General features: G+C 37.5%; 2 protein-coding genes across 2 annotated transcripts; one reads left to right on the forward strand and one right to left on the reverse strand.

The window, feature by feature from the left end:
• Positions 1–5,172: 5,172 nt before the first annotated feature.
• Positions 5,173–8,717, forward strand: LOC126456341 (follicle cell protein 3C-1). The gene is made up of 3 exons (XM_050092094.1): positions 5,173–5,427; positions 8,255–8,326; positions 8,604–8,717. Exons 1-3 carry the CDS (start codon positions 5,173–5,175, stop codon positions 8,715–8,717), a joined length of 441 nt encoding a protein of 146 aa, XP_049948051.1.
• Positions 8,718–13,281: 4,564 nt separating this feature from the next.
• LOC126457843 (transmembrane protein 256 homolog) lies at positions 13,282–41,749 on the reverse strand. Its single transcript, XM_050094483.1, has 4 exons — positions 41,566–41,749; positions 41,310–41,481; positions 41,001–41,119; positions 13,282–13,937 (listed from the first exon to the last, which is right to left on the reverse strand). Exons 1-4 carry the CDS (start codon positions 41,644–41,646, stop codon positions 13,794–13,796), a joined length of 516 nt encoding a protein of 171 aa, XP_049950440.1. The 5' UTR covers positions 41,647–41,749; the 3' UTR covers positions 13,282–13,793.
• Positions 41,750–72,089: the final 30,340 nt, after the last annotated feature.

The following is a 72,089-nucleotide window of genomic DNA, read 5'->3' on the forward strand; positions in this document are numbered from 1 at the left end:
TACAATTGCTGCAATATGAGAAAGGCCTATTTCGTTTTATCTAGCTGACAGTGGCAAAATGGACATAATCAAATCGAAAAACCACACTACTCCTGGGTACTGTTTGCATTAACAGCTTTTTCACTATCAGACAACGACATTTTGATTTTTCATGTAGCAAAACGTTCGACAAACTTTGATGAGGTAATAGATTCTTTCGCCCAATATTAGTTGTTTTTTTTCTTAAAAAAAAAGAAAAAAAAGAAAAATGGGGATAGGATGTCAAACCGGCCGACTGGGAGTAGGAGAGGCACCACAGGACATCTTAAGTTCCACTATTCTGAATATACACTCATGCTCATAAATTAAGGATAATGCTGATACATGGTGAAACAACGCTCTGGTGGGCGGTTTGTGGGTTTAAAACACCTCGAGGTATGACCATGCAGTGCATTTGACCTGCAGTCGTCGCACGGTGGCGCTGGCAGCAGTCCACATATGCAGAGGTGTGTTGGTGCATGTCAGAGTACGATGCAGCGAGTAAGTGTGCAGATACTAGGGTGACTGGAGGCTTGTCAAACACAGCAGGTCATAGCATGGGCCCTCCGTGTGCCACAAAGTGTGATCTCAAGATTATGGCAACGATTCCAGCAGACAAGAAATGCGTCCAGGCGCTACAGTACGGGACATCCACAGTGTTCAACACCACAAAAAGACCGATATCTCACCATCAGTGCCCGCAGACGGATATGGAGTACTGCAGGTAGCCTTGCTCAGGACCTTACGGTACCCACTGGAGCAGTTGTCTCCAGACACACAGTCTACAGACAACTGAACAGACATGGTTTATTCGCAAGGTGCATTCCACTGACCCCTGGTCACAGGAGAGTCCATAAAGCCTGGTGTCAATAACACAGTACATGGTCATTGGAACAGTGGTCCCATGTTATGTTGACGGACAAGTCCAGGTACAGTCTGAACAGTGATTCTCGCTGGGTTTTCATCTGGCATGAACCAGGAACCAGATACCAGCCCCTTAATGTCCTTGAAAGGGACCTGTATGGAGGTCGTGGTTTGATGGAGTGGGGTGGGATTATGATTGGTGCACATACACCCCAGCACGTCTCTGACAGGTCAGGTGTATTGGGGCGTCATTTTGCTCCAGTATTTCTGCCTTTTCAGGGGTGCAGTGGGTCCCACCTTCCTCCTGATGGATGATAACGCATGGCCCCACCGAGCTGCCATTGTGGAGGAGTACCTTGAAACAGAAGATACCAGGGGAATGGAATGGCCTGCCTGACCTCCAGACCTAAACCCCATCAAGCACATCTGGGATGCTCTTGGTCGATGTATCGCTGCACATCTTCAAACCCCTAGGACACTTCAGGAGCTCTGACAAGCACTGGTGCAAGAATGGGAGGCTATACCACAGTAGCTGCTTGACCACCTGATCAAGGGTATGCCAACCCGTTGTGTGGGATGTGTACGTGTGCATTGTGATCATATTCCATATTGATGTCGGGGTACATAGGCAGGAAAAAGTGGCATTTCATAGCATGTATTTCGGAACGGTTTTCTCAACTTATCACCAATACCATGGACATACAGAGCTGTGTCGAGAGTGTTCCCTATGTGCTTATGCTATTAGCACCAGTTTTGTGTAGTGCCACGTTGTGTGGCACCATATTCTGCAATTATCCTTAATTTATGAGCATGAGTGTAGATTTGCTGGCTTTCATTACTAAACATACATGTTAGAATTCCACAGAGCGAAATGCACTGATGTGAAAATGTGTGGCACTGCACTTTTGCATACTTAAGACCAAATAACATGTATTACATTTCCTCGAACACACACGTCATGTATCAAACTCTCCACAAAGATGTGCACTACAAAATGAACATATTTTTGAAAAATCAATTTTTTTTTAAATTGCCCCATTCGGAAATATCATAGATCCATGGCTGGCATGCATACAACGGCGTGCACATTGCCTTGTTTCTGGCCAACTACCATGAGGGAAGATTACTGTGTAGTGCACTAAGCACATCACAGCCCCAAACCAGTGCACCTACCATCTGAGAACAAGTAATGGACTCCCTATAACATTGTGTGTTATCTTCCACCATTGATCAGAGGTTAGCAGCAGTCAGACTATGGAATTACCGTCCCATGCATGGCCGCCTTTGAAACCACAAAATAAATGGCCATGTTTAGAGTGGTGCCACAACCAGGAAGCATCGGCTGCTGATAAGTGGCATTGCACTGCATCCAATGATGAATCATAGTTCTGTTTTATCCTAGATGGCCACTGTCAGTGAATATAGCGACAAGCTGGAAAGAGGTACTATTCTACCGATGTTTTGGAAAGGCATAGCGGCATTCCTCGTGGTATCATGGAGTGCAGAGTCATAGGGGTGAAATCAGTCATGGCTGGTAGTGATTGAAGGAATTCTGATAGCACATCGGTACATTACAGATACCCTATGTTCTCATGTGTTACCTCTCATGTGACATTATTGTTGTGCCAGTTTTCAACAGGACACTGCTCATCCACACATAGGACTTGCCTCTATGAAAAAGTGCATTATGTTGAGCTATGCCCATGGCCAACAAAATCCACAGACCTGTCTCTGATAGAACATGTGACATCTACTGCATCCTACCGTCAGTATCAAGGATGTCAGTGACCAGTTACATTCGTGGGCCACAATGCCTCAGGAGAGGATACGACAGCTTTATGACACTCCTATCAATTTAATCAGTACATGCATCCTGGCCAGAGGCTGCACAGCATCACACTGATCAGCGGCCTCATGATGCGAAGTTCTTCGTAAATTTGACTCGCTTCTGTAATCACTGTAATAACATAACATATCCTTTCAGCCTGTGAAGCTTCCATTTCATTTCCTCTTCCCATTCTGGATGCTTCACTTAGACAGTGTATCTGCATAATATAAACAAAAGCCGAAATTATTATTTCAAAAACTTTTACCATGAAAAACAAACAATTGCTGTTTATGAACTTCTGTCCTCTGTTTCAGGATGAATACACTGTGGCTTCTGTTTTGGTGCTTATGGTGTGCACAGTGGTATGTAAATATCTTTTATCTAACTAAAGTGATTCAGTTGGAAAGATTATTGTTATTCTTCATAAACAGCACAGAAAATGCAATGTTGTTGTAGTAGTAGTAGTAGTAGTAGTAGTAGTAGTAGTAGTAGCAGCAGCAGTAGGTGTCAATAACAGTAATTTGTTTTCATACTTTCTTTGTTCATTCATTCAGAAACATATGTTCTGTAAACTCCTCCATGAACAAAAATCTCAAGGATATGAAAAGAGTAAGTTATACATTAACTGGCTGAAGCAGCCATTGCAGGCAACTTGTGTACAGTACATTAACACCAAATAGTAACTAATGCTAATCTACTTAGACTGATAATTATGGGAATTAATTTTTATATATAGAAAAAAGCATCTATTTCGGTAAAAAGGTACAATGCTTTGTACTGCATTACTTAGCAGCTATTTTCACCTGCACCTTCATACAAACTTTTTTTTTCCCCAGAGACTGCTATCAGCTATCTTTGTATTGGCAAAGTTAAAAGCCTATTTATTATTAATACTAGTGTTAATATAAATACCATTACGAATCGTAGAAGGACTGGCTAATGAGGTATTCTTTTATTTATTTTTGTATCTGAGGATCCCCAATATCCTGTCTGTGTCTACCACCAACATGTTACAAACTTTTAAAACTGCAATACTAAACTCCTTTCTGAACCCTAGACAGGAACATGCAGTCTGTATGGAAATTACTTTCAATACTGTCGTTATCCTCAGTGCATGATATGCTATTAGTTTAAGTATTAACTGTAAATATCATTAGGAAGTAAGCATATGGCATGTAAGTCTAATAAGCACAAGATCGTTCAAGAGTTTAGTTACTAACTTAACAAAATTTTCTCGCTGCACACTTCTGTTGAATAACCATTTCTCTGTCCTTAGCTGCCAAGTAGATCATGTCACAGGATTAAGTGGAAGTAAGCCAAGACTATTAGCAATTCTGTCTGCTGGTCAACACAGTGGTGGTTTTAAGTGAGGAATTACACATTTTAAGCAAATACTTATAGTGCTTCTGCCACCTGTTTAATGCAGTGATGTGCAATAGGATAATGCCAAGGAATTTCATCAGCACGAGTTTTTGTATGATTATGGGTAGGCCTGCTTCATTGTTCTTCCCACTGTGTGTAGTATGGTAAGTGTTTGGGCCCTCCTTTAGTATATCTTCATCTGTAAGTGTAAGAGTTTTTTTATTATGAATCCTCATTGTCTGCAGTAAATCACTACGCCAAATAAAGAATCTTCTGGGATTCCATCTTTAATATTTCCACAGAAATTTACAGTGGTTTTAATCCTGCAGTACCATTTATTAACGTATTCTCCATCCTCTGTTGTTAAGATGCTACTTTGCCCATGCAAATAGAATGCTTTTGATGCCATATTATTTCTCATTTTCCCCAGTAGACTAACAAAGATTTCATTAGATCCAAAGCCTGAACCGAAGATTTTCTTCAAATGGCATTTTTGTTATTTACATAAGATCACTTTACAACAAACAAAAAATTCAATCAAGTATCAAAACCTGAACCAGTAGTCTTAAATTAAGGCTGCCTCTCTGAGTGGTCATCATGTCACTGTCACGCGGATGAACTAGGTTCAATTCCCACTAGGCTTAAGGACTTTTCCTTGGAAGGGGAAGTGCTCTCGGAATCGTGAGGACAACTGGGGAGTTACTTGAAAGTGAAGTAGTGGCTCCAATTTAACAAAAAGTCAACATCAACAACTGGTACAGGAACATACTAAACACAGACCCCTTGACCATACTGATGTCCAAATGACACTAGAGGTGGAGTATGACACAGCAGTTGAGTTGGTCATAACTGTGTTTCACATTCCTAAGGATTCGCCAAGACACGTTCTACAAAATACGATGTACGAATACATATAAATGAATTGAAATATTAAGATTCATAATAATATACAAGTCTCATAATATTTTCCATAAAATATGTGACTCATATGAATTTATTTGTAGAAAAATTAAAATATATAGCTGGAGTATAAATAACTATATTTTAATTTCATTAATTTAATTTTTCCTCTGTCAATACTGTTTAGTTGGGCTGAAAGCATGGTAGGCACTACCAGCACCAGCAGTACAGTAGTATCAACACTTCCCTCTACAACTCCTATTGCACCAGCTCCAGCACCACCAACCAACCCAAAAGACATTCCGTGCACGTGTGGTGTTTTTCTCAGTGGACAATTTGTGAAAGGCAGTGATGCTCAACCACGAGGAAATGCAGCTCTGCTCCATGAACTGATGGTGCCCTTTCCATGCACACCTGTTGGCCTCAAACAGTGTATCAATCGCTGTCTTGATACCGTAAGTCATTCACGATTATATTATATATCTTTCAACACATTTGAAATTCAGAAAATATATATCAGATTTACTCTTTTTTTTCTTAAGAATAGGTTTCATGTGGTTACGTCATTTGAATGAAATTAACTTTATTCAACAGTACATCACAAAACTTCTGATGCACTGAGAGTGTTCCAGAAAAGAAATGAAATTTCAATTGAACTGTAGTACAGATAATTCCACAGTATGTCATCACTGTACAAATTCTATATTGTTCTCTAATGGTACATGCAATGCTTTTACATTCAGTAAAGCCAGTACCGAGAGGAAAGTTAGGATAAAAAAACTAAATATTTACTGGAAAGATAGCAAAATAAACACTCACTCAGTTATAAGAATTTTCAGAATGGTATTGCACTTTTTATCTTATCTTAGTTTTATTTATATCTGGGAAAGATATAAATACGGCAGAAAACGGATTCATCCATCTCAGCATTTTTTACATACAGACACAAGGCTTTATCTTGCTGTCATCCACGACAGGAAGCAATATATTTCATTAAAATAAGTCATTTTCTCTCAGGAATAATGCTTCCACAGCTGGGTGAGAGAGCTGTGGATGAAATTTGGTATGATCAAGGAGAAACTAGTGGCAAACTGAAACTGGAGTTTGTCTCACGATTTCTGCTCACTAATGGTATTACATAAAGTCTATGCAGCAATCACTTTTAACTTATCAAAGATTTTTAGTGAGGCAGTGCATCCAAAGAATAATATGCAGATTCACAAACTAACAGTTAATCAACTATGCTTATAAATTATTTTGTCCAATTATGAGCGAGAAGATAAAGATGTCAAAATCGCAACACATTCACTACTTAGAGGCCTTTTCAATGATAAATCGCAAGTAGCATGAAATGATTGTAGCCATAAATGTTTACTTCCAGAAATGAGTTTAAAGACACTGATACAGCAGTTCACTCAACAATTTTGCATGAGCATGGTTGATTAGTTTGGAGAGAAAGGGACCAAATAAATTATCACGTTTTTGATTATTTTCTCTCTGTCCTTTTGTGTGAAGTTAACATTCCATTGGATTGTTAAGAAATAGTTAAGTTTGGGAAAAACAGATACTATACTACTCCCCTTAAGATTGACCCACTTCCCACACACTGTTTTAGCACTCAGTTTCATGTCCCCAAATCAACAGAATTATCTGATTTTGGGCAAATAGTACTAACTATTCAAAACTCTGCTGTTGTTTGAAGCCAGATTGCAACCCACTTTCTCCACTATGACTGAAAATGACACAAAACAATTAATGGATGCAGCAAACACAGTTTTCCTTGAAACTACTCTTCTCTATTTGTTGCCAATTAGACATAAGAGGTCTGTTCATTAAAAAAAAAAAAAATATATATATATAGTTTTGGACTATCCTTCTGGAATCTGGATAGAGGTTCACATGGCTCTGAGTACTATGGGACTTGACATCTGAGGTCATCAGTCCAAGATAGAGGTCATTTCAGATTAAACACACAATGAGAAGGCACAAAAAAATGACCAAGCCATTTTTAAAAGAACAATCACAGCATGTGAAACAACATAATCAATGAAAACCCAGAAACCAAATCAGGCAGACAGTAACCCAACTTCATACTGCAGCTTGAGATGCATCCATAAAATTAACTGTACGGCAATAATGTAACCACAATGATCACTGACTACTTACTTTTATGCTGTTTCGTTACATGTGAAATAAGTATCTTCTGTTTTATCTCATTGTGGTGTAGTTTTCCTTGCCAGCCTCAATAAGAAAGTGGTAAACACAGAAAAAATAAACAAAGATTAGGATGAGAGAACAAACTGAGAAAAAGGAAGATAATACAAATGACATTGTACCAACAGAGACTGGGTACAAAGGATGAAAGAGGGTTGAACAGAAAAGAACTGTCATTCAAATTACACACAGATTGAAATGAAGCAAGTCATAAGAAACTAAAAGTTTCCAAATGACCAAAACTTTGTAATGCCAGTATGGGAACATAATACTGGGTAACCATAATAACCGATTACTGGTTTCCATTACTTTCTACAGACAAATGCCCAGCAATATAGTGAGAAGAATGGTAACTGCATATTAGTGCATACTGAACTTTTTTTACCCTTAAGAGAGGAATGAACAAAATACCTAAAACTATGTTTTCAGTGTAGATGGTTAAAAACACTGAACCGTGTGGTGTAGAAATAAACTGAACAACAAGATCTCCAAGTGACGTGAAAATTTTTGTGCATGATGTTAAGTTACTGTCACTTAAGTCAAAGACTTGCCATTGGGTTGTCTTAAATAACCCTCAGCATTGGCAAATGAGCTGGTTAAATTATTTTGGATGCAGAAATATTGTTAAAGCATGAATTCTATAAATGACAAGCATCGAATAGCACAGCACTTTTTTTTGTGGAGTGTAACACAGAATGCGTGAAGCCAGATTGAAATATCGACGACAATGCTTCCAAGTCAAAGTGTTGCATGCCTCAGTAAAATCTCTTAGAAGGACAAAAGCACAAAATCACTTTCACACTTATATTTTGTTTCATTTACATTACAATATGTTACAGTACCTCTTTAATGTTCTTCTCATAAATTTAGTATAAATTGTTAAAATAGAGTAACAGTTTGTTAACCAAACATTTTAAAAACACTAAAGTATTTTAGTTTTTACCAGTTAAATGTTAAAGATTTGATGGTGTTTCAATAACTAAAAGAAAATGTCAACTGATATAAATACTGGTATCAACAACAAGTGTAAATAGTCCCCTTTAATGTGAAAATTATTTCTTTCTTTAGATTGTGAAACATCTACCTAATAGCCCAGCTATTTTGTGTGGCTCTATTGATCGTGATTGCTACAAGGAGAGGGTAAGTGATATATTAATTAAGAGATGAAATATTAATTATTTAATTGTACTCTCACAGTAAGTGATACTAATAAAATAAAGATGGAACATTTTCTGTAGATGATAATCCCTTACTTTAGAACTACAGTTAATCAAAAGGAAAGTTAACATTTGTGAATCAAGTTTATTTTCTGCTGACAAGTATACCAATATCTGATAGTTACTTAGCACTTTATCCAAAAAATATATCACGTAACGAATATGCATAATATGCTTTAGCTCTTTTTGTCTTTTTACAGGCATATTTATTTGTGAAGAACTGCAGTGATAAATGGGTCAACACAAATCTATCTGCTGGAAGGGAATACTGTTGTAAAGATGGTGTCCCTTATAAGTGTCCTATCATGTCATAATATACATTTTGTAACTACCATCCTTTATTTAAACATTTAAATTATCAATATTGTACTAATTACTATTCCTATACAGAAATAAAAACGGTTGTCTCAATCACTTTACACCTTCATTGTGTAAAATGCGAGACAGTAGAAAAAAAGAACATTTTCATGTGGCTTGGGAACCAGCGTAATTCAAAATAATCTTTTGTTAAGGCAAAAATAACACTAACTGGATGCAAAAACAGTAAAAGGTTATTTCCACTGATACATTTGATATCAACGGAAGAAAACTGACTGATAATATGGTGGAAGAAAAATGCTATTATTCTTGCATGCCACTGACTGGCATACTTAAAAAATCCCTCCCCTCAAATTTTCCTGGACATAAATACTGACTACTACCAAGCAGTTCAGTCAGCTTTAGGTTTTCAGTAAAATCTTCTTTAGAGTGTTGTTCTGTTTAGAAATTTACTGTCAAACGTTTATAAGCTTGAGTTTTTATAAAACCGATTCTGAAACAAATAAAAATAGTCAAACTCAAATTCCTACCAAGTTTCATTCATACTGTGGCAATTTGTGCCTGAGGTTTATGTGGTTGCTTTAAGTACAGGAAACAAATACTAATGACGCAATAATTAACATGCATAACTGGATGGTCATCTCAGGAATATTGCTCAATGGTTTCCTGGTGCAGGTAAGCTTTCTCGCAAGTGACACAGATGATGGTGTAGTTGAAGAAAAAGTATGGAAGGAAGATTACCAACAATACACTCATTAACAATGGCAAACAATCTTAAATAGAATGAACAAGAAGGAAATCTGCAGTATTGCTTGGTGTTCAAATCCAGAATGTGAGTTCCAGCCTAAATAACTGAGTAACTATGCCTGAACGTCACTAAGTCAGGAACTATACTCCGTTCATCATAAGAATAAAACCGATGTAAACAAACAGAAACGCGATGATTGATCAGAAGACGTAGCACACATATACTGGTGTTGTTGCGCTCTTGGAAGTAGGTTCTACTTATGTATTAGATATATTACCACTGTTACGTTAAATGAAACTTTAAGATATTCAAATGTATTAGAAGTCATCAACTTTTTTTTAAAATCACACTGTAGTTTTTATTTTAAAAATGGTGTATAGTCACAGCCTCTGCACTGTTGTGCTTTGATTGTCGTCCTGTTAATACGCAGTATGAAAGTGGCTGAGGCTGCTTCCCATTCCCATGTAGATAACATTTAAAAAGTGCTGATAAATAAGTTGTTCTTAATTTTTGTCACAGATTTACAGACACAATCGGCTTTGAAGTTTTACAAGGGATTGTATTAGTACAGATGAAACACCAGTGTATAGTAGTGTACAGTGGAGGCGGTGGAGTAATAGCTTTGTGACTCATCGACCTAAATGGCTTGCTGGTTAGTCTCACCCGAGTCAGTTTTTTTACTTTTTCGATTTGAATTATCTACATCTTGTAACCGTAAAATTCATCGTCATTTTATATAAATAATGCACATCATATTGTTTTTAATTAAATATTACACGTGAAATTCTTTTTTTCATTTCAAAAATAAATTCTCAATTCTAGATATTTTATGAAAGACTGTTAATAAAGGTTGCTTAAACTAACAGAAAATAACAATTATGGAGGCAAAAATGAAAAACTAAATACTCTTCATTTGGACTGTGTCCATTGTTTTACATCACAGAAGTAGATATGTGTTGCCGAAGCATGAAACACAATCATTCTCACAGCATCGAGCACACCACACAAATGTTGTATTTTTACATTTGCCACTGTGCCATTACAATACGAACCCAACAGAACTGATCTGGAGCCAAGTTAAGGAATTTGGCCCAAGAAATAACAAGACTGTTAAGCTCCCGGACGTACTGGAACCACCACATGCAGCTTTTTCATATGTCACTACCGAATGTAGGCAGCAATATATAGAATGGCACGTCGTAAGTAAAGAGAAAATGCCGCGCCCGAGTGGCTCTGTTGTTGATCGACTATCAACATTGCAGATGACAGTTCCAGTACTGAAATGTATTTCTCAGATTCGGAAAAGGATGAAGGTAAGAGATTACCAGATGACTGACTGTAATTAATATCTTCTGTGGCTACAGTATTCAATAGTATGGTGAAATCACTGCAGTATTGTTTCGCATCACACATAGCTCGCTCAGAAAAATTACCCTGTGTTTAAGTTCGGAATTTTTGCCACTCTTCTTTATAATTAGAATACTATGAAAGGTGAGAACAAGGACATGTTATGCTTTCCGTCTGGTCACCTAAGAAGCACGTGGTAGTGCTTAAAGTCTTTCCGAATATTATTTCATGCTCTTTAAAAACTAAGTGACATTCGAAGCTATATTGTTTCTTTGCTTGTCTCTTTACATCTGAACTGCACTGCTCACATCATTGCAGGCTAATTGGAGAGACGACGAGCATGTGCTGTCCAAGTTTAAAGTGCCAGTAAAGTTGTTGTCCCGCACATTATCACTCAGTCTACGTGTGTGTAACATAGCATAAAACGTATCCTTATGATTGTGCTTGACTGTACTGGTCACAACTTTGCTTCCGCTTCAAGTGAAACAAAATCCAATAATATTCAGGCAAACTCTGAAGAATACATGGCGTAATGTTTAAGTCAGGTTTATTCTTATGAACAGAGTATAGCTGGTGATGACAACTGTCAGAAAATCATGACTGTTACAAACAAATTTAGATTTCTTGGCTTGGAAGTCAGGAACTTCAAGACTTGAAAAACATGTGTTTTCTGGTACATCCATATGAAGTGCAGTACACTGTTCTAAGATGACAAATTATTAACTCTGCATACATTTAAACTCTTACATCAGGCACTTTGTCACTCAGAGTGAAGCACATTTTCCATGTGCAGCAGTTTTACAGTGAACAGGATGTATATATCAATCTTTCTATTTTATAAATAAACTTGTTGTACCATAAACTAACGAATGACAATGGCATTACTGTAGAGTATGAGCAGTACCATTTACAGAAAAGAAATGATACATCATAACTTTTTCTTATTCTGTTCTCTCTGGAATTGAAATGAAACAGCAGCAGCATTTTAAAATACACTTAAAACTCCCAATTTTTTATTTATTTTTTTACATAACTAAGTGCTGCTATTCCCACTAGTGAAATTCCACCTTAAAAAATTAAAATCCTCTGTAGTCTACCAAAAATACAAGAAACACACAGTAATTTGCGTGAGTGTTGCTATCAGTATGTTACAGGCATTTTGGTGCTATGTACTCATTTACTGCAAAATCCAATCTAACTCAGTGCAAAATTTTGTAGTTCATTTTATTTTCTATTTTTGCCCCTGCTTTTCCTAAGTGCTTATTGTGACTCATCTTTTCATAATAACAAAGTAACTTCCTGTACTAAAGGCTTAGGCACACTCTATATTCAAGAGACTTGTGGAACGATCTGTGCCAATGCATCATATGTTGGGAGAGCTTTTGGGAGGGGTTAGAGCAGTGCACACATGAACTACGCTTACCTAAAAGGCCGACATGTGAGGGCAGGCAATTGACATTATTCCACATACTTACTTGCTTAGTAACCATAAATCATCATAAAAAAGCTACTGATAGGTGAGTGCAGCCATGGGTACCAAATAGTATTGTTATAAAATGATAAAAGCAGCATTTATCACAATCTTATGATTCTTGTTACTAAGCAGTTTTCTGATCATAATGAACTGGTTTCGTGGACCCAGTGCGTGTTTTTTTAGGCACATAAATTTTAAAACAAAAGTGATCACAAGCATCAGTAGGCAAACAGATTAACTAAGAGACAAAATACAACCTCCTCTCTCCTCTTCAAGCAGAAGAAATCTCTGGGTTATCTGGAATTCCATTGACTGGCATAGTACAAAAATAAATAATTATACAAAGAATTATTAGCCTTTTCCAATTGATTTCCCTTTATGTTGAGTGCAGGATGAAGTTTCTACCTCATACTCGGAAAAGCCTACTTTTGTCTGCACAATTGTATATCGTTACACTCACGGCGAAACAAATGTAAGATAATTAGTTTGTGATTTCTGTTTGATCTACTGAACTGCTGCTATCAAGTCACTTTTTTTCATTTTTCCCCACTGCCATTTCCTATAAAGAGCATTCTTTAAAAACATCCTTCCTTAGTGTTCTTTTCCTGTAGAAAATATACATGGTACCTCCATTGCCATGGTCTTTACAGGAAGATGTTCACCAATGTATCCATTGATTGCTCTTTATTTGTTAACTCTCTTAATTCCCATCTATTATTCCTGACATGAATCAGGAAGAACACAAGTAATGCAGTGCCAGGGAACACACATATAGGCAGGCTACAAAAACAGAACTGATCAGAACAGCTTGTGTAGAATGACTAAGGGCACTGGAAAGATATACATGAGAATGAAGCATCTGCTTAAATGATCTCTGCGAAAAGTGTCATTACAAAAACATGTACCACTAAATCAAAATTATGAACACATTGGAACACTTTACTTAATTCGTAAAATGGGCAGTACAAAAGTTAAACAATGTAGCAAAGGCTTCTTGGTTACGGTCTTTTCGTTTTATTGTTACAAATATTTAATCATATAGGAAGGAAACATACAAAATATTTTCATAGCATTGTAAGTGGAATCTATGTATACTGTGGTGGAGTAGGAAATGCTCAACAAACACAAGTAAAACACTGGAGTACCAAGTCTGTAGCCTGGTATGTGGTATCAATGATCCTCACTGCCTACCGTAATATTTAAGAGCTACAGCAATATGCCAATGAGTCAGGAAATTTCGACATTCACTATTAACATGAAAATATCTATTTCAATTACTGAAGTCGTGTTTACATCCAATACAGCTGGGAGAAGATAAATATGTTAACAATTATAAAATATCAAAACAATAACTTCATTAACAATAGTCAGTAATTAAACAGATTACACTCCTGTAGTGAGAATTATTGTACTGAAGAGTAACAAAACAAAAGATTCTGAAAACATTAAAATGTTGGCTGTGAACCATTCACATTGTTTGTCCTTTTTCTCCATGTCCTTTGCCTATAACACCATGGCAAGCCAACCAGCAATAAGGAGCGATCCTCCAATGGGTGTAAGTCTTCGCAATTCATCTTTACCAGTTAACGCATGGTAGTAGCATGTTCCACAGAACAACAGCATGCCGGTTAAGAGCAAACTGCCACTCTACAAATGCAAAAATTCAAAGATTAATACACCACAAACATACATTTTAAGCCAAAACAACGACACCAAAATATATAAAATTATTATTTAATTCTCCACGAGGATATCTCTTTGCTCCCTTGTAAAACTATATAACAGAAAGAAATTCAAAGAAAATTTAATATAATGCAGTTAAAAAAATATCACACTTCGTAACTGCAGTGCCCGAAACTAAGTTCAATGAACAATATAAAAAATTCCCAAAGAAAAATTCTTCCAAAAGAAGAGGGGAAAATGAGAGTTGTGGCATAAAATATCTGATTAGTGTATCTTTGAATATACTGGGTGAACTACAACCCTATGAGTGATAACCAAGAAGTTTTAATTATCTCAAAAAATTAGGGGGGGGGGGGGGGGGAGGAGGTTGCAGAATTGAATGTTTGTTCATTTGCTGGTACATTTTTCCAGTACTGGTTCACACCGAAATTTCCATGCCACAGTAATGGAGAATGCCACAACAGATCCAAAACAAAATGATGCAGACCAATGAACAGCAATCCTTTTTGGCAGCAATGGAAATGTTGCAGTTGTGTCACGAAAATCCAGATGACTTCTTTAGCTTTCTGGATTGGCCTTACATGGCTTGAACATTTCTAGTGAATGCACAATAATCTTTTATCAACGAACTACACCTTTTTGTTTTCATTCTACTTGGGGCAGGTTACAGTACTACGGAGCATGAATTTCAGAAGTGCAGGCATGTACCTGCAACAAAAAAATAATTAGGTAACTATTTTCTGGAGGTGATACTTAAAAATTTATGACAAGCCATTATAAGTAATAATACCAATAAACAATTTTCATAACGAATCATCCATGGAACGGGGCTATTAAGGTTAGTGGCCATCTGCAAGTCACTACAACCTCCGAGAGAAAAGAGATTACACGAATTTGACAAATTTAATTTTTTTGCTATTTTGATATGTCCATAATGCATTGGAGATACCTGTAGGTTCATTACGAAAGTAACAAATTATCTAATAACTGCATTATTTGTTTTTACGAAAAGGTGACTCCTCTATGAACCAGGAGGATGCCTGTTGACAGTTTAGTTAGGATTACAAGGACCGAACATAAATTCAAGAGTCAAATACAGGCATTCACATGATCCCGTTATTAGTAACCATACTGCAATGATAAGTGATAAATCCCTTTTGGGGAACAAATATGGATGAGCTGCTCACTGACACACACTGCTGAGCCTATGTCTATGACCCTCTAAACTATGTACATCCACAAAGAGCGACTTGTACAAGACAGTATCACCTAAGAGACTGTGTAGGCATTCAATTAGTATAAAAATGGCAGATGTGGTGGCATATGTAAGTTACTTGGATATCAGTATTCCAGCCAGAGTGAAAGAATATTAGTAGTGGACTGAGGGATTTCAGGCAATAGCACTGGGCATGCAAGCACCTTGCCACATGAGGTTTGGCTACATAAGGAATAACATGGTCCTTAGTAGCACCATTTGTAACAACAACGACGCTCTACTATTGTACATATAAGTAATTTTTTTTTTCCTTCTAATTTTTTGATAAACTTGTGTAATTAATGTTCTGATTTCATTTCTTTTTTTGTTTCATGCCATTATGCTAAGAAAACTGTAAACAAGTTTCAATGTAAATATTAATGTTTATGTCAAATGTCAAGCAATATTGTAATAGAGTTGAAATGTAACAAATGTTGAAACTGTTGTAAGATGTTTAAAATTGTAACTGTGCGTCTGGTCCATACGTAGACAATGTGTTAGGGTATGTAGAATGCAAAACCTCGGGTGAATACCCTGTCTGTAAGGGAGCGGTAAAGGTGGATGGCAGGCGAGTGCGGGAAAATGCGCACGGGCACTGCACGGCACAACGGGCTCAGCAGTAGTAGTTGGAGTCTGGCACTGGTTTGAGCAACACGTTCTGGAGCGAGGAGGCCCTCCTGGAAGACATAGTTTCACTGAGCCTCGGGTATGCTGTTCCAACGCCCACACAGCAGGGCAAAATTCCATAGGCACTAAATGGAAAAGTATTGCGACGCCAAGAAGAATTAAAGTGTCGATACGTCAAGAGCCATAGCTGTGGTTGTATGTGTACTTTGTGTCTCGCTATCTCGCCGCCCGCCAACCGCCGCATCGATACAAGCAGGTTGAAACTTTTAGTACTGTATTCGTATGGACCATAGAGTGAACTGTTCAATAATAACCTAAATTTTACCAGAACTTTCCCATCATTTAATTATCCTCACAACTAACCTAGGCAGGGTCCTTTCCAAATGTTGTGCAATCCGAGTGTCCCGAAATGAAAAATTAAATTTTGTGTTAATAATAATTACTTGCAGACCTAGCTATGTTAGAATGGTGTTTAAAGAACTGTTTTGTTAATGAACCAGTAAATGAATAACGAAGGTCTAACGAAGTTGAAAGATAACTTCAATTTTGATATAGTAATTAAGTTTAATTATTTTGAGACAGATATAAAGGTATTTAAATGAGCAGTAAATAAGATAAAACGAGTAGTAACTCATATACTGGAAATCTAGAATGCATAATAATTTCAGTAATCAATTTTTTTAATACAGTGATCATAACAGTTTGAGGACACCCCCCCACCCCCCATTTTTATTCATTTGAATTCTGAAGTATTCTAAATTGGTTTGACCAGCAAAAGTTAGTCAATATAAAAGTCAAAATTTATCAATGTTTTACCTTTATCAAAATTGACATTTTGTGTGTGGCTCGAAAGTGCTATTTCTAGGGTAACCTATGCCCAATTTTAATCAGATCAATAGACAGTACGAAGTTTTGTAGTATACATTATAGTGTAGTGTTATGCATTTATGGTTTTTCCATATCAGTACAGAACGTGAAACTATCAGTTCAATAGATTTTCTGGTTCTAAAATTCTACTATATTATGCAGTGTTACTACTTGTTGTTTTGCATGAATATATACAAACTTGTACAGGGAAGAAACCCAGTTAATGCCTAATTAGGCTGGCGAGCGTATAATTATTAAATAGGTAGCATCTTCTGGTTTGCTTTTGGTCCATCCTGACGTGTAATTACATTTCGAACTTGCTTGACGGATCATTGTTATTACAGAGTGGGTGTAAGTCTGATTTGCCACCATTCAGGTACACGCGGTCGATATCTATACAAAAATCCTTTCTCATAAGGTGAACCCCGCTCACTTACCATAGTACAGGCTTTAACGAGTATTGTGTGCCCCACGTGCGCGTTACACATTGTGTCTATATTTTCTTTAGAAACAATAAATTGCAAAACTTTGTGGAAATAAAATCAGGAAACAAACCAATAACTATGGTAGCCTTCCGTTATTATGTGAATGTATTTTAATTCACTTGATAGCTTCCAACCACATAAATTTGTTGTGTTTTCATTTGATGTGAGAAGTATTGGGTTGGGTTGTTTTGGGAAAGAAGACCAGACAGCGAGGTCATCGGTCTCATCGGATTAGGCAAGGATGGGGAAGGAAGTCGGCCATGCCCTTTGAAAGGAACCATCCCGGTATTTGCCTGGAGCAATTTAGGAAAATCACGGAAGACCTAAATCAGGATGGCCGGATGCGGGATTGAACCGTCGTACTCCCGAATGCGAGTCCAGTGTCTAACCACTGTGCCACCTTGCTCGGTCCAGTGAGAAGTGTAAATGAAAAGGAAAACAGCAAAATCACTAAATATAAACACAGCTTACATGGAGACTAGCCCACTCCACACTACAACTCAGACTACTATGTGCATGCGTGAATTCGGCAGCTTGGGCGCGCCAGAAAAATTTTTCCCAGTAGCATCTGGCTGCTTGTTGCTATTGCTGATACAGCTAACGACCACACTTCACGTAGCCCAAAGAGGGAGAAAGTACTGCCCATATGCAACTCATCTGCTCAAGCGAACATAATGTAAACAGTTGTGATGTTACGCTCGTCGGCAGGTGTTTAATGTTATGAAGTCATCCACTGTCTTTGACACATTTAGCTGTTTATCAGTTCTTACAAGTCAAAATCACAAAAATTTAACTGAAGAATAACATGACAAATTACAGGAATCCTAAAAAATTCCCATGTTTTCCCAGTTTTCTCCAGGGTGAAAAAATTCCTGGGTTTTTTTCAGATTACCTGGTTGTCTCCAAGCATATATACCCTGTGAAGACAGTCAACTGTTTTGAAAGTGGAAGAGAATACAAAAGTTTCAACGATAGAAAAAGCATAAGAACTGTCTTTGTATCTTATTTCCTATAGCGCCTGTACTCAAAATGAGTGGCTACAAAAGGCATCTGTTCTCCATGTCAGGAGCGGCCCAAATCTATGCTGGCAGTAGCTCTAAAATGCCTCAGGGAATGGCTACCTCGTTATAACAACCCATATATGTAACAGCACTTCAAAACCAGCCCCAGCAAAGGTTACGGCATACCATGCATGCATTGCACAATTCTTGGGGTGCTGGGGGAACTGTGAGAAGTGTGCGACAAGTCAGAGACACATCGAAGTTGGGCATCACTAATGTGATGACACTGACTCAGGAGGAAGAAGAGCCAATAGATTTCACAGATACATGGAATGTAGAAGTATTGGGGCTTAATGAAGGAAGAAAATGAGGGAAGGATACATATTTTATTGGAGTAGCAGACAACAGGCCACAAAATGGAGTGGGTATAATAGAAAAACCAACTCTAGAAGAATACATAGGTGACAGGATGATGATGATTTGCCTGATGACAAGTAATGGAATGAAAGGCTTCATCCAAGTACAGGGTGGCAATTACTGAGCTATATGAAAAAAACAAATTAAGTTACAAACTATGGCATGCACACACTTCATTCAACATGTAAACGTTACTACAGATAATCGGATTTAGGTTATGAGATGTTCGATATGCCTGCCATCATTGGTGATGTGGCACAAATGGTTCAAATGGCTCTGAGCACTCTGGGACTTAACATCTGATGTCATCAGCCCCCTTGACTTAGAACTACTTAAACCTAACTAACCTAAGGACATCACACACATCCATGCCCGAGGCAAGATTAGAACTTGCGACCGTAGCAGCAGTGTGGTCCGGAGTGAAGCGCCTAGAACCGCACACCCACAGCGGCCGGTGATGTGGCACAGAGGAATAGCAAAACTCTGCACAACTCACTGAACTGTCGGAACACAGATACTGTTGATGGCCTCCTGAATGGCTGTTTTCAGCTCAGCAAAGGTTTTGGGGTTATTGTTGTACACCTTATCTTTAATGTAGCCCTTCAGAAAGGAGTAGCATGTGTTCAGATCTGGAGAATGTGGTGGCCAATCGAGGCCAATGCCAGTGACCTCTGGGTACCCCAGAGCCAGAATGCGGTCCTCAAAGTGGTCCTCCAGGATATCAAACACTCTCCTACTTCAATAGCATCAAGCTCCATCTTGCATTAACCACTTCTTGTTAAAATCAGGGTCACTTTGGATAATGAAGGTGAAAACAACTTCCAAAACCTTCATGTTTCATTCGGTAGTCACCGTGTCATAAAGGAGTATGGACTGATTATACCGTGACTGGATATTGCACACCGCACAGTCATCCATTGAGGGTGAAGAAACTTCTCGATAACAAAATGCCAATTCTTAGTCCTCCAAATGCGCCAATTTTGCTTATTGACGAACCCATCCAAATTAACGTGGGCTTCATCGCTAAACCAAACCACAGTAATTCTCATCACACATTGCAGCCAACTGAGCAGATTGAAAGTTCTAACGCAAACCGTTCAGAGACTATTTTATTTCATACAGTTCAATAATTGTCACCCTGTATATGCACAACAGACAGAAAATAAAAGACCAGAACACTGAGGAATTCCTAGAGAAATTAGCATATGAAATTAAGGATGCGGAAGCGATAGTAACGGGCAACATAACTGCACAAGTTGCAATGGGAAGACTAGTATGGGAAAAAGTGTGGAAAGAGAGAAATTGGCTGATTTTTGCAAAGGAAATGAATGGTTTGATTGTGGGAAACAGTGTCTCAGGAAGAAAAATAATCAAAGGATGACAAGATATGGGAGGGGGCAGAAAAGGACAAACATAGCCATTTACCTTCTGGTGGAAGCGCAACATCACTGACAGTTGAAGGATTTAATCGCATTCCCAGGAGAAGCTTTTGGTGGAGACCATTGGGTAGTGGTGACAAAGATAAGAATAGGTAAAATGAAAGGTAGAAAGGGGAGAGGAAATGGAAGTGTAGAAACTAAAATGATATGAAGGTACAAGCAAAGTTCAGTGAGCTTAAAACCCGAAGCACTGAATGGTCAAGTGTGGAAGAGGAATTGGGGTAATTCAAATACGCATTTGTAAACACTGCAGAGAACACCTGTGGCAGAATATCTAAGGGCGAAAGATAAGGAGACACCACAGTGGAACGAACAGCTGAAGGAAGCAGTAAAAGAAAAGAAGGAAGCCGGGCATGAATGGATCAGAGATAAAAAGGAAGAAAGTAAAAGGAAATACCTGGTAAGTAAAAAGAAGTTTACGAAAGAGGTAGCAGGAGACTAGAGGAAAAGTTGGGAGGAATTCATATGAGAATTGGAAACAATGTTATCAACAGTATAAGTACAAGGAATAAGATAATGGAAAGCACTTACCAAAAGCTGGTGAAAAACTGAAAAGGATGGCTAGTAATGGAACCAGAGGAGCTATGGAAAAGATGAAAAGAGTACTTTGACAAAGTATTAAATGTGAAACAGGAGTAGAGGTATGGCAGGGAGACCTAGGCTTGCAAGAAGTGAATGATATTACCATGTTAGAAGCAAAATTAGAAGCTAGAGGAATGAGAACAGGAAAGACACTGGAGTAGATGAAATAAGTGTGGAAATTATTAAGGCAGATGGACCTACTGGGCTACAATGGTTGTACAGAATGCTAACATGCATATGGACTCAAATGTGTTCCTGAAGAATGGGGAAGGGAATAATAATTCCAGTGTTCAAGAAGGGAGACGGCAAAGTATGTGACATAACTATTGAGGGATTACACTCACCCCACAAGTACCAAAAATAATGGATAGCATACTGGAAAGATGATTGAGGGAAAATGTGGAATGTTGGTTAGAAGAAGAATGGTATGGCTTTCAATATGGGCACATCAAGAGCAGACCCTAACTTCAGTATGAGTTAGTTGATGAAAAGGCAATGGAGGTATGGGAAAGACCTGGTGATGACTTTTCTTTACTTAAGTGCAGACTTACAATCGTGTCCTCAGGTAAGAGATTGAAGAGAAAGGGAGTTGGAAAATGAATAGCTGAATACTTCAAGCAATGTATGATAAAAGCATCAGCTAGGGCCAGACACAAGTTGGAAGAACAGACCAGTTTAAGAATGTCACTGGGTTGAGACAAGAATGGTGTCAGCATTATTATTTATAATGGTGATGGTTGAAATTGTTAGAAAGGCAAAAGAAGGTCATAGAGAAAGGAAGACAAAGAAATTCCTATTTGCAGGTGTGGGGAACCACCAATAAGGATGTAAATGAAAGAATAGGCATCTTAAATGAACGGAACGAAAAACTGTCGAGCAAAGCAAGACTATGGTGGTAACCAGAGGAGACAAAGAAAGCGAGGAACAAACTAATATTAAATGACAGGATGTGGAAAGTGTGAATAATTTTAAATATCTAAGAAGTGTGCTAATGGAGAATGCAAGAATGGAGGAAGAAGTTAACAAGGGATACAACAGAGCACTGCATTTCACCAGCATGTGAGGGGCTTAGTCTGGGGAAGGGAGGTGCCACTGAAGTGTAAGGAAGTACGGTACATGACATACCTATGCTGACATATGTATCAGAGACCTGGACGATGACAATAAGAGAGGACAGTAGAATCCAAGCCAGTGAATTGAAATTCCAAAGAAGCATGTTAGGGACAATAAGGAGAGAGAGAGTGAGAAATGAAGATATTGGAAACAAAACTGGAATAGAAAAGCTGAATGAGAGAATAACAGGGTAAAATGGCAAGAACATGTAAAAATGGGAGAGGGAAGAATACCGAAACAAATAAGGAGACCAAAGTTTGAAGGCAAAATGGAGACTTAAAGCACTGTGGATTTTACAATACTTGTACTCACAACCAAAACAGTTGAGTTAAACAGCTCGCAATTTTGTACACAACATTCACAATCTATCAAAATGAAACACTGCTGAAAGGCAGTTTGGCATTGGAGGAAACAGTTGCATGCATGGTTTCCAATCCAGTTTGGTGGATGGGGTGTAAAGAAACTACCCCATAGTGGTTCACTACTAAGATGAAACTATATGAAAGACTTCAGACACAATTTTTGACTAGCTTGAAAAAGCCAAGAAGCGGCTGCAGTAAAATAGAGGGATATTCTAAGTAACCCAGACAAAGTGTGTCAAGTAAATAGCTACTGACAGAACTGTAGAACCAGAAAAAAAAACACTTACTGCTTCCCCAGTCTATATGTAAACACATAATGTGACTGGATGTTGTCTCTTATTGATAGCCAGAAAGTAAACAGCTAGCCCGAAGATGGCATGCGCATGTGCTGATGATGGGCGGGCACAATAGAGTGATCGGTGGTGTTTCGGGGGAAAGTATGAATGCTGAATGAAAACAAGAATATCGGGGTAATAATTACAAAAACATTTTGAAAAATGATACATAGAATATAACAATGACAGTTTAAACTTATTTTCATTATTAATGCCCATAAGTTACGCTAACTAAAAAGGAACTCTTGAACCAAGGGTGTTTTAACGACCTGCAAGAAGACCACTGGATGTGTATATGAGGGTCGTCGAGAAAGTAAAGAACATTTTGACGTAACTAAATAAAAACAGAAGATATCAGCAAGCTTTGTAAATAAAGTTATAGTCATTATAGTCACTTACTCTATAAGTAGTCATCACAGCTGTCAAGGCACTTATTGCAACTTGGGACCAATTTTTCTATTCCCATGTTTTACTCCTTTACTGCAAAAGTCGCTGCTTGTTTGAGGTCTCCATTGCTTGCAAACTCTTTGCCACCCAAGAATTCCTTTACTTTCACGAAAAAGTGAAATCACTTGCACAATGAAGTTCTTGCTGTGTTTATGCTGATGATTTAATGACTGTTGGGTTCCCACACAGCTCTTCATTGTCACACTATTTCTTCCCCAATTAAACATAATGCTCAATTTCCTCGGTGAAGACCTGTTCATTGCACTGTTACCACATACATTCCTTATTTGCCAATAAAATTTGATAGGCCAAATATTTAGTGCATTCAAAAGCTGAATGACACCACACACATGGCAGAATTTTCGAACGGTTGGCAACAAAACTTGGCTCACACTGAGACAGGGTGAGGAGCTGTTAAGACATTTGTGACTGTGGTTGTGTGGGCAGAGGGTGGGGTGGGGTGGGGGCTCACCACGGGCATGGGGCACAATCTTCCTTTACTTTATGGACAGCCCTTGTGTTACGGCAAAGGAGCAGATCTGCTTACAGTGTCCTCTACGTAAACCACACAACTCAGATTTTTTAAAAACCTTACACATTAAAAGAATCCAAGACTGTATTGAATTTTGATACTTTTTAAAATTATAGTTAATATTTGACATCTAACTTAGGTACTCGAAATTTGCCACACCAAAATTCTATGGTACTGTAACTCTGTTTGTTGAATAGGGGTTTAATGTGGAAAGCAAATAATAGATCACATAATTTCAACCTCCTGTAAGATGTTTACAGTGTCATCCCTGTTTTCTCAATGTACAATTTTTAAGTTACTTGGAATATTAGTGATTAAATGCCTACGCTCATGAAACTGAGTACTTAAGGTGGATTTTGAGCTAGAAAATCTGAGCTGTTCTTTAAACATGGTACTAAAGTTCCTGCCAGCATGAAACAATGATTGCAAGTGGTACAATACAACCTGGTTGCATTGTATTTGGAACAAGTAGAGTATTCTCTGAGCCTATACTTTGTAACAACTTTACCAGCATAGAGGTAAGCTGATTCAATATCTTTGGAGTGCAACTGCCTTCTGATCTTTTTTGAAACATTGCCAAAATTTGGAATTTTATGATACTTGGCACCAGCAGCATTGATGAAGGTGCTAGCCAATGGGTTAGTTTCCTTATCTTTCAGAGAATGCCCCCATAATACCATTCATGAACTCACTGTTATAAACATTTTTATGGGCCATGTACTGTATAATAACATGTTAATAGACGCTTCCTCTGACAATGGGACCCTATGGAGCCTGCATATAAATGACCTGAAGGCTAATGTCTTGTGCTTGATAGAGCGGTTGGAGGAGTTGTGAATCACTATGTCAGTGGTGATTGCCTTTCTGCAAATAACAAATCCAACTTTGGTACCCCAAATCTATCACAACTCAACCTAAGAACCAAGTCCAAGAGCTTGAGTATATCACTGGGCCCATGACACATTGAAGATGCAGTGGTACAGTTTAAAACTGTATGAATGCTATACATATCGATAAACTAAGTAGGTTTCTTAATAAGGGGCACCAGATTGTTAAGCTAGGATGTCACCGAGTGTGGTTCTGATTTGTATATTAGGGTGTGCAGCCTTTCTGATATTAATTTCAGTGAGAAAGAAACAATATTTTTAGAAAAAGGAATGTCCTACAACATTAATAATTTCACCGCTTTAATAATGTGACCGATCAACAAAAGATCAGTTCATTGATCTCCCACATTGTATCCTCACTTGATGGTGTCAATATAGCCACAGGTGAAAGTAATGAAGCAGCTGTTAGCCTAAGTAACATAACTGAGAGAGGTTGTACGTAATACACGTATGTCACAACCTTGTTAATAATTACACCATCATATTTGTTAGAAAAGAACTTAAAGTCATCTGTTATGTAATAATGTTTAAGTGTACTAAAGTTATGTGCATTTTCATCATATTTTTCAGTAGCACCCATTTTTCCATATTCGAACCTAACAGCATCCGCCTGAGTATATTCCGTCCGCCATTTACACATTCGACCGAAATACGGCCTAGTCAAAGTGTTCCGGCGGCGAATCCATCGCCTCGGACGTGCACGGCGAAACCGGTTCGTCATCCTCATCCGACGATATGCATATAGTCTCCGCTTCGGCTTCCACGTCCGACGCCATCTCCTCCTTAACATTTACACAATGTATAATATGGCAATCTGCATGGACTACATGCAACCAGGAAATAAGAGCTTCATCACCAATACTAAATTCATTAGACACAAATATGACAAGTCCTCTATGTTTAATAGTCATCCCTGGCCTGTTCTTTACATTAACAGTCACAGGGCGACACTCAACAATTCGTTTCAAAGTAGATGCATAAGGCCGCCAACAAAGCCACTCAAATTCTTCAAACAATATAACATGATGAATTCGTGCATCATAACCACCAAAACCGAATTCGGAACAGAATGGCATATAGACATGTTGCCTGCGCGACATAACCTTTTCAATCAGAGTGGATTTGCCTATATTTGTGTCTACGTATAGGTACAATTGTTATTTACGTACCATTTTGGACCGAAAGGCCTCATTATACCAGCGGACCACGCGACCCGCCCAGCCATTATACGTCAGATGGCACTCGGTTAGGCAACGTGCAACACACTTCTTGCTCTGAAACGATTCAAAATACTTCTCTATAAAACGAACACGGGACCAATTATTAACAAGAAATGGGTCGGTATAGTCAATATATTCCGTACGTTCTGCCCAACGACGTAATCTAACATTAAACGATAATGCCGACTCATTACAATTAGATGTCGGCTGTGCATCTGATTTTGTAATGTAAATCAAAGCATTCCTTCGGCTTCTACATTTTTGTACATCAAATACTCCGTTAATAGATCCGAACATAAATTCCAAACCTGTCCGAACTTCCGACAACAATTTACTTTCAGCTAACTTCAAATATGCATATATGTGTGTACTGTTACCTTTAGCGAACAATTCTTCCGACACACAATACTCCACAACGTTCCAAATGGCCAACACAGTGTTGATGAAATGCTGTTTGCCACCAACAGAACTAGCGTCGACTGTAAGCAGAAAGACATCGCCGCGTCTTTTATACTGACCCCTGCTGCCAGTGTGGCAATCGTCTGGAACATGTCCTAACCGGTCTGGCACGTCTAAACCTGCGCACAGCCTTGACGACGTTGCGAAATCGCGAATACGCGTACTCGGCCCACAAGTAATACTAGGTGGGCTCGAGTTGCTTTCTACTGGGGCCCCCAATGGGGAAGCACTCGCAGCGGATGATTCTCCATCTCCGAGAAGGTGCGCTGGCAGGCGCGACAACGGCACCTCCCATCCGTCGTTAAATCCGTCTTGTGTAGATTCTTCTTCAGCCCTGTTTCCCTCTGTATTAGTACTTGTGTAATGTTCATTGGATTGGGTTTGTTGTAGACCACGGGTAGCATCTTCATACACTTCTCTTTGGAATCCCAATGCGGAACGCAGGTGGTACGCCATCCTGCAATGTCCAAAACATAAAATAGCCTAGATAGCCACTGCCAACGGTAATGTAAACATAGTTCATACTTGCAAGTACATTGCCACCTAGGTTTATCGGTAACCAACTTGTGTACAAGCCTATATTTTTGTTTACCCTGACAGGGAGACCTCACTGGACGTGAGACCATTTTCTAGGATGGCCTACGGCTGTGTGTCTGAGAAGGACTGTGAGACGTATACTGAGGCTCTAATATGTGTACCACAGAGGTCTGTATCTACCCTGGCGAAAATCAAAATAGCGTTGAGCACATCTTATACCATTAGGCATAAATGCAAACTCCCTATACGATTCTCTAAACTGATTAATTAATTGTTGCAGATTAGGCTTGTAAAACCACAATTCCTCAAGAACAATGACAGCGGATGAATAATTAATTTTATTCCCATAAAAGGTTAAAGCAAGTTCGTCGATACGTTGCTGTGTAGTTGGTACGAGGAAGGCGAGGCGCAGGTCATCAGGATAGTTTCGGATGTGCTCCCAATTGGAATAAAAAAATTCCAACGCAGACATGAGCTGTAACAATAATCTTTATTCAAAACGTGACCGTTCCTTTTCTTTTACAAAATGTCATATAGACTGTATTTCGTACAATAAACGTTACATACTTCACCTCACTTTGAAGAACATCATTTTTTGCAGGTTCGTCCCCTGCTATTTCAACTCCAATAAAAAAAGGATTAATACCTTGAAACAGTTTATTTTTACATTTACACTGGCTTTCTAAATCTACCCATGATATGACTTTACCAATTTCAGCAGTTGTTTCAGGTTTACTGTATGTTACAAACTTAAATGCATTACGCCTACTATATTTTCTCCATGGAACACCAGACGATTTGTCGGGTTTAAGACTAAATGGACCTAATTTATTAGTACATGCTTTTCCAACTTTCTCCAATGCTCCTTGAGGATTGTGTAAATGGCGGACGGAATATACTCAGGTGGATGCTGTTAGGTTCGAATATGGAAAAATGGGAACTACTGAAAAATATGATGAAAATGCACATAACTTTAGTACACTTAAACATTATGACATAACAGATGAATTTAAATTCTTTTCTAACAAATATGATGGTGTAATTATTAACAAAGTTGTGACATACGTGTATAGAATTAATGTAAGGGTTGAGCGTCTGACATTGGATGACAGAGCAAATAAAAAAATATTTGAAGATCAAGGAGCACTGGAGAAAGTTAGAATAGCATGTACTAATAAATTAGGTCCATTTAGTCTTAAACCCGACAAATCATCTGGTGTTTCATGGAGAAAATATAGTAGGCGTAATGCATTTAAGTTTGTAACATACAGTAAACCTGAAACAAGTGCTGAAATTGGTAAAGTCAAATCATGGGTAGATTTAAAAAGCCAGTGTAAATGTAAAAATAAACTGTTTCAAGGTATTAATCCTTTTTATATTGGAGTTGAAATAGCAGGGGACGAACCTCCAAAAATAATGATGTTCAGAGTGAGGTGAAGTATGTAACTTTTATTGTACGAAATACAGTCTATATGACATTTTGTAAAAGAAAAGGAACGGTCACATTTTGAATAAAGATTATTGTTACAGCTCATGTCTGCGTTGGAATTTTTTTATTCCAATTGGGAGCACATCCGAAACTATCCTGATGACCTGCACCTCGCCTTCCTCGTACCAACTACGTAGCAACGTATCGACGATCTTGCTTTAACCTTTTATGGGAATAAAATTAATTATTCAGCCGCTGTCATTGTTCTTGAGGAATTGTGGTTTTACAAGCCTAATCTGCAACAATTAATTAATCAGTTTAGAGAAGCGTATAGGGAGTTTGCATTTATGCCTAATGGTATAAGATGTGCTCAACGCTATTTTGATTTTCGCCAGGGTAGATACAGACCTCTGTGGTACACATATTAGAGCCTCAGTATACGTCTCACAGTCCTTCTCAGACACACAGCCGTAGGCCATCCTAGAAAATGGCCTCATGTCCAGTGAGGTCTCCTTGTCAGGGTAAACAAAAATATAGGCTTGTACACAAGTTGGTTACCGATAAACATAGGTGGCAATGTACTTGCAAGTATGAACTATGTTTACATTACCGTTGGCAGTGGCTATCTAGGCTATTTTATGTTTTGGACATTGCAGGATGGCGTACCACCTGCGTTCTGCATTGGGATTCCAAAGAGAAGTGTATGAAGATGCTACCCGTGGTCTACAACAAACCAATGAACATTACACAAGTACTAATACAGAGGGAAACAGGGCTGAAGAAGAATCTACACAAGACGGATTTAACAACGGATGGGAGGTGCCGTTGTCGCGCCTGCCAGCGCACCTTCTCGGAGATGGAGAATCATCCGCTGCGAGTGCTTCTCTATAAAACGAACACGGGACCAATTATTAACAGGAAATGAGTCGGTATAGTCAATATATTCCGTACGTTCTGCCCAACGACGTAATCTAACATTAAACGATAATGCCGACTCATTACAATTAGATATCGGCTGTGCATCTGATTTTGTAATGTAAATCAAAGCATTCCTTCGGCTTCTACACTTTTGTACATCAAATACACTGTTAATAGATTCGCATTGGGATTCCAAAGAGAAGTGTATGAAGATGCCACCTGTGGTCTACAACAAACCCAAACCAATGAACATTACACAAGTACTAATACAGAGGGAAACAGGGCTGAAGAAGAATCTACACAAGACGGATTTAACGACGGATGGGAGGAGCCGTTGTTGCGCCTGCCAGCGCACCTTCTCGGAGATGGAGAATCATCCGCTGCGAGTGCTTCCCCATTGGGGGCCCCAGTAGAAAGCGACTCGAGCCCACCTAGTATTACTTGTGGGCCGAGTACGCATATTCGCGATTGCACAACATCGTCAAGGCCGCGCGCAGGTTTAGACGTGCCAGACCGGTTAGGACATGTTCCAGACGATTGCCACACTGGCAGCAGGGGTCGGTATAAAAGACGTGGCGATGTCTTTCTGCTTACAGTCGACACTAGTTCTGTTGGTGGCAAACAGCATTTCATCAACACTGTGTTGGCCATTTGGAACGTTGTGGAGTATTGTGTGTCGGAAGAGTTGTTCGCTGAAGGTAACAGTACACACATACATGCATATTTGAAGTTAGCTGAAAGTAAATTGTTGTCGGAAGTTCGGACAGGTTTGGAATTTATGTTCGGATCTATTAACGGTGTATTTGATGTACAAAAATGTACAAGCCGAAGGAATGCTTTGATCTGCATTACAAAATCTGATGCACAGCCGATATCTAATTGTAATGAATCGGCATTATCGTTTAATGTTAGATTACGTCGTTGGGCAGAACGTACGGAATATATTGACTATACCGACCCATTTCTTGTTAATAATTGGTCCCGTGTTCGTTTTATAGAGAAGTATTTTGAATCGTTTCAGAGCAAGAAGTGTGTTGCACGTTGCCTAACCGAGTGCCATCTGACGTATAATGGCTGGGCGGGTCGCGTGGTCCGCTGGTATAATGAGGCCTTTCGGTCCAAAATGGTACGTAAAAAACAATTGTACCTATACGGAGACACAAATATAGGCAAACCCACTTTGATTGAAAAGGTTATGTCGCGCAGGCAACATGTCTATATGCCATTCTGTTCCGAATTCGGTTTTGGCGGTTATGATGCACGAATTCATCATGTTATATTGTTTGAAGAATTTGAGTGGCTTTGTTGGCGGCCTTATGCATCTACTTTGAAACGAATTGTTGAGGGTCGCCCTGTGACTGTTAATGTAAAGAACAAGCCAGGGATGACTATTAAACATAGAGGACTTGTCATATTTGTGTCCAATGAATTTAGTATTGGTGATGAAGCTCTTATTTCATGGTTGCATGTAGTCCATGCAGATTGCCATATTATACATTGTGTAAATGTTAAGGAGGAGATGGTGTCGGACACGTCGGACGTGGAAGCCGAAGCGGAGACTATATGCATATCGTCGGATGAGGATGACGAATCGGTTTCGCCGTGCACGTCCGAGGCGATGGATTCGCCGCCGGAACACTTTGACTAGGCCGTATTTTGGTCGAATGTGTAAATGGCGGACGGAATATACTCAGGTGGATGCTGTTAGGTTCGAATATGGAAAAATGGGAACTACTGAAAAATATGATGAAAATGCACATAACTTTAGTACACTTAAACATTATGACATAACAGATGAATTTAAGTTCTTTTCTAACAAATATGATGGTGTAATTATTAACAAAGTTGTGACATACGTGTATAGAATTAATGTAAGGGTTGAGCGTCTGACATTGGATGACAGAGCAAATAAAAAATATTTGAAGATCAAGGAGCATTGGAGAAAGTTAGAATAGCATGTACTAATAAATTAGGTTCATTTAGTCTTAAACCCGACAAATCGTCTGGTGTTCCATGGAGAAAATATAGTAGGCGTAATGCATTTAAGTTTGTAACATACAGTAAACCTGAAACAAGTGCTGAAATTGGTAAAGTCAAATCATGGGTAGATTTAGAAAGCCAGTGTAAATGTAAAAATAAACTGTTTCAAGGTATTAATCCTTTTTATATTGGAGTTGTACATAATACTATGGTTCTGGTTTAGTCAAGGAGCAACTTACAGTGAAGGGGCTATTTTGGATAGTATCAACAAAAAAATCTCTATAAGCATCAAGCACTAATTGCCCAGTCAGACAAGGGAAAACAGACATTATTTTATGTGAAAATCATTATGTGAATACAGTGCAATGCTTCTTAACAGATTATGGAATTATTAAGTCTAATCTAGATTCTATGAATAGATATTTGACCAGTTTAAAAGAGATTCTTAATACAACCAATACATTTCGAAATCCATTCAGTAAGAAGAACACTGCTCCTATGAAACTGGCAGGACCAAGACTCCAGGCTTTCACTAAGTCCATTAAGTTGATTTTCCAGTTTGTCCAATTGTTAATGCCTGTACGGGGTTCGGATCGCAGAGTACCTCAACAGCTGTACCGCCATCTGATTTGCTCTAACAATTTGCAACATGGGATAGTTAGTTAATAAACTTTCATACCTCCAGGAACTAATCTGGTCTCCCTCGATATTTTATTTATTTATTTATTTTTTTTTAAAAAAAGGTCTTAAAGGTCTTGCAATGGGATCCCCCTTATCACATTTTCTTGCCAATATATTCATGACAGCTTCCGAGTCTAATGCCATAATTTACTTTCCGACATATGCTAGCAAGATCGTACCTCAGTATAGATACATAACTGACATTCCTGTTCTTTTCAACGGGTAACACAAGAAATGTTGTCAGTTTGTGTGAGAGTTGAATTGTTACACAATGAGAATTCAATTTACTGCTCAGCAGAATTGCGGGGAGGGGGAGGGTAGAGCATGTGAAATCATTACGATACCAGGATCTTAATATTACTTTACGTGGTACTTAAATTGGACTTGATATTTACAGAAGGCAATCACCACTGAAATTGCATTTGATATTTACATAAGCCAATCACCACTGACATACTGATTCACAGCTCTTCTGATCACTCTAATAAGTACTAGGCTTTAGCCTTCATGTTGCTTCTACACAGGCTCCATAACGTCTCGTTGTCAAAGGAAGCCTTCAACAAAGTGCAAAATTACACAGTACACTGCCTATAAAACTGGTCATGACAGACTGTCAATAGTATTAATAAAGGTATCCTCAGAGAGATAAAGAAAGATAACCCAATGGCTAGCTTGCTTATCAATGCTGATAGTCCGAAGACCACTGGTACCACATATCATAAAACGCAGCATTTTGGCAATATTTCAGGGACGATCGCAATATAGTTGTGCTCCAAACATATTGAACAGGCATTCTTCATTACCGCCAATGTTGGTACAAAGTACAGACACACAGATTACGCCACTCGTTCCAAATATAATACAACTGAGGTGCATTGTATCATTTGCAATGACTGACCCACGTGGTGCAATGGACAAATTGGCAGGAGCTTTAGTGCCACGTTTACAGAACATTTTGGGGTTTCTAGCTCAAAGCCTGGCTTCAGTACTCACTTCTGTGAGCAGAAAGATTCCATAACCAATCTCCCTAGTAACGTAAAACATTTTACTTAAAGAAAACAGGGGTCACACTTTAAAAATTTTACTAGAGTTTGAAATTAGGCGATCCATTAGTATTTTCAACACCAAATCCTAAATTGACAGACATAGTTATAGCACCACATTTTGACTGCCTATGTTAGATGACGTAATACTCTGTTGTTCTTTTACCTAGCCCCTTCCTCCTGGGCTTCTCCCTTTTCCTCCCCTCCCCACATTCTATGTCCCACCATAATTATCCTAGTTTTTTGTACATATTCATTGCAAATACAATTTTTAAAAATTCTCAAGTTTCCTTAAAAAAAGTACCAGTATGTACTACAGTCTTTGATTCTTTTAATTGCATAAAGTTTTCAAAAGTAAAACAGCTTCAAGACTTTGTAACTAAAAGTCTAAGAAGCTGACCTTGTCCAGGGTATTGGACAGGTCACAGATGGCAGTTAGTGGATGTTCCATCATATATGGTGGACAGCTGCAAGTACAGAATAAGCAGTTCCAGACCAAGACAAAACAAAACCAAATCCACTTTGCGTCTGTCTTGTAGCAAGTGGCAAAGTGGTCAGCATCTGTTCACCAGTGGCACATTTTAAATTTATATTGTGGAACTAACCTTTCCCATCTTAACACTATGAGTTCACTCAATGAGTCTACTCAATCCCACCTGATTACAGATACAATCATCATGGAGCATTTCGATAATCAAATGTTACCCCAGGTGGTCAATCAACCACCAGTAATACTGAAGCAACTGGTCTTTCATATTCTGGGGCAGCCAGGCTAGAATGCAATGCAATTAAACAGAGGAAGTTGGGGTCCTCCGGCCAACTTAAAACCAAAACAAATACATTTTTTGCAACACCTAAAATACAAACACTTTTGCAACCAAGTAACCTTTATAAGTTGGAAGATACATTAAAAGAACAGAAGATTCACATTTTGGCACTTCAAGAAACATGAATGATGGTAAATAACACCACAGATTTAGGCAATTCTCGTCTTTTTAAGAGTAAAACTGAGAAAAGGATGCTCAATAATACACCACTCTGGGAGTTGCTTTTGCAGTGTCCAAAAATATTTTAAATTCAATAACAGATGTAAAACCCATTAATGATAATACTTATGACAATTTTTCTGTTACAAGCGCGAATAGAGCATACACTTTCATTAATGCCCATATGCCAGTCAATGAGGATAACCATAAAACACCTGAAGAAATTAATGAAGCTTGGGAAATGTTTGAAAGCATCGTCTCAAAAATTCCCTCAAACCATGTTAAAGTTTTAATGGATGATTTTAATGCTCAATTTGATACAGAGAAAAAGTATAAGAAAACAGTAGGTGGATTTCCTGCATGTAAATGGACAAACAAATATGGCCAAAGATTTGTTGAAACATGCAAAAATTTTAACCTTAAAAATCATGTAAAAAAAGTTTCAAAACAAAAAAACTTTGTGGGCACCCAACACATTTATTGGGGAATTTAAAATCGATCAAGTAGTAATTTCATAACCTAATTACAAAGAAATTTTAAATGTCCAAGTAAGAAAAGGAACTAATACTGATTCTGACCACTATTTAAGGTGAATAAAAATAAAACTTCAACCTCAAAAACTCTTCAAATCAGAAAATGTTATCCCTAAATTTGATAGTGCTACAATAACCCCACCTCTAACAAGCGAACTTGATGAAAAACAATCCAACAATTGGCAAAGCCTAAAGGAAAAGCTCATCAAAACAGCACAAAATTTAATTCCACTTTGAAAGAAACAAAAATATCCTTAGAGGATTGCAGATTGTGAAACACAAGTCATTCAAAAATTGGAATAGTAACAAAACTGAAAATACATACAACACTTTCCTAACTGGAAAAAAAAAAAATACTCCAACAGATTAAAAGAAACTATGAAAATCCTAAACATTTAGAAATCAAAACACTTCCAAAGGAACAATACAAGAAACTTTTCTGAAACACTCAAAACAAAATTAAGTGGTTACCAACCTCAAAGTCTTTGCTTCAAAAATGAAAATGGCACTTTGGCTCTTAGCAACCAGGAAAATTGATAGATACTTGCAAATTATTTTGAAAAACTATTAAACTGTCCAGAACCAAATTCAAATGTTCAAATGTGTGTTAATTCCTAAGGGACCAAACAGCAAACTAGTAACACCAACCTTAACTCTAAAGAAATTGAGATAACTAAACAAATTATGATACTTATAAACAATGAAGCATCTGGAGAAAACAGTATAATTGCATAACTACTAAAATCAGCTGGACCTGACACTATAAGACATAACTCAGCTAATAGGACATATCTGGCAAACTGAGAAAATACCTGAGGGCTGGAAAACTGCCCTAATTCACCTAATGCATTAAAAAGGGGATAGAACCAATGTTAATAATTACCATGGAATCTCTCTTCTGCAGGTCACGTACGAAATTATCTCGCAGTATTTACTTGACCGAGACCAAGAACAATTACAACCTAAAATTGGTGAGTACCAAGCAGGTTTAGACCACAGAAATCCTGTGCGGAAAAAATTCTTAAATTTAAACTAATCCTTAGGCACCAAAGGATTTCTAGTAACAATATTGTATGTGCATTTGTGGATTTTAAGAAGGCCTATGACTCAGTTGATTGTGAATTTCTTTTCCAAATTGTGGATTTTAAGAAGGCCTATGACTCAGTTGATTGTGAATTTCTTTTCCAAATTTTAAAGGAACAAGGGCTAGATTATAGAACTAACAGTGATTAAGTGAACTTCAACCGATACTAGATCTAAAGTTAAATTCCTAGGAAGAATTTCTGATCCATTTGATATAAAGACTGGTGTTAGACAGGGAGATGGACTCTCCCCCCCAATATTGTTTAACTGTGTTTTAGGAAACGTAATTACAGAATGGAGAGAGCAAAAGCCGAGTCAAAATATGAATCAGTCAACCAGGTTAGGTAGAAGTAATATTAGGGTAGATTGACTCACCTTTGCAAATGATCTGGCAGTTTTAACTAGGGACATTACCACAGCTCAAAAACAAACTGCAATTCTTAAAAAGTTGTAGAAAAAGTAAGACTACAAATATCATTCAGAAAAATGGAATATATGACATGTAACATACAAGCACCAAAGTTTCTGAACACGAAATATGGAAAAATAAGAAGGGTTTCTCAGTTTAAATACTTGCGGGAAATCATACAGGAAATCAATCTAGAAAAAACTCCAAATGAAGTTTGCTGTCAAAAATGCATCGTAGTCAAACCTGAAAGCCTTTAATTTTAAACAGAAAGAGGGATATTGAAAAAAATTAAAAAAAAGAAGAAAGATTATGGGGAAAATATGTGGCCCCAAAATTACTGAGGGAGAAACTTATATGCTGAGACGTTAAGGAAATAGAAGAATACACAAACATACATGGTGACATGAGAAAAAGAAGACTTAAATTTTATGGGTACATTACAAGTACGGCACCCACCACGTTGACAAAACAAATAGCAGAATTCTAAAACAACAGAAGGAAGGCCAAAACTGAGCTAATTAAATGGATCACTGAGATTAAGGACTATCTTAATGTAGCGGTATAATAAAGGATTCAGACAAAAGATACGTAATTGGAAAGTTGGTTAGAGGGAAATTAGAAAACGGACTGGAACATCATGGTCTGACGAAAGAAAGAGACTTCATTAAACAGACTTCATTCTGAAAGGATGAAACAAATTTGGACACAAAGGATAGCTAACCATTAAAAGCAACATTGATTGCTTGCACCTTTCATGGTCCTATTGGGCCCATACGTGAATAATGATGATAATAACAATAACAATAATAAAACAATACTTTGAACATTTTTACAAAACAATAACTTCGCAATTTTAAAGTTTTTCAAAGTTGTAAGGTTTATTTAGGCCTTTAGGGGGCACTGTCAGCAGATCTGTCCCTTTTCCATAATACATGCAGCCGATGGTCCTCTTGTAGGACGTTAAATGCCCACAGTTCAAGAATTTCTTTCAGGGTACCAGAACTTACGGGCATTATTACTGAAAAAATTCAATTGTAACTTATGTTCTATGTCTTGTTTTTCAAAAAGGATTTGTATTTGTTATCCCTATATTCCCTGTTCTCGTTTACCATTCATGCGTTACCTCAAAAGACCAACGATCATTCGGTTGTGTCAGTTCATCATCAGCGCATGCACAAGCATCCCATTCTGCGAATGCATATAGACTGGAGAGGCAGTAAATGTGTTTTTCAGGTTCTACTTTTCTGTCAACAGCTATTTAGTCAAAGAATTTTGTCCAGCTCACTTAGAATTTCCCTCCATTTTACTGCAACTACTCCTTGGTGTTTTAAGCAAGCTGAAAATGGGGTCTGAAAAGTATTTCATGTATTTTTGCCGCATCAGTGGATCAGTAGGGTATAATTTTTTTTACGCCCCATCCACCATACTGGAATGATATCCATGCATCTGGCTGTTTTATTCAATGGCTGCCCCGAATTCGAGACTTGATCTGGCATACAGTTTTAATCTGCCAGGAATGTTTTTGATACGTTGGGCACATTTCATCTGTTTTCAATGTTAACATCCCATACACCTCTTTTCATAGAATGATTCTTTAGACAAAAAGGATCACAAATAGAATTTTTGTATAAGTTCTTAGTTATCCAAATATAACGTTTTGTGATGAAAGTATATTTAGGCATTATCAGTAAGGCATTATTATTCAATTCTCTGATTTTGTAATTGTTGCTCTTGTACTAAAAATACAATTATTTCTTTTTTTCAGATGCAAATGTTGTAAGATGGCATAGAAAATTTTCTCCAAAAATCAAAGCTGCACTGCACTTAGATGGTGGAAAGTGTGGTGAATTCCAAAATAACACAGAAGCAAACTAACCGATGAAAATATCAAAGTCAAAGACTGATTATCAAATTTGCATATTCAAGTAGTCCACACATTTTTCAGCTGTAATAGTAGTCAAAGCATGTTTTTTAACTTCTTTATTATCTTTGAACTGGATTTTCACAAGAATGAAACAAACTTGAATCTGAGATGATCCTTCTGAGATACAGTCGTCTGGATATCCAACAAAATTGACAAATAAATTTTTTGGGTCAACTTTAATGTTGGATAACTCAGTAATTATTTGACTTATCAAGATGCCACTTGCTGAACCTTATGGTATGTATTCATCATTTGGATTTGCAGCTCTTGTGTCTTTCGTGTTTGCAGTTAAAATTGTTGGATGTAAGGTCTGTCAGCTATGGAAAAAAAGATGTTTTGTATAACTGGAGGACCTCATCACACCCAACAATCTTATGATATGTAGGGTAGCTGAATTGAGGAAAAAATTAGCATAAAAATGTCATTCTATCATAAGGTACAAGAAGTCCAAACATTATCCAAATTTGTCATGACAACATTCATGATCTACTTGGACAGCAAACTATGATAAATTTGGTGCACACTGAGCACATGTACAAACAACTAGAATATTTTATCTAAAAAGTTGAGCATAATCATCGAGTTTCAGTATGGAAGTTCCTTTAGATCGTAACTAACAACGATGAAAACTCGATTGTCGAAATATGGAAAAAATGGCCTTTTCAAAAGCATAGATGATGGTCTCACTGAACACACTGTCAATCTGCAACTTGGCACGGTTTCATGTAATACCCAAACAAATATCCTGAAAAATTTCATCACAATTAGAGTGTGTGAACTAGGGACCCTTAGGCCACTTGACATGTAATGGCCTTCTATCCTACAAATTAAATCAGCCAAGATAAATGTACTGTTACAGAGAAGAGGAATACAGTTAGAAATTGAATGGACAGCTTTAAGGCATGAAACAGTAAAGGAAGCAGAGGATCCACTAAATAAAAAAATAAGGCCGATTAGAAATCCTTGTGTATCACAGATGACAGTGAATTTAACTGATGAAAGAAGAAACAATAAAAATGCATCAAATGAAACAGACAGAAAACAGTACAAATGTCCGAAACATGAGACTGAAAAAGTGCAAAACGGCAAAGCAGAAATGGCAAGAGAACACATGCAACCTTGGCTACAGAAACATGTGTAACTAGGGGAAAGATAGATACCACCTATAGGAAAATTAAAGAGGCCTTTTCATAAAAAGTATATGAACATCAACAGCTCCAATGGGAAACCAGTACTACACAGAGGAAAAACTATAACAAGGAAGGAATATATTGGTAGACTATACAAGGGAAACGAACCTGAAGACGATGCTGTAAAAAGGGAAGACAAGGTAGATGAAGATGTACAGGACAGGCAAAATACCTTCAGACCTCAAGAAAACTCTAATAATTCCGATTCCGCAGAAGGCAGGTGCTGCCAGGTGTATATATTAAAAAGCAATCAGTGTAATAAAATATACTTATAAAACACTGCCACAAATTATTTACAAAAGAATGGAAAGAAGTGGTAGAAACCAATAAGGGGAAGATCTGCCCAGATTTCAGAGAGATGTATGGTCTAATGATGCAATACTGACCCAATAACGTATCTCAGAACATAGCATTTGAAGAGAGAGAAAACTTGTGGTAACACTGATTGGAATACACACTTTGAAATACTGACAGTAGCAGAGGTAAAACATGGGGAGTAAAAGGTTATACACAACTTGTATAGAAGCCAGATACAGCAATTGAAGCACATGTTAAGAAGACAGTGAGACACAGTTCCCACTAATCCCAACAATATTAAATCTACACACTGAGCAAGCATTAAAAGAAACTGAAGAACAATTTTAGAAGAAATTGAAGTTCAGGGAGAAGAAATAAAAACTGAGGTTTGTCAATGGCACTTTGATTCCGTAACATGACACAAAGGACTTGAAAGAGAAGATTACAGAATTGGCAGTAAGGGTAATGGAATGTAGATGAATTAAATCAGTGGCACACAGCATTAGATTAGGAAGTTAGATGCTATAAGTAGTAAATGAGTTTTGGTATTTGGGCAGTAAAATAACTGATGATGGCAGAATTAGAGAGGGTATAAAATGTAGACTAAATGACAAGAAAAGTGTTTCTTGTACAAGAGACTCTTTTTAACACTGAATATAAATTTAAGAACTACAAAGTCTTTTCTGAAGGCGCTTGTCTGGTGCGTAGCTGTGTATGAAAATGAAACATCAACAACAAGCAGTGTAGACAAAAAGAAATGGAAACTTCTGAAATGTGGTGCTACATAAGAAAGCTGATGACTAGGTAGATAGATCGCATACCTGATGAAGTACGGAATAGAACTGAGCAGAAAAGAAATTTGTGGCATAATTTGGTTAAAGTAAGGAACATTCGAGACATCATGGAATCATCTGTTTAGCTTTGGAAAGTAGAGCGGGAGGGAGGGGGAGGGAAATGTAACTGGAGACAGGAAAGTGAATACACAAAGCAGCTTCAAATGGTTATAGATTGCAGTATGGTACTTATTTGGAGAAGAGGCGGCTTGCACAGGATAAAGTACGCCTAGTGTGTAGAGCTGGATCAAACCAGTTGTTGGACATGTCAACAGAAAACATCTTTCACATGTGGGTAAATGTAGCATCCCTCTTTCCAACAGAATTTCAAACGCACAATACTCAGCATAACACAAAAGTTCTTAGGGCACAGGTGTATTTATGTTCAGCTCCTTTTCAGTGTTCTATTTATACAAAGATGTATGCCAGACAAACATTTTTATCAGAAAAATGCCTGATATATATTAAAATGTTACTGTGGTATTCATCTGAAGACTGGTTTGAGGCAGCTCTCCATGCTACTCCACCCTTTACAAGCCTCATCTCTGAATAACTACTGCAACCTATAGTTTTTTGAATCTACTTACTGTATTCAATCTCATGGTATTCCCGTAAAATTTTTACTCCTCGCACTTCTCTCTACTACTAACTTGGCGATCCCTTGAGATCTCAGAATTTGTCCTCTCAACTGACCCCTTCTTTTGTCCTAAATCTATTCAGTAGGCTACCTCCTCATTTAGTTACATTACTTGTCCGTGTAACCTTCTCCTTCTGTGTACTTCTTGTCTGGACTAATTACTGTCCATGTATCATTTCCATAGGCTATGCTCCAGGCTACCTCATGTCCCCCTCTTAAGACACTGCCCATTCCATTCAACTGCTCTTTGAAGCCCTCTGCTGTCTTTTGTATCAGCAGCAAACCTCAAAACTTTTATTCCTTCTCCTTGAACTTTAATTCCTACTCCAAATTTTTCCTTTTGGTTCCCTTACTGCCCGTTCAAGATATACTGACTAACTAACATCAGAGACATATGCAACTCAGTCCTTCCTCAAACACTGTTTCACATTCATGCTACCCGAATCATACGGAAAATCTCATAAATTCGATAGTAAGAAGTAGAGCTAACAATGAAAACGTATTCAAACAAAAACTTACAGTCTTCGGCCACCGGCTAAGGGGTACACCGAATAACGCAAGCGTGTGCAGAAAATGATACCGATTTGCCGTTTCAAAAATCCTCTTCAGATCCTCATTATGTTCCTTGGGATAAATAGCTAAAACAGACCAAAAACGTTAAAACTCTATAAGCTCATTTCATATCTAATGTCTATAAAATTAGTGTTAGTTAGTTATGTAACTACGTACATAATAAGCCAAAAATTCAAGAGTTTCCTGTACAATACGATCAGACGATCTGTAAAATTTATGTTATGAGACTATAAAATACAAACGCAAAATACATACTATGAGCGCCGTAAGCACCAAGTGCAACTGCTGCAGCACCGCACAAGCCTGCGATCCTCACGAAAGAACTACCACCATAGGTATGTTTCCAAATAGGTAGGTCGCACATAGTTGGTTTAGGAACAGGTGGCGGTTTTGGGCTACCAGAAAGTGATGAAATCGTTGCGGACGACTGAAATAAAAAAGAACAACGCTTAATTATATCCATTAAGTTTCCTTTAGAAGATTAGCACGGATTATTTCAAGGATAACGTACAAAATATTTCACATATTCCGTTGTTGTTTTCACGACTGGATTGGTGAAGAACACGTAATTCACTGTATCAGAGAACGTCATTGTTTTTATCTCTCAATTAACAACTCATTTTAACAATGTCACTGTGACATCTACAAACACAATTCGCCGATCATCAAAGAAACTGATCACATACTCAAAGAAAACCCATTTCGTAGCAAAGAGCAAAACGTCAACACAAAAGATATTGTACACAAATCTAACCACCTTGACACACATCATGGATCTCCGATGTTAGTACCATAACATACTCTTAATCGTAGAATTGTGCCAATGAATATGCATACTAAATCTCATAACACATCAATGGCTTCTGCATTACGTTTGCTTTTCATGCATTATAATTTTCGACACTTGTTAAAATTCCTTTCGTTTCCATTTAAATCGTAAAAGTGATTTATTCTTGTGTGGGTGCTACAATCGTAAAATTGCAGGTACTACAAATTAAAAAGTAAAGTAATACAGTTTTGTTTTTAACGTGCAATAGGGCAACAGGACGTAATTTCTGGTAATGTGCCATCTATTTGGCAGCTGTGCGATATTAACCCATTGAAGACGCCGGCTTGTGTGAAGTCGGCTGTGACAGTACAATCATTGATACTCTGTACAAGCCAGAGCCGTCAATATGACGCGGAGTTGTCAAATAACCGGCGGACTTTCAGAATAGACATCTAGATGCACATTAAAAACAAAGCCATTTTACTCTCTAATGCATCTATTTATGTGTTTAATACACACAAGAATGAATCACTGATTTTTCGCATTTACATAGTAAGAAAAGGAATTTGAATGAGGGTCGAAATTTATTGGATAGGAAAACGAGGCATTGTTGAGAAGCCAAGTACATGGGAGGACGTGCCATCTGCACATAATTAATTGCAATGCTACAATTAACTCATATCCACATCAAAAAAGAGTAGTAATACCCCCATTTATACAGTCAAGCATTGAATTTTAACAAATGACATGTATTATGATACATGATAAAATAGTTGGGCAGCTGTTAAATACAGGATAGAAAGTATGTATCCACATGCACAACAAATTAAAAACAATTTTTCAACCCCAACAAATGTAAAAGACGATGAAAACTTGGTATTATGCTCAAACGTAATATGCTACGTTATTAAACAGTCACCAGATTCATAGGAATTTCGTAAGCAGTTTGGTCATTATAAAGACACAGGAATGTACCATATCTGGTTTGACAAACAAAGCACTCCTCATGAGCTCAGCAGGAATAGCGTAATGTGAACATGGCTTATCCTTAAGTAACGTTTTTAATAGTTTTGTTACAGTGTTTTGCATAGCGTTGTTTGAAATCGATATATGCTACACTTCATTCTGCCATCAGCTCGTAATCTTGTGGTTAGCATTGCCTACTCTGTATCCAGGAGCCCTGCGCTCGATTCCGACGCTAGTCGAGGTTTTCCTCTGTTTGAGATTAGGTTTTATTATTTATTTATTAACATTACAGAGTGACCCACTGCAGTGGTAGCTACAGTGGATCATTTGCTACTAAAAATTCTAACAAGCATCAGAGGCAGATTATTCGTCTTTTTCTACAGTTTCTCTCAATGGTGTTATTCTTCTTATCTTTTACATAGTTACATTGTTAACTAAAAAACATGTGATATATAAAGTTTTTTTGGAAAGAAAATTTTTTACTACATTCTTAAGAAGGAATAATACAAAAAAGGAAAGATGTAAATAATAAAAGAGGATCCTTTACGTCGCTGTTTCAAATGGGAGGACTTCAGTAAAAACTTTGAGCCTTTCCAATCTGAAATTAGCATATTTTATTCTACTATGGTTACTTCGATATGTATGTATGTCATGAGATAAACTCTACATGGTTTGTGTATGAGGTTTAAAAGTACTCTTTATCGCCATAATTACTTCCTCCCTTTGGCTGTGCCATAAGTGGGAGAGGAGCCATGGAACAGTGGCCTCATGTCTCGTCTCCCTGAAGGGCGCATCTTATCTATGTTGTGCACTTGTGTTTCTACAGTTAAGTCTTACTATACTTCATACATATGTTTATGTACAATATTATAAAATTCACAGTTTTACATTTTGCACCTTATAAAGTTTACATATTACACAACTAAAAACAGAAAAATTAGTTATTTTATTTCTTATTACTGAATTATTTCTAGATTCCATGTATATGTTACTTGTAGCATTGTTGCAGTTGCGTGATCTGCTACTGTGCCTAATATGTTTCTGTATCTGGTGATACCAGCCTGTTAATGTCATCATCTGTTTCCATGTCAGTGTTTGAATCTCTGTTGTCCCACATATCATGTTGTGGTGTAAGAGTTGTGCCTGGTTGTGATCTTGTAATATGGCTGTTGCTGCTTGTATGTCTTGTGCAGTGTTCTTGATGTTTCATCAGCAATCCAGTTAAGCATACTCCATTTATCTGGGTCTCTTAAAGCTTGTCTTATATCTTCAATTTCTGTCATCAGTCTTATGTCTAAGAGAGCACTGCATTTTAGTGTTATGTTTTGGGGGATGCACGTTCCCTATATTCTCATATATTACTTTGCTTAACGCCAGTGTGGTGCAGGTGTGTAGGGTAAGGGCCATGGCCCATCAGGAAGTGTACTATACTCTGACACAGCTCAACATGTCTGAGCCTCAGATGTTTCCTTATGTTCAGGAAGAAGAAGAACACCTGACGACCCCTGTAAGATATTTTTCATTCTTTTTGTCATGTCTCAACTTTTCAAAAATTTAATTGACGTTTTTCTGTAATATGCTCCTCTGTTGCCTCATGTACCTTGTCCAGTCTTCCCTATTTGAGCCAATATGCTGCTGCTCTGTGTCTAATGGTTATGACAATGGGGTATTTTGTAAGTACAACACACAAGGATTCCACAAATTGGTGCCAAATGAAGATGACATTTTAGCGATACATCTCTCTGTCCATTCTTCACAGCGATTTTGTGGGTCATGAGTGACAGTCGATGTGCCCAGGCACTTGCTGCGAAGCACATAATAGACTCAAAGAGGGCTGTGTGATACATTTGTAGTGTCTGCAGTGGTAGTCTGTAGTGAGCTGAGTTTTGCATGCCAAATTTGTGCATTAATATTGTCGCTTTTTCAATCATAAGTCTTATGAATGTTAATCATTTATCAAGGTATATATTGAAGCTTCTTGTTGTAATTTTTCTCTGTATGGTAGTGTTGTTCAGTCTAATGGTGGGCTTTCTCTGCAGTGCCCCTTCAATCACTGGATGTATATGTTATCATCATCATAATTTCATCATTAAGTATTTGAAGTGGCTTCAGATAAAAAGACTTGTACCAGATGTCCGAAGACCTCAGAAGGGGTCATCTAGCTAAAGATACCACATGCATACTTTAAATACTTTATTCTGTTTTGTCACCACAGTTTCTTAATCAGCAAAACCTACCGATAAAAACTAAGATGAAATGTATGTATGTAAGAGAACAGATTGTGAAATTACTTGGATATAGGTTTATTTGTCTTTTCTTCAACTGAAATATGCAACGTAGCAACAAGTTTTTAACAGTCAATGTTTAGACTGATTTGAAGTTTTTAAATTTTCTTTCAGTGATAATCTGGAGAAACATAATGCAGCATGGTACCATTTGTTATTTATTATAATTCGATCTACATTTTCATGCATATCTGTAAAGCTTTTAAGCAGATTTTCTGCTAGTCACTCTTTGTTTTCATTATAAATATCTTCTTGGTGTATCAGTATTAATTCATCTGGATCTTTTCCAGACTCAAATTTAGTCCATTTATTTATGTACTGTGGCAGATTGGGAAAATCCATGGCATAACACTTTCAAGTTACTTTGTTTGAGCTCATTGACACTGCTCTTCATTTCTAGGCAAATATTTTACTATCTCAGTTGTTTTTATGCCTTCTTCTTCAAAATGCTTTGCATAGATCACAGATGTTTTGGAAATTATCCAGCCTTTCCCCAGAATTGCTTTGTGTGTGTCTGTCTCATTCAGAAACAGGAGTACCATGCTTAGCTCTAATCTCCAGTCTAATGGCAACTGCTTACACATTCCGTGACATGGTATTTGTCAAAGATCTTACTTAACAATATCGCACATTTCCTTTTTGCTGAGCAACACACCACTTTTTGTTAACATAGTACGTGTATGCAGTACATCATGTGACTTCACACTCTCATGCTATCTTTGAATATTGTGTCATTAATAATAAAGCAGAAAGAAAACTTGCTTTTACAGACAGTTCATCGGCCTTTGAACATCTAGGGAAACTGTTTATCAGAGATTGCGCATCTCACTCCAATCAAAGTCAAAATATTTACAATTCATATTTCCCTTACCGTCGCTAGGAGGCCATCTTCACAGTGATGTCACTTCTCGTGACTCTGGCTTATGTAACAGCTGTTGTGGTACCAATGCTCCCTGTCATGGCCACCTCTATTTGGGGAATGATAAGTATGAATACCTAATGTGATAGCATCATTGTACACTAAAATATTATTTATGTAGAGTGGCCATTACGAAATTAGAGAACTCAAGATGCCACCCACTCCCCGCCATCCACTGGTGCTAAGTGCTGTGGTTCGCCCAACTCACAGCTTTGTTGCCACATGTACACTGTCAACAGTGCATTAGGTGAGCATTAACTGAATGTTCAGTGTTTCTGAGCGATATGGTTTGTTCACATGTGTTTTCAATCTTTTGTGGCATGGTGCATTGACATGTGTTTGTAGGAAGCGAAATGCAGGAGCAAGGACCAACATGTAGTGCTACTCTGGTTAGTGTGTGTAAAGGCGAAAAGACATTGTATGGAATGTACTGAAGTTTTATAATGATCTGGCCAATACTGAAGAAGCCAGGAATAGTGTGAATTTTGTGGAAATTTGTAAACTGACAGCAGATACAGGTGGTATTTTGAAGTCGACTGTAGGCTGTAGTTGAATTCTTTTATCTTGGCGGCTCGCGCAAGCCCGCCCAAATGCGGGAGACTACTGCATTGCCAGTTGCAAATAATGCACGCACCTATAGAAGCAGCGCCATAGTATAGTATAGTTCGCAAACTTACGTTTAGGGGGGAGTGCACAGTTTATGACGTAAAGCCACCACGGCCACATTAATCCTTTCGCTGCTACAGAGACGTGCTCCCCGCATTCCACGCTGTGCGTGATTTTGTCATCACTGCACTGCTCGCCTGTGCTGACACGTGGTGTTCCAACTGCTTTGACACACCTATCATTCGATTTCACAAAACCTATTTGCCCCAAAAATTTGATTTTTACACGTCTTCTTGACTGATACCTTCCTCCCATAAATGACTTAATTTTGTTTCGATGTTCAACGCAGTTATTGTGCTGCATTAAATATAGTAAACCATTGCATGAAATTTTGAAGAGTTTGCAGAGGTAGAAGTCCATAGCGTATACTTCCCGTATGGTCGATTTTTGTTGCCACAATGTTGAAAATGAAATGTGGAAAAGATACCTAAATTTCATATAAAATTTACTGTATAGCAATATGTCATTTAATTTAAGTACCAGATAGGTGTCGTATGTAATATTGAGACATATTCTGTCTTTCGTGATTGTAATAAAAGTTTTATTCATACCAGAGTCATTTCGCTTTTTTCTAAAAAGTTTTGATTAAAACAAAATTGGCGAATTACACAAAAATGAATTGTGGACATAATAAAACATAGAAACTAAAATATATAGTCAGTGAGGCGCAGTGCATAAAAAATTTGTGTTTGTCACAATGGACAGCAAATACTTGCCAAAACATAGATCAGTTAAAGAAAACATTGAATACGATGATGTTGCCAAAGCAGTGAAGCAAAGAACTGCGTCAGACAATCAAGTAGTTCGGCAATGTACAAGCCGAAATTCTGCTCTAAATAATACTTTTAATACTGTCGCAAAGAATATATCTCAATATTAATAGTAAAACAGCGACTCCAGAAGAGAAGATATACAAACAAAACAGATAACATGAATATTGCATGTGTGCCTTTTCATTTGCTGGGAAAGGAAATATTGGACGACAAAATTAGAAAAACCGAAAACTTATTATGACTATAATGAAGAGACAAAGAACTAGAAATTTCAAAAAATTACATTCAAACAAATAAAATTCATGAAGTAACACTCTTCGATATTGTTTTTAAATAAAGAAAATATTAAGCACCAGATAAGATTCATGCTCAGAACCTTTCGCTTAGCAGCCCAACACCTTAACCATTACGCTAACATAGCTTATCATTCTAACAAACATCTGGAAGACATTAAGACATTAAAACATCACGCAAAATACCGACAAACACTGTTGGTATGACTATGAATTATTCACGTTTGGTCGAAGTACAATAGGAAATAAACAATTACCACTGTTTTTTATTGCGAAAAAGCGGTTCGTGAGAATGACACAAATACCTTTTCTTGCTATAACCTGAATTAGGAGGCTTATTGCTTGTTTGGTTTAATTAATTAATAGAATATGAAGCAATTGGTATAAAGAATGCTTTTTCCAAACTTTCTATATAAGAAAGTCTGCTATCAAGACATTGCTTTTTTTCAGTTACTTTATTTATGACTGAACGTTTCTAAAACTGAAGCCACTCGTCCGTGCTCTGCACTGCAGTCGCGCTCTGGCAACGTCGTTCTCTATTCATTGGCTGACCGTGTTTTATGATGTCAGATGCGCAGAACGAACCTAAACTCGACCACCATCGTAAATGATGCGCACTATAGGTTATCAGTAACATCAGCAGATGTGTTTCGATTCTCCGAGAAAAGATATAAATGAGAACGGAAATCTACAGAATTTGACGATTTCAACAACGAGCTTGTGTGTGGAACTGTATTTCGTTATTATGACATATGAGAGTATCCAACAGTTAAAAAACTACAAAATGGTCTCCATGAGAAAAGTAATGATTTTAGCTCGGAGACCTCCTTTATACGTCTTCTTCATTCGGGAATACAGAGAGATTGCAACAGCAAGAATGAAGTCTTGAGTGAAACGCACTTACAGCAAGCTGAGAACAACAGACTTGTAATATACTTGGACAAAGTTTCGGTTTCACAAAAACAAACGATAAAAGATATATTGCTCAACTTCAACAGCAATATTAGCCTTAAACTGCTTACTGTGACTTTTGTATAGCATCTATCAGCGATTTTGGGTGTTGTGTGCAGTGAGTAAGGGTCAGTAAGAGCTGCAAATAACAAATTTTTCCGGAGATAGGGAGTATTCTCGGTCGTACTAAGAAGAGCTATTGCAACAAAAATCTTGGTGGCAGCTTGCAAGTATCTGCCCAGCATCATACTTGGAGTCTCTCATAAATAAAATGCATGCATAAATGATGCAATGCAATAATGATGTCTCATATATTACCAAACTTAATTTCATAATTTTCTCAATAAGTTTCTCACTGGAAGTTTCTGCAAGGTCCAACATAATGCATACAGCTCCAAATCTGTTAACATTTGTCTATGGATATAATTTGAAGGGCTTACTTGATGCTGTTTAGGTTGTCAACAGTGAAAGCAGATGAGGATATTCTCCCAGTTGTAATATATTCATTTAAATCTAGAATATCTGCTAATCCTGTGTTTGTGAATCTTAGTAAAAAAGCTGTCAGTCAAATGATTCTGCTAAAATTATTTACTACTATGAATTTAGAAGCTCAGAAATCTCTTTAATTAGATAATACACCACTGATAGGACACAACAGCAGATCAAATGTTTTGAGTTCAGATGGGGATGTGCCACAAGGGCCTGTGTATAGAGATTTACTATTCATAACTTACATAAATGACTTGCCTAGTATCATGTTCTACAAGTCCACATTGTAAGAAGTAGACATGACATTTGTTACAGCTGGATAAGACTTATCACTATTAAGGTATTAAAATTAAGGTCGTCTCAGTGTGGCCCGCACATGACTTGAAGTCAATCAACTATATTTTAATTACAAAAAACCAAAAATATTCTTTTTAATTTATGTGATAAAGATGATGACAGTGGATGTCCTGCTGATAAACTTCCTGGAATTCATTTTGACTTAAAATTAATGTGTAAAAGTAATAATCAATATCTGTATACCAACTTAACATGTTTTACATATTTATCAAGTAAATTTAGGTCCTGTGTCAGTGAGTCAGTGATACACTCCTGCTCAATTCATACTGTTTTTTGTTCCACAGCTACTTAACATATGGCGTTCTGTTATGGGGAGGTTCTTCTCGAACAAAAATAATCTTGTGTGGCAAGACGTCTCATCAGATATATTTTTGGAGCTAGTAGTAATGATTCATTAGCACATTGTATTAAAAATCAAAAAAATACTAACAATTTATGTTCATCTTTATTCCCATTTGCTTGAAACACACAAAACATCCCACAGATACATACACTGTAAGAGTCTGTTCATACCGAAAACAGCATATATATATATATATATACACTCCTGGAAATGGAAAAAAGAACACATTGACACCGGTGTGTCAGACCCACCATACTTGCTCCGGACACTGCGAGAGGGCTGTACAAGCAATGATCACACGCACGGCACAGCGGACACACCAGGAACCGCGGTGTTGGCCGTCGAATGGCGCTAGCTGCGCAGCATTTGTGCACCGCCGCCGTCAGTGTCAGCCAGTTTGCCGTGGCATACGGAGCTCCATCGCAGTCTTTAACACTGGTAGCATGCCGCGACAGCGTGGACGTGAACCGTATGTGCAGTTGACGGACTTTGAGCGAGGGCGTATAGTGGGCATGCGGGAGGCCGGGTGGACATACCGCCGAATTGCTCAACACGTGGGGCGTGAGGTCTCCACAGTACATCGATGTTGTCGCCAGTGGTCGGCGGAAGGTGCACGTGCCCGTCGACCTGGGACCGGACCGCAGCGACGCACGGATGCACGCCAAGACCGTAGGATCCTACGCAGTGCCGTAGGGGACCGCACCGCCACTTCCCAGCAAATTAGGGACACTGTTGCTCCTGGGGTATCGGCGAGGACCATTCGCAACCGTCTCCATGAAGCTGGGCTACGGTCCCGCACACCGTTAGGCCGTCTTCCGCTCACGCCCCAACATCGTGCAACCTGCCTCCAGTGGTGTCGCGACAGGCGTGAATGGAGGGACGAATGGAGACGTGTCGTCTTCAGCGATGAGAGTCGCTTCTGCCTTGGTGCCAATGATGGTCGTATGCGTGTTTGGCGCCGTGCAGGTGAGTGCCACAATCAGGACTGCATACGACCGAGGCACACAGGGCCAACACCCGGCATCATGGTGTGGGGAGCGATCTCCTACACTGGCCGTACACCACTGGTGATCGTCGAGGGGACACTGAATAGTGCACGGTACATCCAAACCGTCATCGAACCCATCGTTCTACCATTCCTAGACCGGCAAGGGAACTTGCTGTTCCAACAGGACAATGCACGTCCGCATGTATCCCGTGCCACCCAACGTGCTCTAGAAGGTGTAAGTCAACTACCCTGGCCAGTAAGATCTCCGGATCTGTCCCCCATTGAGCATGTTTGGGACTGGATGAAGCGTCATCTCACGCGGTCTGCACGTCCAGCACGAACGCTGGTCCAACTGAGGCGCCAGGTGGAAATGGCATGGCAAGCCGTTCCACAGGACTACATCCAGCATCTCTACGATCGTCTCCATGGGAGAATAGCAGCCTGCATTGCTGCGAAAGGTGGATATACCCTGTACTAGTGCCGACATTGTGCATGCTCTGTTGCCTGTGTCTATGTGCCTGTGGTTCTGTCAGTGTGATCATGTGATGTATCTGACCCCAGGAATGTGTCAATAAAGTTTCCCCTTCCTGGGACAATGAATTCACGGTGTTCTTATTTCAATTTCCAGGAGTGTATATATATATATATATATATATATATATATATATATATATATAGTGTGATTCAAAAGTCATGTCCCATAGCACAATTAGGATGAACCAGAATTCCAATGATTTAGAGGTGGTTGTGTGGAGCAGAACAAGAAAAGATGGCTAGTAAACATGGTCTCTAAAATGCACACCTTAAGAGCTGTGAGCACTTCATTTTCGCCACTGAAACAAATTTTTTCTATTTTTTTCTCAACTCAAAAACTGTGAGCACTTGTACAGTAGATGAGCATCCACTAGTGCTCGCAACTCTTAAGGTATGCACTTTAGAGCCCTTTTAATTGCAATTTTTTTCTTTTTTTGTCCATACTACTACCTCTCGAAATATGAAAAACAAAGAGCTTGGAGCAGGAGACATTTATTTCACAGTATCGAAGATGAAGTAGTACTCTCAGCTCTTACGATACACATTTTGGAGCTAATGTATACTGAACTCTTTTTAATCGTTTTTTGGTCGATACACAAGTGAATAAAACTAGGAAAAATATCTGGCACTCGGCTGAAGTCGGTCGTGTGATGTCCCTCACTTGCTACTTTTGGAACACCATATTTGATTCATTCCATTTCAGTTGTTCCTGCATCTTAACTTGCATGTTATGACAGTATATTGCTTTAATGTGAAGATGAAATGAAGCTGTCTCAATCTAGCTGCGATTTATTTTATTTAGCCTAAGTGTCAGTTAATGACACATCACCTGTAAGAGACCTAAGAAAATTTGCTATGAACGGTATCTAAAAAGTGCTTCATGTGTGTCTCCTGTGGTCGTGTAGTTACAGATGTGCTGTTGTGGAACATGAGAAAGTAGGTTTGAAACTGGGGAATTTTTTCATCTTCACATTTGTAATTCATGCTAGGAGTTTATTATTCATGCAACAGAAGTATGTACTGCAGAGTTTGATGTTATTTATACACTCTGTAATGAGCTCCATCTATTTTGTGACTTCAGTCTGATTAAACAACGAAAAATGAAATTGATGTGAATGAAACAATCATCAATGACATTTATATTCCTCCTTGTAACAAATATTTAACAGTTCCTTCCGAATGTATCGCAATTTCTGAGGGTGTGATTAGGCAGAAATCTAAGAGTACAGCTTAAACGGTGATGAGTGAAATGGGCATCATATATATATATATATATATATATATATATATATATATATATATATAGTTAACTACTGGGGGAAAACAAAGGGAATCGTGATTATAGCCTTGCTTGTCACCAATTCTTTGTTCTTATTCGGAATATGTTGCGATTTTCGACGCTGTACGCTGTGAACATGTAGGAATCTAAGAGCACAACAGAAACTGCTGCAAATGAAACGAGCAGCAATCATATTTATAGTAATATTTGACAAAAATATTTAGCTGTGATCAAATCCTGAACAACACTTTTGTAAACTTGTTGCTCATGACAAAGATTGCACCACATGGGCGAAGGACTTCATGTGACTTTCACCTTGTAGTATTTCCTTTTCTATATCTGATGTTCATAGACATTGTCATTCTACATTCGCTAACAATTTTAATATTCATACTAAAAGATACTGGCTGAAGAGTAAAATTAAAACTACTTCTTTAGAGTGATAATCTAGAGTGATCAAACACAGTTGATGTGATCTACCTTTATGAGTACCAAGTGAGTACTGTTACAGGTATGTTGAATATTACTGGATTTAGGTTAACATCTCAGCTCTAAAGAGCAGATTTGGAGAAAGAAGGAGCCTTGACATGCACCAGGAATTACCAAAAATTTAAGAAAACAGATATTAAGAAATTCTGTTTGGAGGAGCATGTGTGACAGAAGTAGAATTTTGTAACAAATCCTTTGTAGTACTAAATATATGCCAAGCATCTCTTCACAAAAATACCCCTTTAAGCCCTTTGAAAATATTTGACTGTCAAAACCAGGGAAATAGTGATTGACAATGTGATTCAGTCAAGCAATAATACAGTAAGAAACGTACAATGCCAATGGGTATTGATCTTTTCAGTTTGATAAGAGTAATTTTGATATATACACGATCATAAGAACGAGTAATTCCGTACTAAAATATTTATATGCTGCACACTAAAATTAATGTTGGAGTATTTCACTCCAAGTCACATAAACCCATTTTATTAAATATTTTGAAACTCTACTGGCTATTATTATCGATAGTGATATAGAATCTTCGACCTCTGTGTGAGATCACTGTTCTTGTTCACTGAAAGGGAGGTACAGAGACTTGGTCAGAATTTGTTGTGGATTGGAAACTCTTCATACAAGAGGTGTTTCAAAGGATCTTCCTATCTGCTGAAGGCAGAGGTATTACATGTTACTACTGGTGAGTGTGGAAATACTGAAGTATATATATATATATATATATATATATATATATATATATATATATATATATATATTTCAAAGTTCAGAAACTGTATTTATTCTAATAACCATCAGAAGTTATCTGAATAACAATCCTTTGACCTTTTAATGTTTCTTGGTACAAGGACAACGACTTAGGACCAACAACATACTCCACGGAAAACAACAAACAAACAAGCCAAAATAGGAATGCAGAAGTGTAGAGTTAGTGTGGGACTCAATACAAACTAACTACAAAGTAATGGACAACATCTTGTTTGAAGATAAGGAACTGCACAGGCAATACTGGAGGGCCAATTTCATTTGAGGGCATTGTGCAGTATAATTAGATTGTATTAAGAAGTGTTAAGTAGACTTATTTTTCAGAAAGCTAAACATAGAAAAACTAAAATGTACTACCAATGAAAAAGCCAATTAAATGGAGATGAAATGGAAGAACAGGTAAGATCTGTGAACAATGGAACTGGAAAATAAAGAAGATGTGTAAGACACATAGCAACAGAAGTTACAAATATGATTCCAGTCTTTTTTAGTTGTATTGTTAGAGGAAAGGCAGTAATAGAAAGGTTCTCACTTGTGATATTAGTATCTTTAGTGTTTGATGTAATTTTTTAATGTACTTTATTAGTCAAACTTTCAAAAAGGCGCTAAGGAAAGAGAGATGTGGCTCAGTTCAGGACATTTGTGATGAAAATGATTCAGGGTTAGGATTTCAGAATCAGAGCTACGAAGATTCAGGAAACAACTGTTTATTACAGAAATGACAACAGCTACAAGGGTTTTAGCACAAAACAATGACATTTTATGCAAACAAAATTTTGATACCATGAATCTCTGAATAAGCAAATTCCTGATACCAGTGCAACTTTGAACAAGAGAATTTCTAAGAGAAACAAATGTTGCAATAACAGTGAATCTTTGAAAATCTAGTTAGGAAATAAGACTGCTGTTAAACTGGAGGTAAGAAACCAGATTCTAGCAGTCATAGATGAATTAAATAGACAAACTGAAACCAGAGTGTAACATACAAGTCATGAAATTCCTAGTGACTTTCTGCAATCTCGCTATTGCAGCACTGTCAAGCGGCTGGCCTGTATAAACATAACATACTGTGAAACGATTGTGTATGTGTGTATGGAGGGGAGAAGCACATAAAAAAGCAGTCATATTTCGGCGTTTACTGCGGCGCTATGAATTGTAATACCAATCAAAAAATAATATGGAAATATCTCTTTTTCGATTCCAATAGATGATGAGAGGTAAGTCAATAATGTTATGAATCACATATGTTTATTTTAGGGATGGCTGGTTATACCTTTCAGCATGTGAGAAAATATTTAGCATTTCCGTTCACTCATAGTGTCTTCAGAACTTTGGCTGTTAATGAGAACTGCAACATCTTACCCACCGTTTCATAATGTTCCTATAGTACAAAAACATCTGGGCGTTTCCCAGTCGCCGATGAACAATAGACAACCTCTTCAATAGGGCCTACTGTGTCTCATACTTCAATTTCGCAAAAAATACACATGCCATTATTTTTTGCAGCTACCTGTTGTATTGAGTAAGGAAACACATAGTTGCAAGTAACTACAATCATCGTATATAAGTGGGTAAAAAACTGTTAAAATTAACATGTCATGAGAAATTCACAAAAGCAAGGAAAAGTTCTGGATTGCATTAGGCTGCATTATGTCAGTATAAACAAAGAGTTTTGCCACAGTGACAAGTTACAGAGGAAATCTCAGGAAACATATACTACTTCTGTAAATATGGAAAGATGTTTTACAATTTGAGATGAAATAAAATGTTTTTTCTTATTTAGAGATTATAGAATCGACAACACAGAGAGACAGGTAACTAACTCACTCTCTTTCTTCAAAGCGATTTTTAATAGCATGTTCGAAGCCAAAACAAATCCGTGAATGGTCTAACATAAGGATGTTCATTGTCACCACTAATGTTTATTTTGTGCTATGAAAAAGGAATGAGGCAAGTGAAGGACTATTACTGTTTATCAAGGACAGGAAGTTATAACAAAATAATTAACTGATTGTGAGACAGTGGTAGCTAAAAGTGAACATGAGCTGTGTCCCATGCTAAAAGTAATGGACACATGCTAGCTGTAGTTTAAGATATGCACACACATAAGAAGGAAGCCTCACAGCTGGATACTGTAATATCTAGGAAGCAGGAAGGATACACTTGATTAGTACACACAGGGCATAGAAGCAACAACAAGGTGAAAAGGACATTTATAAGAAGTAGCATCCAATCTCTAAGAATGTAAAAATCGTGTCTAGTCCTGTATGTATTAAACGAGTCCGAAACCCGCTAAAAACTCGTGAAATGACATACGACAGGCCAAGGCATCAAAAATTACATGCGAAGCCCGCACAGATAATCACAATCACTTCTTTTTTTAACTTAAACACATCTGGTTACAAGGCATGTCTCGTTTTACACAATTTTCGGCAATACGATTACGATTCTACTACTTGGAACTGCGTATAGTACATTGCGCTAATGTCTTACTATTGTAGATTGTTATTAACAGAAGTTGGGATATTGTTTTAATTACATTTTCCTACTCATATTGTAATGTTCACCACCATGCTTAGTGACTAGGAAATAAGGAAGTAACAGCATCAAAAATAAATTCTCTGTTTGCATCATGCCATTCTCGTGTTACTACAGGCTTGCTGCTTGGAGTGCTAGCTGTCGAAAGGTTGCAGTTTTTACGCTACAGAGTTTTGTGAGTGTTTGTCTTAGACTGTGTTGAAATTGCGAATCCAAAAATCACAGAATTAAATGGCAGATTCACAAACACCCAGTGTTAAGATTGTTAATTAGAAAGTAACTCGTCTGGAAATAAATCTGTGAGGTGAAATTACAGAGGGAGAAGATAATTTCAATAATGAATTCGAATCTGTTTACAATACTTGTGAAAAAAATGGTAGTACTGGAAAGACGATTTCAGAGAAAAATAACGAATGTAAAAAAATGTGTTTACTGAACAATTTGCTTGATGGTAGAAAAGAATTAAGTAGTTTACAGGAAGGTGGGTTAACAAAAACGTTTTTTAAAAAAAGCTGTAATAGACCTTCTAGTATGCCAGTGTAAAGTTTTCCTGGAGCTGTTAGCTTGCAATATTTCGATTTCTTACAAGACTCTAAAGACAGTTTCAGTCCAGACTTAATTTATCATCATCATCATCATAATTTAAGACCGATTATGCCTGTCAGCGTTCAGTCTAGAGCATAGCCCCTTATAAGATTCCTCCATGATCCCATATTCAGTGCTAACGTTGGTGCCTCTTCTGATGTTAAGCCTATTACTTCAAAATCATTCTTAACTGAATCCAGGTACCTTCTCCTAGGTCTACACAGACTCCTCCTACCCTCTACTGCTGAACCCATGAGTCTCTTGGGTAACCTTGCTTCTCCCATGCATCTAACATGACCCCACCATCTAAGCCTGTTCGCCCTGACTGCTACATCTATAGAGTTCATCCCCAGTTTTTCTTTGATTCCCTCCTGCCATTGTTCCCATCTACTAGTACCTGTAATCATCCTAGCTACTTTCATATCCGTAACCTCAGCCTTATTGATAAGGTAATCTGAATGCACACAGCTTTCACTCCCATACAACAAAGTTGGTCGAAAGATTAAACGGTGCACAGATAAGTTAGTCTTGGTACTGACATCCTTCTTGCAGAAGAGAGTAGATCATAGCTGAGCGCTCACTGCATTAGCCTTGCTACACCTCACTTCCAGTTCTTTCACTATGCTGCCACCCTGTGAGAATATGCATCCTAAATACTTGAAACCGTCCACCTGTTCTAATTTTATTCTTACTATTTGGCACTCAATCCGTTTATATCTCTTTCCCACTGACATTACTTTCGTTTTGGAGATGCTAATCTTCATACCACAGTCCTTACATCTCTGATCTAGCTCTGAAATATTACTTTGCAAACTTTTAATCGAATCTGCCATCACAACTAAGTCATCTGCATATGCGAGACTGGTTATTTTGTGTTCACACATCTTAATCTCACCCAGCCAGTCTATTGTTTTCAACATATGATCCATAAATAATATGAACAACAGTGGAGACAGGTTGCGGCCTTGTCTTACCCCTGAAACTACTCTGAACCATGAACTCAATTGACCATCAACTCTAACTGCTGCGTGACTATCTATGTAAAGACCTTTAATTGCTTGCAAAAGTTTGCCTCCTATTCCATAATCTCGTAAAACAGACAATAACTTCCTCCTAGGAACCCAGTCATGTGGCTTTTCTAGATCTATAAAGCATAGATACAATTCCCTGTTCCACTCATAACACTTCTCCATTATTTGCCGTAAGCTAAAGATGTGGTCCTGAAAACCACTAAGAGGCCTAAACCCACACTGACTTTCATCCAGTTTGTCCTCAACTAATACTCGCACTTTCCTTTCAACAATATCTGAGAAGACTTTACCCACAATGCTGATTAAAGAGATACCTCTGTAGTTGTTACACTCTTTTCTGTTTCCATGTTTAAAGACTGATAACTGATAACCTTAAAATTAATTTCACAGAAGATGTTTGGATGGTGAATCTCTATCCGGGGGAAATCGAATTTGTACACAATATTTATCTTATGATTAGTATGAAAAGAGTTTTCTTGATTAAATTTGATTAGAGTTAGATCAAGCTGGAATTCAAATCGCCTTTCTCAATGGGCCAAGTTACAGAGGACATAATGGAGGATGAAAGAGTTGAGTAAGAATATGTTCGAGAAACTTGTTCATTGAAACCAAACTTTCTATGAACTGACACAATTTGATTTTTTAAGATAGAGGTTACCTAAGAATATACAAAGGGGATTAATGTATGGGCATAACAAATCAGTTTGACAGTTATTTAAATACATAGATAAGTTGAACAGAGAGACTGAAACGAATAATACAAAGGGTTTTCGTTGAAATAATTGACAAGGGATAATGGAAATTGGGGAAATAATAATGATCACAGGAAGGATGATGATACTAATCACAGAAGTTCAGAAAGGGAGCCACCAAGTGATTTTCAACACAGAGAAAGACACGACAATAGGGAGTACAAATGAAGTAGCAAAACCAGCAATTGTAATCAATATCCACTTCAACATTTCCCCTGAGGGTGCTGAAATCAGTGAACAGTTAAACTGAATGTCGCTCTGTTGGAAGTCTTCAGCATGACAGCAAAGGATAATGATTTGAGTACACAGATCAATAAGTGTAATATATTTACTGTGCCAAATGATTGCTGCAACCATGGGATAATTACACAATAGGACCAAGCTAATAAAGTAATAGCAGAACAAGAGTGTTGGGGTGATTTCTGGCCATATAGAGTTAAAGAACAAAACATAATGGAAGCTAAAAATGTGAATTATCAGTTGCAGAAGAGCAATGTAGAAAACGTTTACAGTATTGAATGGGAAAATATCTGAATGAGACTGCTGATGACAGCTTAAAAATCTATGAGATCTTTTGTGAATGTGAAGAATGTGAGCGTGCAAGCTGTGGCGGGAGATTAGAGCGGCAGTTTCCTGCCACAGAGCAAGTGGCTGGTGGTTGCTACGTGGCCGTGGCTTGCGGCTAGCGCCTACGTGGCCTTGGAAAAACCAAAGTGGAGCTAGGAAAGGGCGCATTTGGCTGTGTTTGCACGCTTGGAGGAATTTATATTCGAGAGAAAAATTGATAAAAACAGACCTAAGAGTGACATGAAGGTGCGATTTGGCACTCATGGACAGATAAATATGTAAAACTAAATTATGTAGAAACACCCCAAAAATGTATAATAGTTTAAAGATTAAGGTCGTCTTAAAAATTGTAAGTTCAAAAGCTAATATCTCGGCAATGCTTTGGCTGATTAATATGAACAAAGTCTTTGCGGATGCAGCTAGTAGAACTGCATAGAGCAATCATAGCTGAATATGTACCATTTTTTAATGAGAGTTAGGAACATGGGATTCGTCTGAGGGAAAGTATGTTTTTGGTAGTAAGTAAATTTAAGGAAACGAAAGTAGTGGCAGTATTCTAAAGTTTAATGAGGTATATGAGTGATTAAGAATGTAATTTTATTGGTTTATTTACGTTTATTATCAAAAATCAGGGAATAATGGTACCACACCACAAGAACATTATTTGTCAAAAAATGGTGGCAGATACAAAAAAAATGGATTTTAGATTGTTACTGCCTGGAAAATTTGCGTATTTTGCAATATATCATATATGTTTTTGTGTTTAGTTTAAGAATACTTGTAATTTTTGTCAAACATTGTTTTGAGTTAGGCAGTCGTTTCGATGGTGGATAGGGCGGCCATCTTTGATAAAAGGAGAGTTGAGTTTAAGTGAGGCTAAGAACCGGACGTGCTGCCTGTCTGGGGGGGAGGAGTTGCTTTTGAACGACACTAAGAGTCGAATGTGCCACATATCTGGGGGTAGTAGTGGGTTGGTAGCCACGTTCAGGAACAAGTATGTATTTAGTGACATTTGAAAGCGTTCAAGTGGAGCACAATATAGTGGTTTAGGGCAGCAGACAAGAGTGTATTTTGTGAATTGTGAACAGACTGTCAAGTGCCATCATCGTGACATATGAATTTTACAGTGAAGTGTTGTAGCATCAGTCATTAACAGCCACCCTTGTGTAAGACCCCCTCAGACCACATTTTAAATGTTTAGTGAACATACTGAAGGAAAATAGACTACTTGTTTAAATTATAAATCAACGTGAGTGACTCAATATTTTAAGTTTCACCACAATACCTGCCTGCATTGTTTTGTTATATTTTGTTTCAGTTTAAAAAGAAATTGAGTTTATGACAGATGTGAGCTTGCACCCTATGACGGAAAACGTAGCTAAACGTTGATGCCAGCCTCATTTCTGGGCCACTCAATTCAGCTGAGCGTAACAAATATATATATTTTCGTGCCATAACACATGGGGCTCGAGCCAAGCTATTCAAACTTTGATGTTTAGTACTCAGTATCATCATAAGAAGTAGCAGAATATGAGCAGAGTGGGAAATATATGGTAGATGAAGATGTAACTAATGTTTGTGTTCATGTATTTGCTAGAAGAGGAGGAAAGGGAGTATATACTATTCATTAAGTTGACAGAGATAGGTAGAATAAAAATTATGCTGCAAATGAAATGCCTGAATCTGCTATATAGGCAAATACTCGTATCAATGATGCTCATGATTTAGACACTAAAAGTATTCATTGTAAATCTGTATGTGAGGTGGATAATTTGTTTTTAACCCTAAATCTTGAAGTTAATAATGAAAGGTATTTGTGTACATTTAGGGGGAGGAGTTATTTAGTGATACTCTTTTAAAAAAGTAAGCAGTCTTGTGTAAATTAACATACCACAGATTGTGGGAAGTTAGTTGAAGCAGACTTCACGAATTGTGTAAGAGAAAGGTAGGGGTAAGTGAAGATTTAACTGCGTTTTCAGGGAACTTGTGTAATGACCATAACGATTTAAGTAACAAAGATATATACATCTTTATGACTAACCGGCAGTCACACTTAAGTGCCTCCCAGAGGGTTTTTTGAAACACCTTCAGACTAATTCTCTACTGTTCCACTCTCTAATAGTGTGTGGGAAAAGTGAATACTTAAATCTTTCTATATGATCTCTGATTTCTTTATTTTATTATAATGATCATTTCTCCCTATATAGGTTGGTGTAAATAAAATGTTTTGACATTCAGAGGAAAAAGTTGGTGTTTGCAATTTCGTGGAAAGATGTTGTGGCAGCAAAAAAGTCTTTGTTCTAATGATTGCCACCCAAACTCTCTTATCATATCCCTAATAAAAAAAAAAGAGCTCCGATTCTTTAGACTTTTTCGATGTCCTCCATCAATCCTGTCAGCTAAGGATTCCATGCAGAACAGCAATACTCTATTAGAGTGTTTATATAAACATTAATTGGATTGAGAAGACAACTGATTTAACGAGAAATAGGAGCATTCGAAATAGCGAGCTAAGTGAGGTCAGTACAGTTGAAAAGGACTTATTAAATGAAGACATTGCTTCATAGACAACTGAAGAAATAGGGAATCCATATGTTCTTACGAAAACAGGGATATGGAATGGGAAAGCATTACTGTATTCATGCAGCATAATTTCTGGAACATCAGAAGCTTCAAGTAATGAAATTAGACACAATGAAAACTATACTGAGATGTCAATGACAGGAGTTAGCATCCCAGAGGCTATTGGTAGACACAGTAAATTGATGAGATACTGATCTACCGATACTTAAAACTGAGGGTGTAGAAGTTGAACATGGTTGCTTAATAATTTTTGTTGCTTAATAACTTTTTTGGGGACTAACTGGTTATTTAAAGTCAGTGGAAGTCTTAATTGGAGAGAGGAAACATTATATCTGATAGATAAAAAATAGACCATAATCGAAACAGGATTCATGGTGGAGGAGAGTGAGATGTTTGTGAAAACACAAACAGGTTGGCATTAGTTAAAGAGGAAAGTTACGTAGTAGAGAACAATTTAGAAGTAGAAATTGAAGAGAAGGAGTAAACGAAAATAACTGTGGGGATGAATGTTGAAGTAAAACTTGAGCTTAAAGGTTCATTATGGGAATATGAGGAGGTGTTCAGTGATGTACCAGAAAGTGTGGGGAATTTTGAGTGTGTAATAAAGTTGAAACCTTATGAGCCATTCAGTAAAAAACCATGTAATATGTTGCAAAGAGACAAGCCGTCGAAAAAGATTTGCAAAAGATGGAAAGCTATGGCTTTAGTGAGAGAAGTAGTTTTGATTATAATAATCCTTTGGTAACCGTAGCATAGTTTGATGGAGGTGTTTGATTTGTTTCAGACTGCAGACTTCTGAACAAATTTGTGCATAGAGAAAATGATTATCCTGAGAACATAAATGAGTTATTGAGTAAGTCTGAGTGTATTGAACCAATGAAAAACTTAGAATTAGCATCTGGATTTCATCAAGTTCCCATTGATCCAGAATCTCAGGAATACAATTCTGTATGATGGTAAATGCTATCACTACTGCATTGTTCTCTTCAATTTCAATGTTTCTGCAGCTGAGTTCATTAGATCTTTAGACCAGGTGTTCGGTCCAGAATTATTATTGGCAGCTCTACTAAACTGTTTGCAGGTGATGCTGTTATATATCATGTTGTTAAAATCATTTGATGACTAAAACGAGTTGCTAAATGATTTAGGCAAGATATCTGAATCATGCAAAAAGTGGCAGTTGACTCTAAATAAAGAAAAGTGTAAAGTCATCCAAATCGGTATTAAATACTACTCCACTAAATTTCAGTTACATGATAAATCACACGAATCTAAGGTCTGTAAATTCGACCAATTACTTAGGTATTACAATTTCATATAAATTAAATTGCAACGTTCACATAGATAATGTTGTGGGGAAAGCAAAGAAAAGACAGTGATTTATTGGCAGAATGCTTAGAAAGTGCGACAGGCCTATTAAAGGAACTGTTTGCCCCACACTTGTTCGTCCTCTTCTAGAGTATTGCTGAGTGGTATTGGATCCACATCTGATGGGACTGACAGACAATATCGAAAAGGTTCAAAGAAGGGCAGTTCGTTTTGTATTACGACGAAACAGAGAATAACAACGGTGTTTGTCATTGCTGCAGGATCTTCTTGCGAAATTTCGATCAGCAGCTTACTCCTCTGATTGCGACAATGCGTTGTCGCACCTCTACATAGGGAGAAACGATCATAATAAAAAAATAAGAGAAAAACCTCACTCAGAAGGATTATGTGCTCGTTTTTACTGTGCACCATTAGAGAGTGGAACAGTAGAGAAATAGGTCGAAGGTGGTTTGGTGAATCCACTGGTAGGCACTTGATTGTGAATTGCAGAGTGATCATGTAGATGCAGGTGTAGATGCTAAGATGATAATGGAATTAAGACTGGCTGTAAACACATTTGTAGAAACCAGAAAAATGATTATAATTGTGAACTAGTGAAAAGTTGCTTTGGTAAAAAGGACTGCGAGGAAGTTGACAAATATTACAAAGTACATTAGAGAATAATATTTAGAAGAATGTATTTAGGTTCAGACCATTGTAGACTGTATTGGCCAGAACAATATACTGACAAACTTATTGGGTTATCTCATAAAAGCTAAGCTCATAAATGTTTAAACAAATTCCATAGAAATGTATACTTTTATGATATGACAAAAAGAGTTAGTGACAAATTTCACTTTGTGACTGATGGCAATGAGTGAAGGTTAAGTAACAGAATTTGCTGGGAGAAACATATGACTCTTGTTGCAATGGATTTATACAGCTCATTACTACAAACTATACAGGGGATACTGCTTTGTCATGGCAGATGTATTTTCTAGGTATATCAGATTACACCTGTCAGGAAAGCACTGATTTCAAAAACAGAAAACGGATTATTTTTCACAAGTAGGTACACCTGTAGCAATGATGTCTGAGATAGATCACAATTTGTCTTGAAATCTTGGGAGGCATTTATTAAGAGGACAGGAATAAAATATATTTTAATACCTGGTTGCTGCATGGCCAGTAGTACTGCAGGGAGATTTGTCAGTTTTGCAAGAGTTGCTGCAGTTAATTTTGAAAATGTGATGAACAATTTACAATAAATTTACAATAAACATCCATAGGCTTTTCACAATATGAAATACTATTTGAGAAAAACTTAGCTATTATCATTAATTGACTCATTGAATTTCCAGAATGTAAAACTGTTTCATCAGAGGAAAGAGAAGCAGTTGTAAACAATGTTCTGAAGAAACAAAATGAAGCAAGAAAGAATAGACATAATGCTAGAGTTAAAATAACACTGTTGAGGATGGGGGACTTAGTCTCAGTTAAGACCCATGAGAGATCCAAATCGTTAACTGCTAATTGAAAAGAGTTCTTTGATATCTATATTGGCCCATTTAAGGTATTGGCAAACACATATCCAAACGTCTATAGACTAATATATGTTAAATCTAGGACATTGTTTGGACTAAGAAACACTACTGAAGACAAACCATATATCTAGACAGCTTAAAGATGGCTGGATACATAAAATGAGACTGAAAATTTAGTTGTTGGTCGAAAGGAAAACTTTTCACTGAAGATATTTTTCACATGCTGGTTATATCTGTTCCTCAAGAAAAATACATGCAAATGTTGACATAAAATTTAATTGGTTTGTTACATTAATAATGGTGTAAAATTTAAGGAGAACATACATTCTTGATATGTGATGTGCCATGGAAAGCATAGGACTCCAGCATTTCTTCTCCTTATTTTCTATGCTTCATTCATTTTTTGGAAATGGTTTCTTCTATCAACACTGTCTTTCTTAGCTACTTAAAATTATTCTGTTATGTCAGTCCATCAAAAATACAGGGTTATTCAAAAATGGACCCAATTTGATTGATGTGTAGTTTATATGAACAGTCTACACACCAATGGAAGAAGGAAGTTTCAAAGTTTTTTGTAAACACAGGTTACAAATATTCAATATGTCCCTCCTTTGCTATGCAGCAAACATCTAAGTGTTAGCCAAACTCGTCCAACATGTAAAGAAACATGTTTTGTGTTATGAAGTTTATCACTGCAGAGACACAGTTCCGCAGGTCAGCCAGAGTTGTTGGTAGAGGTGGAATGTAAACATACTCCTTAACATAGCCCTACAAAAAAGTTACAGAGGTCAAGATCAAGAGACCATGGTGGCCAGAAGTGTAGAGACAGGTCTTGATTTCCCATGCAACCTATTCATTGCTGATGGAAAGATTGATTTAAAAATCCTTGGATGTCATAGTGCCAATGTTGTGGAGCTCCATCATGCTGTAAAATGAAGTCTTGTGAATGTTTGGAAAGTAGAGGGAAAAGCCATTGTTCCAAATGTCAAGGTACATAGCCATCTTACTCATAACTGACTGCTGGTGCAAGTTCCCCAGCAGCCATTTATGCAACTGTCACCGTCCTAGCAGCTGTTTATGAAACTAGTGGTTAACAAAACAAATCCTCTTTCCTTTGGTATGCAGACTGTTCATGTCCCTTTTATATGTCATGAAATTAATTAAATTGCGTCCATCGCTTTGAATAACCCTGTACAGTGTTTGAACACTGAAATAATAATTACATAGAGTTTGTGAGAGACACTTTTATATCTAAGTGACAGTGATGATTGTGATGAACATTGACACTATCAATCACATTTTAAAACACTTAGTAACAATGAACAACTGGAAATTAGCTAATACTCGCTGAAGAGCCATACATTGGAATAGAACATATTGTATTATGGAGAGCTGATGCCACATAATTATACTGATTTGATGTTGTTTTATAAGGACACCAACATAAACTACTTCAAGTTTTGAAGATCTTTCAGGGAACCTATACCCAGCAACAAACAGCGACAACATTTCCCACTCATATAGACAGTTAAAAAGGCATACATTTTTCTGCAGTAAGTATTTACTTAAAGTTTCAATGTTTAATATAATTTTATATGATGTAGCATTGTAGTTTGTTACAGGATTTACATTCAATATTATGTCTGCAAGCTTATAAAAACTTTTCTAAATTTTTTGTGTCTTGTTATTAATAGTATTCAGTTTCTGATATGCACGATTCTGCTGTTTCATGACAATTAATACAGAAACACATTCGAAAAGTGGTTAACCTAGTGTATTATTCCACGTTTGTTAAAATATACAAATGCGTTGGGGGTCAGTATTACTGAAAAAATATGTTTTCTTGGTATAAGCTTTGTGTTTACCTGTAGTTCTTTGTGTATCAATTCAACACATTTAAATTGTTGAACTGGATGCATTTAAATATTTTCAGTTCTTGCTGAGTGACTATGCCCATATAAACTTAGGAATGTACTGTTGAGAAATTTCGCCACACGTAATTTCTGAGATAATTTATCTATTAACTCAAATACTTCCAACTAAGTTAACTATGTTGGAATGTAAATTGTTGTGTCTTATGTTGGGAAACCTAGTTCTGCTTATTGAAGCCAATAAACGTTTTGTAGCACAAACAAATGATAACTCAGTGAAATAAGAGATTACTTATACTACATTACAGTAGAAGGATATTATGATGGATTGATGGATTTATCCTAAAACATCTGTAAAATTAAATTTTGGCAGCTTTTATAGCTTGATTTGTGCAAAATATTGTACAGGGTGATCCACTGATTGTGACAGTTCCAAATATCTCATGAAATAAGCGCCAAACGAAAAAACTGCAAAGAACGAATATTGACTAGCTTGAAGGGGGAAACCAGATGGCGCTAGGGTTGGCCTGCTGGATGGCGCTGCCATAGGTCAAACGGGTATCAACTGCGTTTTTTAAAATAGAAACCACCATTTCTATTACATATTTGGGTAGTACATAAAGAAATATGAATTTTTTAGTTTGATGGCGCTGTAATAGTCACAAACATATGGCTCACAATTTTAGAGAAACAGTTGGTAACAGGTTGGTTTTTTAAATTAAAATACAGGTACGTTTGAACATTTTATTTCGGTTGTTCCAATGTGATACATGTACCTTTATGAACTTATCGTTTCTGAGAATGCATGCTGTTAGAGCGTGATTACCTGTAAATACCACATTAATGCAATAAATGCTCATAATGATGTACATGAACCTCAACGCATTTGGCAATACGTGTAACGACATTCCTCTCAACAGCGAGTAGTTTGCCTTACGTAATGTTCGCCCATGCATTGACAATGTGCTGACACAATTTGTCAGGCGTTGTCAGTGGATCACGATAGCAAAAAATTTTCAACTTTCCAGACGGAAAGAAATCCGGGGACGTCAGATCCGGTGAATGTGCGGGCCATGGTATTGTGCTTTGACGACCAATTCACCTGCCATGAAATATGCTATTCAATACCTCTTCAACCGCATGCGAGCTATGTGCCGGACATCTATCATGTTGGAAGTACATCGCCATTCTGTCATGGAGTGAAACATCTTGTAGTAACATCGGTAGAACATGACGTAGGAAATCAGCATACATTGCACCATTTAGAGTGCCATCGATAAAATGGGGCCAATTATCCTTCCTCCCATAATGCGGCACCATACATTAACCTGCCAAGGTCGCCCATGTTCCACTTGTCGCAGCCTTCGTGGATTTTCCATTGCCAAATAGTTTATATTATGCCGGTTTACGTTACTGCTGTTGGTGAATGACGCTTCGTCGCTAAATAGAACACGTGCAAAAAATCTGTCATCGCCCCGTAATTTCTCTTGTGGTCAGTGGCTGAACTGTACACGATGTTCAGAGTCGTCGCCATGCAGTTCCTGATGCATAGAAGTATGGTATGGGTGCAATCAATGTTGATGTAGCATTCTCATCGCCGACGTTTTTGAGATTCCCTATTCTCGCTCAATTTGTTTGCTACTGATGTGCGGATTAGCCACGACAGCAGCTAAAACACCTGCTTGGGCATCATCGTTTCTCGTGGTTGACGTATCACATGTGGCTGAACACTTCCCGTTTCCTTAAATTACTTAACTATCTGGCGAACAGTCCGGACACTTGGATGGTGTCATCCAGGATACTGAGCAGCATACATAGCACACGCTCGTTGGGCATTTTAATCACAATACCCATGCATCAACACAATATCGACCTTTTCCGCAATTGGTAAACGGTCCATTTTAACAGGGGTAATGTATCACGAAGTAAATACCGTTTGCACTGGTGGAATGTTACGTGACATCACGTACTTATACATTTGTGACTATTACAGCATCATCTATCAGAAAGCGAAAAAAGTGGTCCAACTAAAACATTCATATTTCTTTACATACCACATGGATATGTAATAAAAAATGGGGGTTCCTATTTTAAAAAACGCAGTTGATATCCGTTTGACCTATGGCAGCGCCATCTAGCGGGCCAACCATAGCGCCATCTGGTTTCCCCCTTCAAGCCAGACGAGTTTCATTCTTTGTAGTTTCTTTGTTTGATGCTTATTTCGTGAGATATCTGGCCCGGTCACTATCAATGGAACACCCAGTATATTACTTTGCTTTGCTGGCTGCATCATGGGACTAGCAGAAATGGTTATGTGTGTTTGCTGGGTGGGTTGTGCGTATGTATGTGTGTGTGTGTGTGTGTGTGTGTGTGTGTGTGTGTGTGTGTGTGTGTGTGTGTGTGTTATGCAATCAAGTTAATAAAATAATAAGAAATGAACAGCATTGGTGGGCATCCATCTTCTCAGTATGATAAGAATAATTTAGATATATATAGTCATAAAAATGAGTAGTTCCACACTTAAATATTTGAATCTGGCACATTTAAATTAAAATCAAAGCATTTCACTTGTTTACATTAAAATCTATGTTATTTATTGTTTTGAAGTTTTACAAGCGATCATTATCGATCTTTGTCCTCTACGTGAGATAACTGTTATTTTTGTTGAACGAGGTACAGAGATCAGTAGGCTTATGTTGCTTGTTTGTCACTCTTGGTTGATGGGAGATGTAGTATATATTATTTGTGCTGAGTGTGAAAATACTGAAAAATATATCTATTTCAAATTTCAGAAACTGGATTTTTTGGAATTACTATCAGAGGTTAGCTGAATAAAAATCCTTTTAACTTTAAATATTTCATGGTGCTATAACAACGACCTGGGACCAGCAATATACCCTAAGGAGGACAATGAGGCCAACAATGAGCGAATTCATAAGTATATATGTAATGCGGGACTCAGTGCAAAATAACTACAAAATAATGGACAATGTCTTGCTTGGAGATGGTGATTCTAATATAAATTTTGTTAAAAAGTTTTCTTGTAAGAATTTATCACAATCCATAACATTATCATTTGATTTAAATACTACTTTACACTTTCCAGCTTGGGTACAAAAATCTTCAAAACCAATCACTTATAATACCTCTATAGAAGGGTCTAATGGACAAAATTATATCACAGAATCAATAGTCAATGTCTTCTCAGACTATGAGATTAACTTCCGTATCTTAAATGTTAATTTGATCAGGGACAAAAATCCAGAATTCTGAATTCTGGGAATAGTCAGTATGCCAAAAACTGATTCAATTAGGAAATTCCCGAAGACAAAAATTACAGTGATTATACAGTACTCACCCACATCCATAACCAAGGTTGCTCGTACATGCTTGTGTTTGGCGCTCAACTCAGAAGTAAGCCAGTTCAAATACTGGTGCTGGATGGAATTTTCTCTGCCAATATTTGGTTTCCAAGGGGAAGAGAGGTGGTGATGTAAAGTTTCTGATCATCAGTCTCTGCACCAATGTCCTCGATTAACTTCAAACCACTCAGGAATCTCATGAAGTGAGGGCATGTGACACTGTTGATAATGACATGTCCTTCAGATGGGGACACTGAGCTCAATCCCTTTTCGCAAATAGTAGTCTGTGTGCCAGCACCAAGTTTCACCACATCCCTTCCTTTCATCCATAACAACACAAACAAACCACTGTGCTATACAAAGACACATCACAGTCAATCACATTACACACATAGATGCTTAACTTTTCATACCAGTTTCGGAGAACCATCTCTATTAGATCCTTAGCATGTAACTTCTTCCTTATGCTCAAATCCTGAATATGGAATTATTTATTATACAGTAATCGTGACATGAATAAAATATACAGCACTTTTATTAATAGTGTCATTGGCTTTATTTTAACCTGTTCTTCACAAAAAAATACACCAACTTAGAGCAAAAGATCCAAAAAGCTATGAATTACTCAAGGAATAAAGCTGTGTTATATTACAAAAAGGAAACTGTAATTGTCAGTCAGAAACAGTTCTGATGCTGATGCTATAGCTCACTATAAGGCATACCATGATGAAAGTATGTTACAGTAACAACATAAAAGCAAATGCATTATGAGAAAAAATATAATCACACTAGGTAATAAAATAAAGATGATATGGGAAATAGTGAAGGAGGCGACTGATAACACCAGAAATAAGGAGAAGCAGATATCTGCAATGGTAAATGATACACTGTTGACACATGTCTACATCTACATCTACGTGATTACTGTGCTATTCACTATAAAGTGCCTGGCAGAGGGTTCAATGAACCACCTTCAAGCTGTCTCTCTACCGTTCCACTCTCGAATAGTTTATCGTGATGATCATTTCTCCTATGTAGGTGGGTGCCAAAAGAATATTTTCACAGTCAGAGGAGAAAAATGGTGATTGAAATTTCATGAGAAGATCCTGTTGCAACGAACAACGCCTTTGTTTTAATGATTGTCGCTCCAGTTCACGTATCATGTCTGTGACACTGTCTCCCCTATTTCGCGATAATAGAAAACGAGCTGCCCTTTTTTGTACTTTTTCGATGTCATCCGTCAGTCCCACCTGATGCAGATCCCACACCACGCAGAAATACTCCAGAATAGGGCCGACAAGCGTTGCCTAAGCAGTCTCTTTAGTAGATCTGTTGCACCTTCTAAGTGTTCTGCCAATAAATAGAAGTCTTTGGTTTGCCCTACCCACAACATTATCTACGTGATCGTTCCAATTTAGGTTATTTGTAATTGTAAACTCTAAGAATTTAGCTGAAGTACAGCCTTCAGATTTGCGTGACTTATCGCGTAATCGAAATTTTGCTTATTTATTTTAATAATCATGTGAATAACTTCACACTTTTCTTTATTCAGGGTCAATTGCCACTTTTCGCACCATACAGATATCTTATCTAAATCATTTTGCAAGTCGTTTTGATCATATGATGACTTAACAAGAAGGTAAATGACAGCATCATCTACAAACAATCTAAGACAGCTACTCAGATTGTCTCCTATGTCGTTAATATAGATCAGGAACAAACAATAGAGGGCCTATAACACTTCCTTAGGGAACGCTGTATATTACTCCTGTTTTACTCGATGACTTTCGGTCTGTCACTAGTAACTGTGACCTTTTTGACAGTAAATCACGGATCCAGTCGCACAACTGAGGTGATACTCTGTAGGCACGTAGTTTGGTTAGAAGACGCTTGTGAGGAACGGTGTCGTAAGCCTTCTGGAAATCTAAAACTATGGAATCACTTTGACATCCCCTGTCGATAGCCCTCATTACTTCATAAGTATAAAGAGCTAGTTGTGTTTCACAAGAATGATAT

Source organism: Schistocerca serialis, chromosome 2 (assembly GCF_023864345.2).
Source record: "Schistocerca serialis cubense isolate TAMUIC-IGC-003099 chromosome 2, iqSchSeri2.2, whole genome shotgun sequence".
NCBI classification, from domain to species: domain Eukaryota; kingdom Metazoa; phylum Arthropoda; class Insecta; order Orthoptera; family Acrididae; genus Schistocerca; species Schistocerca serialis.

What these genes read in the sequence shown, in the direction of transcription:
- LOC126456341 (XM_050092094.1), top strand. Translation starts at nt 5,173, where the DNA reads ATGGTAGGCACTACCAGCACCAGCAGTACAGTAGTATCAACACTTCCC. An exon ending in TCAATCGCTGTCTTGATACC is followed by an intron (nt 5,428 to 8,254) that starts GTAAGTCATTCA and finishes TTCTTTCTTTAG; the next exon opens with ATTGTGAAACATCTACCTAA. An exon ending in GTGATTGCTACAAGGAGAGG is followed by an intron (nt 8,327 to 8,603) that starts GTAAGTGATATA and finishes GTCTTTTTACAG; the next exon opens with GCATATTTATTTGTGAAGAA.
- LOC126457843 (XM_050094483.1), bottom strand. Translation starts at nt 41,646, where the DNA reads ATGACGTTCTCTGATACAGTGAATTACGTGTTCTTCACCAATCCAGTC. An exon ending in TGGTGCTTACGGCGCTCATA is followed by an intron (nt 41,120 to 41,309) that starts GTATGTATTTTG and finishes GGTCTGTTTTAG; the next exon opens with CTATTTATCCCAAGGAACAT. An exon ending in TTAGCCGGTGGCCGAAGACT is followed by an intron (nt 13,938 to 41,000) that starts GTAAGTTTTTGT and finishes TTGCATTTGTAG; the next exon opens with AGTGGCAGTTTGCTCTTAAC.